Genomic DNA, 58998 nt, shown 5'->3' with positions numbered 1-58998 from the left:
GGGAACAGAGTGGAGGCCTGAGACTGGGTCTGGTGGGATGTTCGTCAGATGGCTAGTGCAGACCAAATGGGCCAAATTGCCTCTTGATGCACTGTAGTGATTCTATAATTCTTAGTTACATTTCTCGTTGATCATGAACCTGTTTGATACACTGCCCCAATATATCTTAAGGCTTTATCAGTAAATGAAGAAATGACATCTCAGCTCAGACAATGTATTACAGGGATGAAGTTAGAGCATGTGTCCCAACCTGGAGTCAGACTGGTTTTATTGTGCGGGTAGGAATTTAGGAAATGTCACATTGACTGACTACCTATAGATTGTGTGCTTTTTGAACAAAATAGAAAGTATCTGCAAATACAAATTTGCAAATACAGTTCACCCCATAGACTTCTATGTGTGTGTGTTTGTGTGTCGTAAGGGAGTTTGGGGGAGAGGAGGACAGAGAAGATGTGTGTACCTGTGTGTGAGGGAGAGAGAGAGAGTGTGTGAAAATTCAGGGGAAATGTTGTCCATGTCATAAGCCCATTCGGATGTCCGAAGTGTGCCATCTTCATCCAAATGTCATCGGCACAACCAAGCACCCTGCACATTGCAGTGTATCCCCTCACAGACTGACAATTCAGTGTATGACCATTGTAACTGAGAATTGCTGTCTTCCACTGTTTGCCATGCACTGCATTACAGAAATACCAAACCCAAGTGCAACTTCAAAATTATCTTGTCTGATTAAATTCGCCTCATTAACAAGACCCTGAGGGTGAACAATGTTGTTGGCAATAATTGCTTGCGGCCATCACCTGAACTGTTTATTTTTGGACAATGAGTGACCTGTTGTTGAAGTGTAGTTTGATGCCAGTGATAGGACTGAATCAGTGGATGCATGTTGGATGCAATTGCCCCGAATAGGTTTCAAACTCATAGAATTTTACTGCAGCTCCCCTTCCCCTCCCAATATATAAATTACTGACCCCACACGCTAACTGTAATTGTTTGTCTGTCATTTTACACAGTTATTGTGCAGTGACTGGGACAGGATTGGTGAAGTGTCAACTGAGTGTCTTTGTGACAAAAACAGAAATTGCTGGAGAAACACAGCAGGTCTGGCAATGTCTGTGGAGAGAAAGCAGAGTTACTGTTTTGGGTCCATTGATTATTCTTCAGAACTATTAGTAGTTTTGATAAGGTGCTCCATATCCAGAAGACACTGGGAGTGGGGTGTTTCTGTGAATTAACAACAGACTCTACCTGTGGTGCAGAATGATCCTTCTTCCTCTCTTTATTGTTGCTGTCCCCGTGGATCCAATGACCTTTTGTAATCTCACCGTTTCAGTTCACTCTCTCTCTTGAGCCATTATGTCCCTAATTTCCCATCAGAGCCATGTCTTTGAGAATTACAAAGCCCTTTTTGGCCCTAACCCTCCCCATGTGAAGGACAAAGTGACAGTGACTTGGGATAACCCCACCTCCTGTTGTTCTCTGACGCCTCCTATGTTCTATGAGAGCCCCAGAAAGGGGGATTCAATGCTGTGTTTCCTCTTTAGATCAGACAAGACACAGGTTTCTGTGTTTAAATGTTTATTAATGTCTGCATGGGAGCTGGACATACCAATAAATGCTGAACAAATCAATTCATTCGAGCAGAAATAAACGTATCTTAATATTTGAACAGATAACAAGGTTTAGTCCAAACAAACATTTCCACACTAACTCACTTGACTCTCTACCCAACAACATTTACATTGTCTTTGTTCCAGATTAGAACACATGACTATATTATCCAATGAGATTTAAACGATGGCATGTACAGGGTGAACAGCCAAGGTCTTTTTCATCTCTAGGAGTGTCCAGACCTAGAGGGCAGAGGTAGAAGGTGAGAGGGAAATTATTTCAACATGACCTGAGGAGTAACGTTTTCATGCAGAGGGAGGTGCGTGTATGAAATGATCTGCCAGAGGAAGTGGTGGATGCTGGTACAACATTTAACAGCATGAGGTCAACATGGAGAGATGAGGCAGAACCAGTGTAGGCCATTCAGCCCCTCAAGTCTCCCTCAGTATTCACCTGGATCAGAGCAGATCTTCTGCCTGAATACCATTTTTCTTGCACTAACCCCACGTCCCTCCCTACCTTTATTACCCAGAACATTATTGATCTCTGTTTTGAATATACTCAAGGCTGGACCCTCCAGAGCTCTCTGGGGCAGAGAATTCCAACAAACCGTCACCCTCTGAGTGAAAAAGTCTTGCTAATTTCGGTCCCAAATGGTCAACCCATTCTTCTCAAACTGTGTCTCCTGCTTCGAAACCCCTCCACCCAGGGCCACCTCATTGATGGGGAACTTAGAGTGCTCAAAATCATTCGTGTAAAGGCCATGATGCTCACCTAATGTTTTCGTGTAAACATTGTGACTGAAACAGAACAAATCACCAGGAGAGTGAAGAGTACCCAGCGTATCACATCCCAGACAACGTAACTGTGTAAAACACAAGAAATATAAAATCATTTGAAGGAAACAAGACTGGTTGATGTTTTGAACATTTATCCCATGTTTACACTGCAGTGAATTGTTGCAAAGTAATGCAGCGCAGCTCAGGGAGTTACATAGGAAAACTAAATAACAGTTTAATTTATGATTGACTTGAACAATATATAAAGGCCAAATGAAACATATTTCAGTAGCACGTCCTGCAATGCACAGCATCTTGTTATAAACGAGGATTATTCAATGTGGATGGATATTTGCAGGAGCACTGCAGTCTGGTGTAATATTCCAGTGGATGAGATGTCTCTTCAGTGAGTGAGGAACTCAGAATATCATCATCCCACACTGCTCCTTGCACCTTCTAACAGGCAAGGCTTAACCAGCTGGAACCAGACAGCCTCCCACCCTCTCAGTTTGGGAATAATGGTTTAAAATGAGAAAACAGAGACAATAGACAATAGATAACAGACAATAGGTGCAGGAGAAGGCCATTCTGCCCTTCGAGCCTGCACCACCATTCATTATGATCACGGCTGATCCGCCTCAATCAGTATCCTCTTCCTGTCTTATCTCCATAACCCTTGATTCCACAATCCTCGAGAGCTCTATCCAACTCTTTCTTAAACAAATCGAGAGACTGGGCCTCCACTGCTTACTGGGGCAGAGCATTCCACACAGCCACCACTCTCTGGGAGAAGAATTTTCTCCTCATCTCTGTCCTAAATGGCCTACCTCTTATTTTTAAGTTGTGTCCTCTGGTTCAGGACTTATCCATCAGTGGAAACATGTTTCCTGCCTCCAGAGTGTCCAATCCTTTAATAATCTTATATGTCTCAATCAGATCCCCTCTCAGTCTTCTTAACTCAAAGGTATACAAGCCCAATCGCTCCAATCTTTCAACAAAAGATAGTCCCGCTATTTCAGGAATTGACCTCGTGAACCTACGCTGCACTCCTTCAATAGCCAGAATGTCTTTCCTCAAATTTGGAGACCAGAACTGCATACAATATTCCAGGTGCGGTCTCACCAGGGCCCTGTAAAGGTGCAGAAGAACCTCTTTGCTTCTATACTCAATCCCTCTTGTTACGAAGGCCAGCATGCTATTAGCTTTCTTCACTACCTGCTGTACCTGCATGCTTACCTTCATTGACTGATGTACAAGAACACTCTGATCTCCTTGTATTGCCCCTTTACCTAACTTGACTCCAATTTAGCTAATAATCTGCCTTCTTATTCTTGCCATCAAAGTAGATAACCATACAGTTATCCACATTAAACTGCATCTGCCATGCATCTGTCCACTCACCGAACCTGTCCAGGTCACCCCATAATCTCCTAACATCCTCCTCACATTTCACCCTGCCACCCAGCTTTGTATCATCAGCAAGTTTGCTCATGTTACTATTAATACCATCTTCTATATCATTAACATATATTGTAAAAAGCTGCGGTCCCAGCACTGATCCCTACGGTAGCCCACTGGTCACTGCCTGCCATTCTGATAGGGAGCCGTTTATCACGACTCTTTGTTTCCTATCAGCCAACCAATTTTCAATCCAAGTCAGTATTTTGCCCCCAATACCATGCGCCCGAATTTTGCTCGCTAACCTCCTATGTGGGACTTTATCAAAGGCTTTCTGAGTCCAGTTACACTACATCCACTGGATCTCCCTTGTCCACCTTCAGAGTTACGTTCTCAAAAACTTCCAGAAGATTAGTCAAGCATGATTTCCCCTTCATAAATCCATGCTGACTCTGACCTATCCTGTTACTGCTCTCCAGACGTGTCGTAATTTCATCCTTTATAATAGACTCCAGCATCTTTCCCACCACTGAGGTCAGACTAACTGGTCTATAATTTCCTGCTTCCTCTCTCGCTCCTTTCTTAAAAAGTGGTACAACATTAGCCACCCTCCAATTCGCAGGAACTGATCCTGAATCTATCGAACTCTGGAAAATAATCACCAACGCATCCATCATTTCTCGAGCCACCTCCTTCAGTACCCTGGGATGTAGACTATCAGGCCCCGGGGACTTATCAACCTTCAGACCTGACAGTCTCTCCAATCACAATTTCTGGCAAATATAAATTCCCTTCAGTTCAGGTCCTTCAACCACTGTTACCTCAGGAAGATTGCTTGTGTCTTCCCCAGTGAACACAGATCTGAAGTACCAATTCAACTCTTCTGCCATTTCTTTATTCCCTGTAACATATTCCCCTATTTCTGTCATCAAGGGCCCAATTTTAGTCTTAACCATTTTTTTCCCTTTCACATACCTAAAAAAGCTTTTACTATCCTCCTTAATATTTTTGGCCAGTTTACCTTCGTACCTCATTTTTTCTCTGCATATTTCCTTCTTCGCAATCCTCTGTTGTTCTTTAAAGGCTTCCCAGTCCTCCATTTTCCCACTTATCTTTACTATGTTATATTTTTCTCTTTTAACTTTATATATTTCTTAACTTCCCCCATCAGGCATGGCCACCCCTGCCTCCTCATAGGATCTTTCTTCCTTTTTGGAATGAACTCATCCTGCATCTTCTGCATTATACCCAGAAATATCTGCCATTGTTCCTCCACTGTCATCCCTGCTAAGGTATTGCACCATTGAACATTGGCCAGCTCCTCCCTCATATTTCCACAGTTCCCTTTATTCAACTGAAATATTGTCACTACCGATTGTACCCTCTCCATTTCAAATTGCAGATCAAAGCTTATTGTATTATGGTCACTACCTCCTAATGGCTTCTTCACTTCTAGGTCCCTGATCAATTCTGGTTCGTCGCACAATGCCAGATCCAGAATTGCCTTCTCCCTGGTCGGCTCCAGCACCAGCTGTTCTAAGAATCCATCTCAGAGGCACTCCACAAAGTCTCTTTCTTGAGGTCCAATACCATCCTGATTCTCCCAGTCTACCTGCATATTGAAATCCCCCATAACAACTGGAGTAACATCTTTGCGACAGGCCAATTTCAGCTCCTGATTCAACTTACACCCTACATCCGTATTACTGTTTGGGTGCCTGTAGATAACTCCCAAGAGGGTCCTTCTACCCTTAGAATTTCTCAGCTCTATCCACACTGACTCTACATCCCCTGATTCTAGGTCCCCCCGCGCAAGGGTCTGAATATCATCCCTTACCAACATGGCCACCCCACCCCCCTCTGCCCATCAGTCTGTCCTTATGATAGTACGTATAGCCTTGAATATTCATTTCCCAGGCCCTGTCTACTTGAAGCCACGTCTCAGTTATCACCACAATATCGTAGCCAATTTCCAAAAGAGCCTCAAGCCTCGTGCATTCATGTATAGTATTTTTAATTTGTTACTGCCCTCACCCTTCCTATTAACCCCCAGTTCACTCAACCTTATGATTCGTTTTAAGTTTTCTGCTTCATTGATACAGTTCTCTTTCTTGACTTCCCTTGTCCTAACTTTCCCTTCAATTTCCTTCTTAAACTTTCAGTTTGTCCCCTCCCCCTCCCCCGCGATTTAGTTTAAACGCAGCTGTGTTGCAGTCGCAAACCTGCCTGCCAGAATGCTGGTCCCATTTACATTCTGATAAATTATCGTCAAAAATTGAAACTTATTGTAAGCCGTTAAGTGAAATCACTTATTCTCACTTGGAATCAATGCTGATGGAAATATCGACAATGAAATTGTTCTACCTTTTCCCGACAGACTTGGGTCCTGACGATGTTCCTGTTGCTGTTGGTAATATTGTTGAGGATTTGTCACAAGTATATTCCCTTCCTATTGAGACATAAGGTGATATTCAGCTTCATCTGAGTCTCAGTTACAGACAACCAAGAGAGCACTCTTCATCAATGGGACCTCAGGACATGTTGTGAATAATGGATTTTGTGGAATTCATTTTGCTATAACTCTCCCTGTCTGGAGAGACATGGTAATGATCTAGTTTGCATACAATTTGTTTTTGTTCCTTGCCTGGACATTCTTGATCCTGCAATCGTATTAAAGCATTTGAAAGCCTGAGGTAGGATGGGACTATATTACTAAGATCTCCTTTCTCCTCATTGTCAAACATAAAAGAAAGTTCCAGCCACTGAGCTGGTCACTGCCCCCACTGGACAATGTATTCCTGGGGGATCCAGCAGCCCCTGCTCTGTCCTGTAATATCCTGTGATTGCTGGGTGAGCTTCCACTGGGAGTTTTGCCTCCACTATGGTAATTAGACCCAATGATGTAGTCTTTACATCAGCTCCTGTCACATGAGAACAAAGTGTGGATGTTGTAATACTGACAAATCAAAAGACATTGATAACAGCATCTGGCCTAAACATATCTCACAGCCACAGACACGTCAGGGTCGGGGCTGAAACTGAGGTAATCAGTTACAAACCCTGACACATTTCCATCACCATGTCATGCCTGATGTGACCCTGACTAAGATGGTGTCTGATACCATTATCCCCTCAGGTCACATGCCATGATACACACAAGCTGTGAGCTGAGAAGGTATGGCAACAGATGAATGGGCATCGCACAACAATCCCAGTTGGAGAACACTTCAGTGGTCCAGGACATTCGGCCTCGGACCTTCGCGTGACCATCTTCCAAGACGAACTTTAGGACAGGCAGCAGTGAAAATTGGCCAAGCAGAAGCTGATAGCGACGTTCCATACCCAAAGTGAGGGCCTCAACCGGGACCTTGGATTCATGTCACATTACAGGTGACCACCATTGCGCTATACACACACACAGATACTCCGATGCACACAGACACACACACACACACACACACACACACACACACACACACACACATACACAGGCACTCCAAACACACAGACATACACATACACAGGCACTCCAAACACACGGACACACATATACACAGACACTCACACGTACCCCGACAGACACACACACTTCCACATGCATCCTCTCACAGACAGACCACTTTACACTCACATACACACATATACACTCTCTCCGATAGACACTCAGAACCCCTCACCCCAGACACACACACACCCCTACAGACAAACACACTCCCACACTTACACATGCACCCCCTCACAGACTTAGACACGCTACACTCACATACACAGACACATATACTCTCTCTCACATTCACAACTCGCCCCCCCCCTCCACCCCAGACACACACACACACACATACATTACCTTTGTGGGGTGAATTTGTACTTACAAGAGTAACATTGTACTTTGCTCAAAAACTGCATGAATTCATGTAAGACTCTGTAAACTCACATTTTAGATGAGAATCAGTCTAAACATTATGGCATAGACAGGGATCACAGCAGTCTAACACCTTCAACATATTATCTGACTAACACCAATTGTTACAGTTAACCTGAGAATATAACTTTTAAAAAAATGTTTTGTGATTTACACATGAAAGAAGTGAAACTATCATGGTATTCAACAGATGAAAGACTCAACAGACAATCAAGGTATTTTTCAATGTATAATTTCAGTTACATTACACTGTAAACTTTTGCCATAAATTCTGTGCTTTCCAATTGTGTCCTCCTTAACCACCTGATGAAGGAGCGGTGCTCCGAAAGCTAGTGCTTCCAATTAAACCTGTTGGACGAGAACCTGGTGTTGTGTGGTTTTTAACTGTACACCCCAGTCCAATACCGGCATCTCCAAAAGCTGTGAGATGTAACACAAAGTTGGAGCACAGCATTTCTGCATTTTCTGGAGCTTTATTACACTTTTGCCCATTATCAAAAATAAATTAACACCTTGCCCAAAATTGTTCAAATATCAAAGAGTCGTAATGTGATGAAGTGCAATTATTTGTAAATATGGAAGAACATTAACCAATGAGCAGTTTGAATAAACATTGAATCGGTGTGTCAGCCTCAATGTTTGTATAAAACTTACTGATGCTGCTGATTTATATCATGTAACTCCAGCCCCTCTCTGCTACACTGGGAACTGAGACATGAACAATTTCACTGGGTTTTGTTCCCTGAGTATTTGAGGCTGTGCAGTAATATCGATGATGTTGTTGTGTGAAGGATTGACAATGTAGATCCAGTTTGTTGGTGTCAGAGATCATTGAATCTTCAAATGGGGTCTTCTCAAACCATGTGTAGTGAATGGGACGGGATCCCCAGGCAGACTCACAGCAAACTCTCACTGAAGCCCCAGAATGTGAGACATTTGGCTGTGACTAAAATTGAAGTCCAGGAACACAGACGGCGTCTTTGGGAAACAAACATTTATTGGAAAATGGACTGTAATTGAAAAGCCAAAAACCCCAAGACTTTGCCCTTCCCTATCCCAATTCAGTGTCATAGGCTCATATGCCACAGAAATAGACCCTTCGGTTTAATATGTCTGTGCTGAACAAGTTTCTCAAAATAAAGCAATCCCACTTGCCTGCATTTGGCTCATATCCCTCCAAATCTTTCTTATTCATGTACTGATCCAAATCTTTTTAATGTTGCAACTGACCACTCTCTGTGTGAACACATTGCCCCTCAGGTTCCTTTCACAGTTTTCTCCTCTCACCTTGAAAACATGACCCCTCACTTTGAGCTCTCCCAGCCTAGAGAAAGAAACCTTTGCTAAACACCTTATCCATACCCCTCATGATATTATAAACCTCGATAAAGTCACCTTCCAACCTCCTCTGCTCCAGGGGAAAAAGTCCCAGCCTATCCTTTTCACTCAACCCCTCAAGTCACAGCAACATCTCAGTAGAGCTTTTCTGAAACCTCTTCAATTTAATAAAACCTTCCTGAAGCAGGGTGACTCGAACTGTACACACAAAACCAAAAGTGGCCTCATCATCATTCTATACAAGCTCAACGTGATGTTCCAACTCCTACACTCAATGGTCTGAGCAATGATGGTCAGCATTCTAAATACCTTCTTAACCACCCTCTCTACTTGTGATGCAAATTTCAAAGATCCCAGTGTCTGTCTGTTCAACAGCACTACTCAATTAAAAGGGTCCTACTTTTAATTGTATAAGTCCCATCCTGTTGTGTTGAACTAAAAGGATATACCTCACATTGAACAAAATGAACTCCATCTGGCACTCCTCAGCCCATTGACCCAATTGATCAGTCGTTAAACTGGTTCAATGGGGATGGAGACATCAACCATCACTATCAATCCCGAGCCGTATGTCTAGCTGTCTCCTTGGAGAGGGGAACAACTATCATTCAGACTCAGGCTCAGCACTCACTGTCTGCTGGATATGAGACACTGGCAAGAAGATTCAGGATGTGGAGGGACTGCTGTTGGGCTGGGGTGGACAAAATTGGAAACCACACAACACCAGGTTATAGTCCAAGAGGTTTATTTGAAAATACAAGCTTACAGAGCACTGCTCCTTTGTCAGGAAGCCAGTGGGGCAGGATACGTAGGGCACAGGATTTAAAAGTAAAAGATCAAAGTGTCACATGACGGATGCAATGTATTAGAGAAACTGAGATTGCTGATAAGTCTGTAATCACCTAGAATGGGAAGGCAGGTTTCCATTGATTAATATGTAAATCCCAGAATTTCTCTTAAGTCACAGTCCCGATATATCTTAAGGTTTTATCAGTAAATAAAAAAAAGTGACATCTCAGCTCAGACAATACATTACAGGGATGAGGTTAGAGTCTGTGTCCCAAACTGGAGTCAGACTGTCTTTTTTGAAAGTAGGAATTTATAAACTGTCACCTTAATTGACTGCCTTCAGATTTATGCTGTTTGAACAAAATAGAATGTAAATTCACTCCACAGACTTGAATGTGTATTTGAATGTGTGCACATGTGTGTGTGTGTGTGTGTAGTGTGGGAGGGAGAGGGAGAGAGGGAGAGGGAGGCTGTGAGTGTCTGTATTTGAGGGAAAGAGAGACAGAGTGCATAGGTGTGACAGTGTGTGTGTGGGTGAGAGAGAGAGAGAGAGAGAGAGAGAGAGCAAGAGAGAGTGTGTGAAAACTCAGGGGAAATGTTGGCCCTGTCATAACTCCATTATAACGTCTGAAATAAAGGCAGTGAGCCTGAAGCGTGGAGAGATAAGCTAAAGGAGGGTGGGGGTGGGGAGAAAGTAGCATAGAGTACAATGGGTGAGTGGGGGAGGGGATGAAGGTGATAGGTCAGGGAGGAGAGGGTAGAGTGGATAGGTGGAAAAGAAGATAGGCAGGTAGGACAAGTCCGGACAAGTCATGGGGACAGTGCTGAGCTGGAAGTTTGGAACTAAGGTGAGGTGGGGGAGGGGAAATGAGGAAACTGTTGAAGTCCACATTGATGCCCTGGGGTTGAAGTGTTCCGAGGTGGAAGATGAGGCGATCTTCCTCCAGGCGTCCGGTGGTGAGGGATCGGCAGTGAAGGAGGCCCAGGACCTCCATGTCCTCATCAGAGTGGGAGGGGGAGTTGAAATATTGGGCCAAGGGGCGGTGTCGTTGATTGGTGCGGGTCTCCCGGAGATGTTCCCTAAAGCGCTCTGCTAGGAGGCGCCCAGTCTCCCCAATGTAGAGGAGACCGCATCGGGAGAAACGGATACAATAAATGATATTTGTGGATGTGCAAGTAAAACATGTATATCAGATCAGTGACTTATACAGGAACAAAATTGACCAAGTGTTGAAGGATATTTGATCTTTAATCTGTCAATAATTGTTTCTTTCCCACAGAAGCTGTCTCTGTTCTTGGAATGCAACAATATCTAGAAATTAATTTGCATGCAAGCAAAAACATTGAAATAATTCTCTCAAAAATCTGGTTGTGTTTAATAACATTGATTGAGGAATGAATGCTTGCTCAGACACCAGGAGAACCTCTATTCTGTAAATAGTTTACAAATGATGCCATTCCTAAAGGGGGAACAGGTTCTCAGTTTGTCACCTCATCGACACTGTCTCACCTGCCACAGCACAGCATTACTTCTCTCTGCTGGGCAGTGGGATCCAGCTGAATTTTAACCCCAAAGGGGAACTGGAACCCCCAACATGCTGGCATCAACATGCTGTGGATAGTATTTTATGCACCTGTTTATTTTCCAACTGCAGGACAGAGTATTGGTTTATATCAGAACAGACAATGAAACAAGTGGAGTGCATTTTATAACTTACAGTTTGGCAGAGTGAGATATTAAACATGTGCATCACACTTACCGATGCCATTGGTTTTTATTTTATAACTGCAGTTCTTCTCTGTTACATTGTTGATTGACACATGGTTTTGTTCCCTGAGTATTTGAGGCTGTGCAGTAATATTGATGATGTTGCTGTGAGAAGGATTGACAATGTAGCTCCAGTTTATTGGTGTCAGAGATCTTTGAATCTTGAGATGGGGTCTTCTCAGACCATGTGTAGTGAATGGGGAGAGATCCCCGGGCAGAATCACAGGAGACTGTCACTGAGCCCCCAGAACATGAGACAGTAAATGGGGATAAATATCGAAGTCCAGGAACAGAGACAGCTTCTGTGGGGAAGAAACAATTATTGAGAGATCAAAGATCAAATATCCTTCAATACTTGTCTAGTTTTCTTCCTGGAGAAAACACTGATCAGACATATCAGCTGAGAGTAATTTTAAAAAATCACGGAAACATTTACCGTCAGAGATGTGCAGCTCTACATTGAACATTGGGTCAAGGCCAGGAGCCTCAATCCCACAGCTGTACCATCCTGCATCTCCCCATTGAAGATTCTTGATTGTGACAAGAAATATTCCTTGTGTTTTATTTCAGTGATTGATATTCTCCCATTTGGCCAATTTGTCGTTGCTATAAACTTACACTGACGAGTCCATCCTTGACACCAATATTTTGTGTTTGATTGGTACCACTGTGCCTCGTAGTGACAAGATATTGTGATCGCTCTTCCCAAAATTCCCGTTACGTGTTTCTCTGCCCATAAAGCATCTGAAACGGAGCAGACAATATTTCAGAAATTTGACTGGAAAAAAACTCCTTAATACATTTTAATCAGCTCCATTGCATCTAGCTCATGGTGAAGTTAATCCCTTATCAAAGCGTCAGGCTGTTCCAAATTCCCAGGGAATGATTGAAACAGTCAGAATATTTTCTTTCCCCACTGGTCGAGCTTTGGGACAATCTTGAAATTGGGTTTGTGCTGCCCGCTGTGGGCTCTAACTCCACCGTGTGTGACATCATCGAAATGTTGTCCCCCTGGAGAGCAGCCTGAGTGACAGGCCTGGATTGGAGTCGGCTGAGGATCGGTGAAAGGAGGGCACAGGTGCTGAATGGTCCTTACTGTGACTGGAGGAGAAGGGGCTGTGTGTAAACTTATGGTGGGCTCAGGGGCTACATTTCCAAAGCTCATGGGGCAGATACAACAGGTGACCCAGGATGAAGATGGGAGATCTCAAATGGGAGAAGAAGAGAATTGAAGTTCAGCAAGAGATGGTTCACAATGGGAGAGAGACATCAATGTGCAGGATCTTGAGGGCAGTAAAGGCAGGATGGTTTGTAATCACACATTGTTGTCAGTGTGAGGAGAGAAAAATAACAGAATTATTTACTGACTTTTCCTGAGTGATGCTTAATGAGAAAATGCTTAAAATGCTGACACATTGTGTCCCGGTGTGGAAGAGGAGCAGCCTGTTGATGACGTGGTAAATTTACTTCAATAAATTGTACACTAACGGGCTTGTTGGGAGAACCGTCCTTTGTGTGGGAAGAATTCTCAAACAAAATGACAAAAGGGGTTTTCAACCTCAGTGAAGAGATGGAGAAGAGAGAAGAAAGGGAGGAAGATACATGAATGATGAAAGGTGATGAAAGCCAGGAAACAGAGACCTTATTGGATAAAGGAAGCTTTGAAAGAAAGAGAATTGTGAAACCAGAGGGATGCACACTTCAGGTTTCTATCTGTGAAGTATTCTGCATGAAGTTGGTGGGTCAGAGCCATGTTTCAGGAAGGTTTCATGGAACAGAATTCATTGTGTTGTAGCCGAGAGTCATGCAACATGGGAATTTTAATCTTGAGTGTTTCAAAATCATTAGTGGAGAGATTGCAGTGAAGAACAATACTTTGATTGCAGTGTTACATTGTAACATGGAAACCAATGGGATTGAAAGATAGTAAACAGCCTGATTCAACTTAGACAGAAAGGAAAAAAAGCTTTGTTATGCAAAGAGAAGTGTAAAACGTCCATCTGCTTTTGTGACTGAGCCTCACAGATGAAAACTTAATGAACTGTATTTCTAAACTAAAATAACAGAAATAAAAGCCAACTCAAGATGTTTTGTTTGAGGGCTTATTTCCACCCCAGTTTTAGTGGTTACTGAACATTGAAAATTTTGGGCAAATTAAGATAATTATGATGCTTTATTTTTGATTTGATATCAACATTATTTGTCCTTTTTATTTAATTGATAATTAATGCTGCTCTGAAGTATTTGGGGACTCTGCCACTTGGGATGATGGTACGTTCAGGAGAGGCAGTACATTTTGTAATGTTGTACAGGTATGCATGGGGCAGACAAAGCACATGCTGTGTCTGTTTTCTGCAGCTTATCACTTGCCTGAGTTGTTGCAATGTGAAGGGTGGCAACCTGCATTGAAGAACCATGACTTGGAATCTCAGCCAGTCCTGCTCCCTGCCCTGGGCATGTTGGAAAGATTTGCAGGTTGATAATAAACCTGTTTGGCTTTGTGAGAATACACATTCCTTTGCAAAACGTGCTGAATGAGAATCAAACTCTCAGCATTTGACATGGCAATAACAATGTTACCCATTGTGTCACAACCTCTGCCTTTATCCCTTTATACATCTTCAGCAATTTAAACATTTCCACTGCAATATCCACACACCGGACTTCAAGAAACATTGGATTAGTGGTGCTGGAAGAGCACAGCAGTTCAGGCAGCATCCAACGAGCAGCGAAATTGACGTTTTGGACAAAAGCCCTTCACGTCGATTTCGCTGCTCGTTGGATGCTGCCTGAACTGCTGTGCTCTTCCAGCACCACTAATCCAGTATTTGGTTTTCAGCATCTGCAGTCATTGTTTTTACCTTCAAGAAACATTGGTTATCTGATTATACAACTCAGATGATCACTCACCGGGAATGGAACAGATGAGGAGAATCAATGTCCACATTGATTTATTCACAAAGTTCATGATGTCAGTCTCTCAGCTCTGTTTCTCACTTTGAAATAAGTGTGGACTGCAATGTCTACATGAAGTTAAATGAGTAAAAGGATATCGGAAACCAGCTTCTGAGACCACAGTGAGCCAGAGGGTGCAATTTAACCCGAAAGACATTTTTCTTTGATCAGTTATATTCAATAGAAGAACTAACTTCATATTCATTGAAACAATAGAAAATTCTGACATCAAGACAGTTAATGCATTAGGTGCAAGGTAATGTTGACCCAAGCTTAGTATTTATCGTGAAATCTCAGGTGAATGATAACTAGCTTATTCTCTCATGTTCTCAAATTTCAACAATAATTTTTGGCAAATATAGATTTCTTTTCCAAAAATTAATCATGCAGCTAAAAAAGAACTGTTTTGAACATTTTGTCTGTTTGCAGAATCTGCCTCCTGTTAGTGTTGAATAATTATTGTGTCAGGATCTGAACTCCTAGATATGCCGGAGAAAGACACCCTCTGTTCGATTTCCACTAGATCCAAGTAAACAAGACATGCGGCCGACTTCAGGCAGAGAAAGGAACTCAACAAGAGAGAAACAATTCAGGGGGAAGTGAGCTGTGATTGAATAACTGGGAGTGAGCTTCAATTCCAAGGTGAGGATCCCTCTGGTGAACCGATTAACATGGGGCTTTGTATTCACCAGGACATGGTTGATGATGAGTGAGTCTGGTGAACCATGTGGGTTTCACCTTTGAGAAGATCAAAGGGACTGACACCCTTCACCAACCGTGCTCATCCCCAGCCACAATGCTGAAGGCAGTTCCCCCACCTTAACCCTTAATATGAATGGCGAATCACTGGAGTCATTACCCAGAGACTGAACCAACGAGGACCATCGCAATGCTCTGTCTGGGAAACAGAAACAACATGTTGGGTAAACTCCTGGAGAACACTTGGAAACATTTGGAGGTTAATACCCCAATGGGATGAAACCCCTCTGCTATCTGGTCACCAGTGTCTGAGTGTCAGAAACAGAGAGCAGGGATCCCCCAGCCCCAGAATGACATGTGCACTGTAGAATCAGTTGGAAAAATAGACCAGATTGAAAAATTAGATTCTGTGATGAAACAATGAAGACAGCAGTTATTAACAAAGTGAAGAATATCTGATCTAATTGTCTGGGATCCTGTAAAGTGACTTGCTCAGTGTCAAAGCCATATCCTGGTAGACAGACACTCAGCAGTTTTTAAAAGACCGTTCTTCTGAGACAAACAATTGCAGGACCTGGAGCTGCCACAAATCCCCTCCCCCATTCGGATGGATGTCCCATTTGCTCTGGAATGGTGCAGTGACCCACCCACAACATGGACATGAGCCTGTCCCAGGAGGTTTCCTTCCCAGAGATTGTGATCAAAGGGCTGGGTCTGAAAACTCTCAGTACAGCCTTGAATGACCCAGAGTGAGCCACCCACAATATCCTGTTTATTAACACTTATTCTCATTATACATCCATGGGGATCTATCACACATTCCCCTTGATAATATTCGCATTTTTCTTATAATGCCAAACGACAATGAACATCAAACTATGCAACAAGTGTGGAAACTTATTTTTTACACCTCAACTTCTCAGAAATGGACAGCACAGTGTCTCAGTGGTTAACACTGCTGTCTCACAGCCCCAGTTCCCTGGGTTCGTTTCAAACCTTGGGTGACTGTCTGTGTATATTTTGCACATTTTTCATCTGTCTGTGTGGGTTTCCTCAAGTTGCTAAAGTTCTTTTCCCACTGTCTACCCATATGCAGGTTAGGTGGAATGGTCATGCTGAATTGTCCATTGTGTCTAAGGATGTGCAGTGTCAGTGGGTTAGCCATGGGAAATGTGTGGCTATGGGAACAGAGTGGGGTTCTGGGTCTAGTGGGAAGTTCTTCAGATGGCTGGTGCAGACCAGATGGGCCAAATGGCCTCTTTCTGCACTGTAGGGATTCTAGAATTTTCAGTTACATTCCTCATTAACCAAGAACCTGTTTGAGGGTTTAATGGAATGAGCCCAAACTGAATGTGTGTTCATTTACAATGAGCCATTCACGTGCACCATGCTGCTGATAGAACCATTTTGAGAAATAAAGTAATTTTGGGGAAAAATTATTTTACCAGATTTAAATTTTAATTTGATACCATTTTAAAATTACTCAATTCCTTTGAAGTTAACTTGAATTGTAAGGTGTGGGATAGAAGTTCAAATTATTCCAGAATGACGGGTGGATTGGCAGCTTTCTAAATACAGTGAGCTGAGAAGCACATTCATTTCTTTCCAAACCTTGTCATTAGTGTGTTATTGAATATGGCAAGTTGGATTCATACAGCATCTTCAAAAATGTAAAACTGGAGGAGAGATGTAGATGAGTGTAAGTTGGGAAGATTCAAGGCCAGCTGGAATGATGTTGGAATGATTGAGCGTGAAGCTAACAACATCACGGATGAGTTGATGTGCTTATGGGTGTGAGGGAGAGAGTGTGTACATATATAGAACACAGAATATAGAACGTTACAGCACACTAAGTGCTCTTCAGCCCTCGATTTTGTGCTGACCTGCGAAACTAATCTGATTCACATCTAATCTCCACCGTTCCATTATTATCAGTGTGTATGTCCAATGCCCGTTTAACTGCCCTCATATGGACGAATCTACTACTGTTATAGGCAGGCCGTTCCACATCCCTACTACTCTCTGACTGAAGAAACTACCCCTATATTTGTCGCGAATCTATCACCCCTCAATTTAAAGCTATGTCCCCTCGTGTTAGCCATCACCATCCAGGAAAAAGGCTCTCACTTTCCACCTTATTTAAAGCTCTGATTATCGTATATGAGCACTAGTCGGGGTGTAGAAATCTGGCGGTGAGTCACTGTGATAGACATCTCCCTCCCAATGACAAAGTTCATGAACTTTTTGAAGGCTTTTGGAAGAGTATGTTAATGTCCCCCGTTCTAACACTTGATGATATATTCATTGACTCTTGAGTTATTTGTCACACAGTTCCAGGACTATCTGGAATGTTCCGTGCTGTAGGAACGTTAGCTCCAGTTTACAGCAGTTTAAATGATAACTGTTTTTTCTGGTCCTTTGCGATGTGCCCTGCAGATTAATTGACAAAGCTTCTCTCAGTGTTTCGGTAAAAACAATGACTGCAAATGCTGGAAACCAGATTCTGGATTAGTGGTGCTGGAAGAGCACAGCAGTTCAGGCAGCTTCCAAGTAGCTTTGAAATCGACGTTTCGGGCACAAAAGGGCTTGTGCCTGAAACGTCGATTTTGAAGCTACTTGGATGCTGCCTGAACTGCTGTGCTCTTCCAGCACCACTAATCCATTGTCTCAGTTTTTGTCTGTACTAGGAAGAGGTATATATCACAGGGTAAGAAATATAGCAGGGAGCAAGTCAATTAAAATATGATTAGACAAGATTGAAGATACATAGGATGGGGAAGGAAACTTCAAGGAATGGGCACAATTGAAATGTGGAGCTTATTCAAGGAACAACTACTGTGGATCCTTGATAAGTATGTACCTATCAGGCAGGGAGGAAGTTGTTGAGCGCAGGAGCTGAGGTTTACTAAGAAAGTTGAATATCCTGTCAAGACGAAGATGAAGGCATATGTTAGGATGAGATGTGATGGCTCAGTTAGGGCGCTTGAGAGTGTCAGGGTAGTCAGGAAAGACCTAAAGTCAGAGATAAGAAGAGCCAGGTGGAGACATGAGAAGTTGTTGGAGTATAGGATCAAGGAAAACCCTTAGGCTATCTACAGCTCTATCAGGAATAAAAGAACAACTGGAGCGAGATGAGGGTGAATCAAGGCTAGTGGGGGAATTGGTGCATGGAGTCAGTTGAAATAGGTAAAGCACGAAATGATTACTTTTCATCAGCATTCACAGTAGATAAAGACAATGTTGTTGAGGAGAATACTGAGATACAGACTGCTAGACTGAATGGGATTGAGGTTGACAAGGGTGGGGTGTTAGCAATTCTGGAAAGTGTAAGAATAGATGCGTCCTGGGCCAGATGGAATTTCTCTGTGGATTCTCTGGGAAGCTGGGGAGGAGATTGCTGACCCTTTGGCTTTGATCTTTATGTCATCATTATCTCCAGGAATAGTACCTGAAGACTGGAGGATAGTAAATGCTGTTCCATTGTACAAAAAGGGAGTAGAGACCACCCTGGTAATTATAGACCAGTGAGCCTTACTTTGGTTATCGGTACAGTGTTGGAAAGGGTTATAAGAGATAGGATCCATAATCATCCAGAAGTGAATAAGGTGATTAGGGACACTCAACACCAACACAGTTTGTGAAGGGTAGGTCATGCCTCACAAACCTGATTGAGTTCTTTCAAGAGGTAACAAAACAGGTGGATGAGGGTAAAGCCGTTGATGTGGTGTCTATGGATTTCAGGAAGGCATTTGAGAAGACTCCTCACGGTCAGCCTTTGCACAAAATATGGAGACGTGGGATTGATGGGGACTTAATGGTTTTGGTAAGAAATTGGCAAGCTGAAAGAAGACTGAGGATGGTGCTTGTTGGGAAATATCCATCCTGGAGTTCAGTTACCAGTGGTGTACCACAAGGATCTGTTTTATGTCCACTGGTGTTTGTCATCTTTATAAATGACTAGGATGAGGGCATAGAAGGATGGGTTAGTAAATTTGCGGATGACACTGAGTTTGCTGGCGTTGTGGATAGTGACGAAGGATATTGTATGCTACAGAGGGACATAGATAAGCTACAGAGCTGGGCTGAGAGGTGGCAAATGAAGTTTAATGTGGATAAGTGTGAGGTGATTCACTTTGGAAGGCGTAATAGGAATGCAGAGTACTGGGCTAATGGATAGATTCTCATTAGTGTCGATGAGCAGAGAGATCTCAGTGTCCATGTACATAGCTCCTTGAAAGTTGCCACATTGGTCGATAGGATTGTTAAGAAGTCATACGGCGTGTTAACTTTTATTGGTAGAGGGATTGAGTTTCAGAACCATGAGGTCATGCTGCAGCTATACAAAACTCTGGTGCGGCAGCACTTTGACTATTGCGCATAATTCTGGTCACCACATTATAGGAAGTATGTGGAAGATTTCAGAGGAGATTTACTAGGATGTTGACTGGTATAGAGGGAAGATGTTATGAGGAAATGCTGAGGGACTTGACTTTGTTTTTGTTTGAGAGAAGAAGGTTGAGAGGTGAGTTGATTGAGACATATGATATATTCCGAGGGTGAGATAGAGTGGACAGTGAGTGCCTTTTTCCTCAGTTAGTGGTTGCCAGCATGAGGGGACATAGCTTTAAATTGAGGGGTGATAGATATAGGACAGAGGTCAGTGGTAGTTTCTATACTCAGAGTAGTAGGGACGTGGAATGCATTGACTGCAACAGTAGATTCACCAACTTGAAGTGCATTCAAATAGTCATTGGATAGGCATATGGAAGAGAGTGAAATAGTGTAGGTTAGATGGGTATCAGATTGGTTTCACTGGTCAGCACAACATCGAGTACTGAAGGGCCTGTACTGCGCTGTAATGTTCTATGTTCTATGTTCCTCTTTAAAATTTGTAAACTACATCACATTCAGACAGGACCCCTATAAATCTGTCCACTCTTTGTTCCATCCACATCAAACAATGTCCTTCAAATGGACCAGGACACACAACATTAGCCTTCAGTAACTCCTGTCCCAGGGCAGCTCTCTCTCTAATTTAACAACAAAAGTAACTAACACTGAATCTCATTGGACATCCGTGGGTATCTATCACACATCCTCGATAATATTAACACTTTTTTCTTTTAGTGTCAAAAGACAATGAACATCAAACCACGTAACAAGTATGAAAACGTGTTTTTTACACCTGACCTTCTCAAAAATGGAGAGCACAATGTCTCAGTGGTTAGCACTGCTGCCTCACAGTCCCTGTGACCTGGGTTGAGTTCAAACCCCGGGTGACGGTCTGTGTGCAGTTTGTTCGTTCTCTCTGAGTCAGTGTGGGTTTACTCCAGGTGCTACAGTTTTCTCCCAATGTCTAACAATGTTTAGGTTAGGCCATGCTACATTGCCCATAATGCCCAGTGATGTACAGGCTAGGTGGATAAACCATGGGAAATGTGTTGCTATGGGAACAGAGTGGAGGCCTGAGACTGGGTCTGGTGGGATGTTCATCAGATGGCTAGTGCAGACCAAATGGGCCAAATTGCCTCTTGATGCACTGTAGGGATTCTATAATTCTTAGTTACATTTCTCGTTGATCATGAACCTGTTTGATACACTGCCCCAATATATCTTAAGGCTTTATCAGTAAATGAAGAAATGACATCTCAGCTCAGACAATGTATTACAGGGATGAAGTTAGAGCATGTGTCCCAACCTGGAGTCGGACTGCTTTTATTGTTTGGGTTGGAATTTAGGAAATGTCACATTGACTGACTACCTATAGATTGTGTGTTTTTTGAACACAATAGAAAGTATCTGCAAATACAAATTTGCAAATGGAGTTCACCCCATAGACTTCTATGTGTGTGTGTTTGTGTGTCTTAAGGGAGGTTGGGGGAGAGGGGAACAGAGAAGACGTGTGTATCTGTGTGTGAGGGAGAGAGAGAGTGTGTGAAAATTCAGGGGAAATGTTGTCCATGTCATAAGCCCATTCGGATGTCCAAAGTGTGCCATCTTCATCCAAATGTCATCGGCACAACCAAGCACCCTGCACATTGCAGTGTATCCCCTCACAGACTGACAATTCAGTGTATGACCATTGTAACTGAGAATTGCTGTCTTCCACTGTTTGCCATGCACTGCATTACAGAAATACCAAACCCAAGTGCCACTTCAAAATTATCTTGTCTGATTAAATTCGCCTTGTTAACAAGACCCTGAGGGTGAACAATGTTGTTGGCAATAATTGCTTGAGGCCATCACCTGTAATGTTTATTTTTGGACAATGAGTGACCTGTTGTTGAAGTGTAATTTGATGCCAGTGATAGGACTGAATCAGTGGATGCATGGTGGATGCAATTGCCCCGAATAGGTTTCAAATTGATAGAATTTTACTGCAGCTTCCCTCCCCCTCCCAATATATAAATTACTGACTCCACACGCACACTGTAATTGATTGTCTGTCATTTTACACAGTTATTGTGCAGTGACTGGGTCAGGATAGGTGAAGTGTCAACTGAGTTTCTTTGTGACAAAAACAGAAATTGCTGGAGAAACACAGCAGGTCTGGCAATGTCTGTGTAGAGAGAGCAGAGTTACTGTTTTTGGTCCATTGATTATTCTTCAGAACTATTAGTAGTTTCGATAAGGTGCTCCATATCCAGAAGACACCGGGAGTGGGGTGTTTCTGTGAATTAACAACAGACTCTACCTGTGGTGCAGAATGATCCTTCTTCCTCTCTTTATTGTTGCTGTCCCCGTGGATCCAATGACCTTTTGTCATCTCACCGTTTCTGTTCACTCTCTCTCTTGAGCCATTATGTCCCTAATTTCCCATCAGAGCCATGTCTTTGAGAATTACAAAGCCCTTTTTGGCCCTAACCCTCCCCATGTGAAGGACAAAGTGACAGTGACTTGGGATAACCCCACCTCCTGTTGTTCTCTGACGCCTCCTATGTTCTATGAGAGCCCCAGAAAGGGGGATTCAATGCTGTGTTTCCTCTTTAGATCAGACAAGACTCAGGTTTCTGTGTTTAAATGTTTATTAATATCTGCATGGGAGCTGTACATACCAATAAATGCTGAACAGATCAATTCATTCGAGCAGCAACAAACGTATCTTAATATTTGAACAGATAACAAGGTTTTGTCCAAACAAACATTTACACACTAACTCACTTGTCTCTCTACCCAACAACATTTACATTGTCTTTGTTCCAGATTAGAACACATGACTATATTATCCAATGATATTTAAACGAGGGCATGGACAGGGTGAACAGCCAAGGTCTTTTTCATCTCTAGGAGTGTCCAGACCTAGAGGGCAGAGGTTGAAGGTGAGAGGGAAATTATTTCAACATGACCTGAGGAGTAATGTTTTCATGCAGAGGGTGGTGGGTGTATGAAATGATCTGCCAGAGGAAGTGGTGGATGCTGGTACAGCATCTAACAGCATGAGGTCATCATGGAGAGATGAGGCAGAACCAGTGTAGGCCATCCAGCCCCTCAATCCTCCCTCATTAGTCACCTGGATCAGAGCAGATCTTCTGCCTGAATACCATTTTTCTTGCACTAACCCCACGTCCCTGCCTACCTTTATTACCCAGAACATTATTCATCTCTGTTTTGAATATACTCAAGGCTTGTGCCTCCAGAGCTCTCTGGGGCAGAGAATTCCAACAAACCATCACCCTCTGAGTGAAGAAATTCCTGCTCATCTCAGTCCCAAATGATCAAGCCATTCTTCTCAAACTGTGTCTCCTGATTCAAAACCCCTCCACCCAGGGCCACCTCATTGATGGGGAACTTAGAGTGCTCAAAATCATTCGTGTAAAGGCCATGATGCTCACCTAATGTTTTCGTGTAAACATTGTGACTGAAACAGAACAAATCACCAGGAGAGTGAAGAGTACCCAGCGTATCACATCCCAGACAACGTAACTGTGTAAAACAGAAGAAATACAAAATCATTTGAAGGAAACAAGACTGCTTGATGTTTTGAACATTTATCCCATGTTTACACTGCAGTGTATTGTTGCAAAGTAATGCAGTACAGCTCAGGGAGTTACGTAGGAAAACTAAATAACAGTTTAATTTAAGATTGACTTGAACAATATATAAAGGCCAAATGAAACATATTTCAGTAGCACGTCCTGCAATGCACAGCATCTTGTTATAAATGAGGATTATTCGATGTGGATGGATATTTGCAGGAGCACTGCAGTCTGGTGTAATATTCCAGTGGATGAGATGTCTCTTCAGTGAGTGAGGAACTCAGAATATCATCATCCCACACTGCTCCTTGCACCTTCTAACAGGCAAGGCTTAACCAGCTGGAACCAGACAGCCTCCCACCCTCTCAGTTTGGGAATAATGGTTTAAAATGAGGAAACAGAGACAATAGATAATAGATAACAGACAATAGGTGCAGGAGTAGGCCATTCTGCCCTTCGAGACTGCACCACCATTCATTATGATCACGGCTGATCAGCCTCAATCAGTATCCTGTTCCTGTCTTATCTCCATAACCCTTGATTCCACAATCCTTGAGAGCTCTATCCAACTCTTTCTTAAACGAATCAAGAGACTGGGCCTCCACTGCTTACTGGGGCAGAGCATTCCACACAGCCATCACTCTCTGGGAGAAGAAGTTTCTCCTCATCTCTGTCCTAAATGGCCTACCCCTTATTTTTAAGCTGTGTCCTCTGGTTCGGGACTCATCCATCAGTGGAAACATGTTTCCTGCCTCTAAAGTGTCCAATCCTTTAGTAATCTTCTACGTCTCAATCGGATCCCCTCTCAGTCTTCTAAACTCAAGAGTATACAAGCCCAATCGCTCCAATCTTTCAAAATAAGGTAGTCCCGCTATTCCAGGAATTGACCTCGTGAACCTACGCTGCACTCCTTCAATAGCCAGAATGTCTTTCCTCAAATTTGGAGACCAGAACTGCATACAATATTCCAGGTGCGGTCTCACCAGGGCCCTGTAAAGCTGCAGAAGAACCTCTTTGCTTCTATACTCAATCCCTCTTGTTATGAAGGCTAGCATGCTATTAGCTTTCTTCACTACCTGCTGTACCTGCATGCTTACCTTCATTGACTGGTGTATAAGAACACCCAGATCTCTTTGTATTGCCCCTTTACCTAACTTGACTCCAATTTAGGTAATAATCTGCCTTCTTATTCTTGCCACCAAAGTAGATAACCATACATTTATCCACATTAAACTGCATCTGCCATGCATCTGTCCACTCACAGAACCTGTCCAGGTCACCCCGTAATCTCCTAACATCCTCCTCACATTTCACCCTGCCACCCAGCTTTGTATCATCAGCAAGTTTGTTCATGTTACTATTAATACCATCTTCTATATCATTAACATATATTGTAAAAAGCTGCGGTCCCAGCACTGATCCCAACTGTACCCCACTGGTCACCGCCTGCCATTCCGATAGGGAGCCGTTTATCACTACTCTTTGTTTCCTGTCAGCCAACTAATTTTCAATCCAAGTTAAGACTTTGCCCCCAATACCATGCGCCCTAATTTTGTTCCCTAACCTCCTATGTGGGACTTTATCAAAGGCTTTCTGAAAGTCCAGGTGCACTACATCCACTGGATCTCCCTTGTCCATCTTCAGAGTTACATTCTCAAAAAATTCCAGAAGATTAGTCAAGCACGATTTCCATTTCATGAATCCATGCTGACTCTGACCTATCCTGTTACTGCTCTCCACATGTGTCGTAATTTCATCCTTTATAATAGACTCCAGCATCTTTCTCACCACTGAGGTCAGACTAACTGATCTATAATTTCCTGCTTTCTCTCTCGCTCCTTTCTTAAAAAGTGGTGCAGCATTAGCTACCCTCCAATCCGCAGGAACTGATCCTGAATCTATCGAACTCTGGAAAATAATCACCAACGTATCCACGACTTCCCGAGCCACCTCCTTCAGTACCCTGGGATGTAGACCATCAGGCCCCGGGGACTTATCAACCTTCAGACCTAACAGTCTCTCCAATACCAATTCCTGGCAAATATAAGTTCCCTTCAGTTCAGGTCCTTCAGCCACTGTTACCTCAGGAAGTTTGCTTGTGTCTTCCCCAGTGAACACAGATCTGAAGTACCAATTCAACTCTTCTGCCATTTCTTTATTCCCTGTAACATATTCCCCTATTTCTGTCTTCAAGGGCCCAATTTTAGTCTTAACCATTTTTTTCCCTTTCACATACCTAAAAAAGCTTTTACTATCCTCCTTAATATTTTTGGCCAGTTTACCTTCGTACCTCATTTTTTCTCTGCATATTTCCTTCTTCGCAATCCTCTGTTGTTCTTTAAAAGCTTCCCAGTCCTCCATTTTCCCACTTATCTTTGCTATGTTATACTTTTTCTCTTTTAACTTTATATATTTCTTGACTTCCCTCATCAGCCATTGCCACCCCTGCCTCCTCATAGGATCTTTCGTCCTTTTTGGAATGAACTGATCCTGCATCTTCTGCATTATACCCAGAAATATCTGCCATCGTTCCTCCACTGTCATCCCTGCTAAGGTATTGCACCATTGAACGTTGGCCAGCTCCTCCCTCATATTTCCACAGTTCCCTTTATTCAACTGAAGTATTGTAACTATCGATTGTACCCTTTCCCTTTCAAATTGCAGATTGAAGCTTATTGTATTATGGTCACTGCCTCCTAATGGCTTCTTCACTTCTAGGTCCCTGATCAATTCTGGTTCGTGGCAGAATACTAGATCCAGAATTGCCTTCTTCCAGGTAGGCTCCAGCACCAGCTGTTCTAGAATCCATCTCAGAGGCACTCCACAAAGTCTCTTTCTTTAGGTCCAATACCATCCTGGTTCTCCCAGTCTACCTGCATGTTGTGATCCCCCGTAACAATTGTAGGAACTTCATTGCGACAGGCCAATTTCAGCTCCTTATTAAACTTACACCCTACATTTTTAATAATGTTTGGGTGCCTGTAGATAACTCCCAAGAGGGTCCTTATACCCTTAGAATTTCTCAGCTCTATCCACACTGACTCTACATCCCCTGATTCTAGGTCCCCCCGCGCAAGGGACTGAATATCATCCCTTACCAACATTGCCACCCCACCCCCCTCTGCCCATCAGTCTGTCCTTATGATAGGATGTATAGCCTTGAATATTCATTTCCCAGGCCCTATCTACTTGAAGCCACGTCTCAGTTATCCCCACAATATCGTAGCCAATTTCCAAAAGAGCCTCAAGCTCATCCATCTTATTTCTAATACTTCGTGCATTCATGTATAGTATTTTTAATTTGTTACTGCCCTCACCCTTCCTATTAACCCCCATTTCACTCAACCTTATGATTCCTTTTTGAGTTTTCTGCTTCATTGAGACCGTTGTCTTTCTTGACTTCCCTTGTCTTAACTTTCCCTTCAATTTCCTTCTTAAACTTTCAGTTTGTCCCCTCCCCCTCCCCCGCAATGTAGTTTAAACGCAGCTGTGTTGCAGTAGCAAACCTTCCTGACAGAATGCTGGTCCCATTTACATTCTGATAAATTATCGTCAAAAATTGAAACTTATTGTAAGCCGTTAAGTGAAATCACTTATTCTCACTTGGAATCAATGCTGATGGAAATATCGACAATGAAATTGTTTACCTTTTCCCGACAGACTTGGGTCCTGACGATGTTCCTGTTGCTGTTGGTGATTTTGTTGAGGATTTGTCACAAGTATATTCCCTTCCTGTTGAGACATAAGGTAATATTCAGCTTCATCTGAGTCTCAGTTACAGACAACCAAGAGAGCACTCTTCATCAATGGAACCTCAGGACATGTTGTGAATAATGGATTTTGTTGAATTCATTTTGCTATAACTCTCCCTGTCTGGAGAGACATGGTAATGATCTAGTTTGCATACAATTTGTTTTTGTTCCTTGCCTGGACACTTCAGGGTCTGGGCTGAAACTGAGGTAATCAGTTCCAAACCCTGACACATTTCCATCACCATGTCATGCCTGATGTGACCCTGACTAAGATGGAGTCTGATACCATTATCCCCTCAGGTCACATGCCATGATACACACAAGCTGTGAGCTGAGAAGGTATGGCAACAGATGAATGGGCACCACACAACAATCCCAGTTGGAGAACACTTCAGTGGTCCAGGACATTCGGCTTCGGACCTTCGGGTGACCATCTTCCAAGACGAACTTTAGGACAGGCAGCAGTGAAAATTGGCCAAGCAGAAGCTGATAGCGACGTTCCATACCCAAAGGGAGGGCCTCAGCCGGGACCTTGGATTCATGTCACGTTACAGGTGACCACCATTGCGCTATACACACACACAGATACTCCAATGCACACACACACACAGACACACACACACATACACACACACACAGGCACTCCAAACACACGGACACACATATACACAGACACTCACACGTACCCCTACAGACACACACACTTCCACATGCATCCTCTCACAGACAGACCACTTTACACTCACATACACACATATACACTCTCTCCGATAGACACTCAGAACCCCTCACCCCAGACACACACACACCCCTACAGACACATACACTCCCACACTTACACATGCACCCCCTCACAGACTTAGACACTCTACACTCACATACACAGACACATATACTCTCTCTCACATTCACAACTCGCCCCCCCTCCACCCCAGACATAAACACACACACATACATATACCTTTGTGGGGTGAATTTGTACTTACAAGAGTAACATTGTACTTTGCTCAAAAACTGCATGAATTCATGTAAGACTGTAAACTCACTTTTTAGATGAGAATCAGTCTAAACATTATGGCATGACAGGGATCACAGCAGTCTAACACCTTCAACATATTATCTGGCTAACACCAATTGTTACAGTAAACCTGAGAAGATAACTTTTAAAAAAATGTTTTGTGATTTACACATGAAAGAAGTGAAACTATCATGGTATTCAACAGATAAAAGACTCAACAGACAATCAAGGTATTTTTCAATGTATAATTTCAGTTACATTACACTGTAAACTTTTGCCATAAATTCTGTGCCTTACAATTGTGTCCTCCTTAACCACCTGATGAAGGAGTGGTGCTCCGAAAGCTAGTGCTTCCAATTAAACCTGTTGGACGAGAACCTGGTGTTGTGTGGTTTTTAACTGTACACCCCAGTCCAATACCGGCATCTCCAAAAGCTGTGAGATGTAACACAAAGTTGGAGCACAGCATTTCTGCATTTTCTGGAGCTTTATTACACTTTTGCCCATTATCAAAAATAAATTAACATCTTGCCCAAAATTGTTCAAATATCAAAGAGTCGTAATGTGATGAAGTGCAATTATTTGTAAATATGGAAGAACATTAACCAATGAGCAGTTTGAATAAACATTGAATCGGTGTGTCAGCCTCAATGTTTGTATAAAACTTACTGATGCTGCTGATTTATATCATGTAACTCCACCCTTCTCTGCTACACTGGGAACTGAGACATGAACAATTTCACTGGGTTTTGTTCCCTGAGTATTTGAGGCTGTGCAGTAATATAGATGATGTTGTTGTGTGAAGGATTGACAATGAAGATCCAGTTTGTTGGTGTCAGAGATCATTGAATCTTCAAATGGGGTCTTCTCAAACCATGTGTGGTGAATGGGACGGGATCCCCAGGCAGACTCACAGCAAACTCTCACTGAAGCCCCAGAATGTGAGACATTTGGCTGTGACTAAAATTGAAGTCCAGGAACACAGACGGCGTCTTTGGGAAACAAACATTTATTGGAAAATGGACTGTAATTGAAAAGCCAAAAACCCCAAGACTTTGCCCTTCCCTATCCCAATTCAGTGTCATACCTTCATATGCCACAGAAATAGACCCTTCGGTTTAATATGTCTGTGCTGAACAAGTTTCTCAAAATAAAGCAATCCCACTTGCCTGCATTTGGCTCATATCCCTCCAAATCTTTCTTATTCATGTACTGATCCAAATCTTTTTAATGTTGCAACTGACCACCCTCTGTGTGAACACATTGCCCCTCAGATTCCTTTCAGTTTCCTCCTCTCACCTTGAAAACATGACCCCTCACTTTGAACTCTCCCAGCCTAGAGAAAGAAACCTTTGCTAAACACCTTATCCAGACCCCTCATGTTATTATAAACCTTGATAAAGTCACCTCCCAACCTCCTCTGCTCCAGGGGAAAAAGTCCCAGCCTATCCTTATCACTCAACCCCTCAAGTCACAGCAACATCTCAGTAGAGCTTTTCTGAAACCTCTTCAATTTAATAAAACCTTCCTGAAGCAGGGTGACTCGAACTGTACACACAAAACCAAAAGTGGCCTCATCATCATTCTGTACAAGCTCAACGTGATGTTCCAACTCCTACACTCAATCGTCTGAGCAATGATGGTAAGCATACTAAATACCTTCTTAACCACCCTCTCTACTTGTGATGCAAATTTCAAAGATCCCAGTGTCTGTCTGTTCAACAGCACTACTCAATTAAAAGGGTCCTACTTTTAATTGTATAAGTCCTATCCTGTTGTGTTGTACTAAAAGGATATATCTCACATTGAACAAAATGAACTCCATCTGGCACTCCTCAGCCCATTGACCCAATTGATCAGTCGTTAAACTGGATCAATGGGGATGGAGACATCAACCATCACTATCAATCCCGAGCCGTGTGTCTAGCTGTCTCCTTGGAGAGATGAGCAACTGTCATTCAGACTCAGGCTCAGCACTCACTGTCTGCTGGATATGAGCCACTGGCAAGAAGGTTCAGGATGTGGAGGTGCTGCTGTTGGGCTGGGGTGGACAAAGTTGGAAACTACATAACACCAGGTTATAGTCCAAGAGGTTTATTTGAAAATACAAGCTTTCAGAGCACTGCTCCTTTGTCAGGAAGCCAGTGGGGCAGGATACGTAGGGCACAGGATTTAAAAGTAAAAGATCAAAGTGTCACATGACGGATGCAATGTATTAGAGAAACTGAGATTGCTGATAAGTCTGTAATCACCTAGAATGGGAAGGCAGGTTTCCATTGATTAATATGTAAATCCCAGAATTTCTCTTAAGTCACAGTCCCAATATATCTTAAGGTTTTATCAGTTAATAAAAAAAAGTGACATCTCAGCTCAGACAATACATTACAGGGATGAGTCCCAAACTGGAGTCAGACTGTCTTTTTTGAAAGTAGGAATTTATAAACTGTCACCTTAATTGACTGCCTTCAGATTTATGCCGTTTGAACAAAATAGAATGTAAATTCACTCCACAGACTTGAATGTGTATTTGAATGTGTGCACATGTGTGTGTGTAGTGTGGGAGGATGAGGGAGAGAGGGAGAGGGAGGCTGTGAGTGTCTGTATTTGAGGGAAAGAGAGACAGAGTGCATAAGTGTGACAGTGTGTGTGTGGGTGAGAGAGAGAGGCGCAAGACAGAGTGTGTGAAAACTCAGGGGAAATGTTGGCCCTGTCATAACTCCATTATAACGTCTGAAATAAAGGCAGTGAGCCTGAAGCGTGGAGAGAACAGCTGGAGGAGTGTGGGGGTGGGGAGAAAGTAGCATAGAGTACAATGGGTGAGTGGGGGAGGGGATGAAGGTGATAGGTCAGGGAGGAGAGGGTAGAGTGGATCGGTGGAAAAGAAGATAGGCAGGTAGGACAAGTCTGGACAAGTCATGGGGACAGTGCTGAGCTGGAAGTTTGGAACTAAGGTGAGGTGGGGGAGGAGAAATGAGGAAACTGTTGAAGTCCACATTGATGCCCTGGGGTTGAAGTGTTCCGAGGCGGAAGATGAGGCGTTCTTCCTCCAGGCGTCCAGTGGTGAGGGATCGGCAGTGAAGGAGGCCCAGGACCTCCATGTCCTCAGCAGAGTGGGAGGGGGAGTTGAAATATTGGGCCAAGGGGCAGTGTGGTTGATTGGTGCGGGTCTCCCGGAGATGTTCCCTAAAGCGCTCTGCTAGGAGGCGCCCAGTCTCCCCAATGTAGAGGAGACCGCATCGGGAGAAACGGATACAATAAATGATATTTGTGGATGTGCAAGTAAAACAAGTATATCTGATCAGTGACTTATACAGGAAGAAAATTGACCAAGTGTTGAAGGATATTTGATCTTTAATCTGTCAATAATTGTTTCTTTCCCACACAAGCTGTCTCTGTTCTTGGAATGCAGCAATATCTAGAAATTAATTTGCATGCAAGCAAAAACATTGAAATAATTCTCTCAAAAATCTGGTTGTGTTTAATAACATTGATTGAGGAATGAATGCTTGCTCAGACACCAGGAGAACCTCTATTCTGTAAATAGTTTACAAATGATGCCATTCCTAAAGGGGGAACAGGTTCTCAGTTTGTCACCTCATCGACACTGTCTCACCTGCTACAGCACAGCATTACTTCTCCCTACTAGGCAGTGGGATCCAGCTGAATTTTAACCCCGAAGGGGAACTGGAACCCCCAACATGCTGGCATCAACATGCTGTGGATAGTATTTTATGCACCTGTTTATTTTCCAACTTCAGGACAGAGTATTGGTTTAAATCAGAACAGACAATGAAACAAGTGGAGTGCATTTTATAACTTACAGTTTGGCAGAGTGAGATATTAAACATGTGCATCACACTTACCGATGCCATTGGTTTTTATTTTATAACTGCAGTTCTTCTCTGTTACATTGTTGATTGACACATGAACAATTTCACTTGGTTTTGTTCCCTGAGTATTTGAGGCTGTGCAGTAATATTGATGATGTTGCTGTGAGAAGGATTGACAATGTAGCTCCAGTTTATTGGTGTCAGAGATCTTTGAATCTTGAGATGGGGTCTTCTCAGACCATGTGTAGTGAATGGGGAGAGATCCCCGGGCAGAATCACAGGAGACTGTCACTGAGCCCCCAGAACATGAGACAGTAAATGGGGATAAATATCGAAGTCCAGGAACAGAGACAGCTTCTGTGGGGAAGAAACAATTATTGAGAGATCAAAGATCAAATATCCTTCAATACTTGGCTAGTTTTCTTCCTGGAGAAAACACTGATCAGACATATCAGCTGAGAGTAATTTTAAAAAATCACTGAAACATTTACCGTCAGAGATGTGCAGCTCTACATTAAACATTAGGTCAAGGCCAGGAGCCTCAATCCCACAGCTGTACCATCCTGCATCTCCCCATTGAAGATTCTTGATTGTGACAAGAAATATTCCTTGTGTTTTGTTATCAGTGATTGATATTCTCCCATTTGGCCAATTTGTCGTTGCTATAAACTTACACTGACGAGTCCATCCTTGACACCAATATTTTGTGTTTGATTGGTACCACCGTGCTTCGTAGTGACAAGATATTGTGATCGCTCTTCCCAAAATTCCCGTTACGTGTTTCTCTGCCCATAAAGCATCTGAAACGGAGCAGACAATATTTCAGAAATTTGACTGGAAAAAAACTCCTTAATACATTTTAATCAGCTCCATTGCATCTAGCTCATGGTGAAGTTAATCCCTTATCAAAGCATCAGGCTGTTCCAAATTCCCACGGTATGATTGAAACAGTCAGAATATTTTCTTTCCCCACTGGTCGAGCTTTGGGACAATCTTGAAACTGGGTTTGTGCTGCCTGCTGTGGGCTCTATCTCAACCGTGTGTGACATCATCGAAATGTTGTCCCCCGGAGAGCAGCCTGAGTGACAGGCCTGGATTGGAGTCGGCTGGGGATCGGTTAAAGGAGGGCACAGGTGCTGAATGGTCCTTTCTGTGAATGGAGGAGAAGGGGCTGTGTGTAGACTTATGGTGGGCTCAGGGGCTACATTTCCAAAGCTCATGGGGTAGATACAACAGGTGACCCAGGATGATGATGGGAGACCTCAAATGGGAGAAGAAGAGAATTGAAGTTCAGCAAGGGATGGTTCACAATGGGAGAGAGACATTAATGTGCAGGATCTTGAGGGCAGTAAAGGCAGGATGGTTTGTAATCACACATTGTTGTCAGTGTGAGGAGAGAAAAATAACAGAATTATTTACTGACTTTTCCTGAGTGATGCTTAATGAGAAAATGTTTAAATTGCTGACACATTGTGTCCCGGTGTGGAAGAGGAGCAGCCTGTTGATGACGTGGTAAATTTACTTCAATAAATAGCAGACTAACGGGCTTGTTGGGAGAACCGTCCTTTGTGTGGGAAGAATTCTCAAACAAAATGACAAAAATGGTTTTCAACCTCAGTGAAGAGATGGAGAAGAGAGAAGAAAGGGAGGAAGATACATGAATGATGAAAGGTGATGAAAGCCAGGAAACAGAGACCTTATTGGATAAAGGAAGCTTTGAAAGAAAGAGAATTGTGAAACCAGAGGGATGCACACTTCAGGTTTCTATCTGTGAAGTATTCTGCATGAAGTTGGTGGGTCAGAGCCACAACATGTTTCAGGAAGGTTTCATGGAACAGAATTCATTGTGTTGTAGCCGAGAGTCATACAACATGGGAATTTTAATCTTGAGTGTTTCAAAATCATTAGTGGAGAGATTGCAGTGAAGAACAATACTTTGATTGCAGTGTTACATTGTAACATGGAAACCAATGGGATTGAAAGATAGTAAACAGCCTGATTCAACTTAGACAGAAAGGAAAAAAAGCTTTGTTATGCAAAGAGAAGTGTAAAACGTCCATCTGCTTTTGTGACTGAGCCTCACAGATGAAAACTTAATGAACTGCATTTCTAAACTAAAATAACAGAAATAAAAGCCAACTCAAGATGTTTTGTTTGAGGGCTTATTTCCACCCCAGTTTTAGTGGTTATTGAACATTGAAAATTTTGGGCAAATTAAGATAATTATGATGCTTTATTTTTGATTTGATATCAACATTATTTGTCCTTTTTATTTAATTGATAATTAATGCTGCTCTGAAGTATTTGGGGACTCTGCCACTTGGGATGATGATATGTTCAGGAGAGGCAGTACATTTTGTAATGTTGTACAGGTATGCATGGGGCAGACAAAGCACATGCTGTGTCTGTTTTCTGCAGCTTATCACTTGCCTGAGTTGTTGCAATGTGAAGGGTGGCAACCTGCATTGAAGAACCATGACTTGGAATCTCAGCCAGTCCTGCTCCCTGCCCTGGGCATGTTGGAAAGATTTGCAGGTTGATAATAAACCTGTTTGGCTTTGTGAGAATACACATGCCTTTGCAAAACGTGCTGAATGAGAATCAAACTCTCAGCATTTGACATGGCAATAACAATGTTACCCATTGTGTCACAACCTCTGCCTTTATCCCTTTATACATCTTCAGCAATTTAAACATTTCCACTGCAATATCCACACACCGGACTTCAAGAAACATTGGATTAGTGGTGTTGGAAGAGCACAGCAGTTCAGGCAGCATCCAACGAGCAGCGAAATCGACGTTTTGGACAAAAGCCCTTCACGTCGATTTCGCTGCTCGTTGGATGCTGCCTGAACTGCTGTGCTCTTCCAGCACCACTAATCCAGTATTTGGTTTTCTGCATCTGCAGTCATTGTTTTTACCTTCAAGAAACATTGGTTATCTGATTATACAACTCAGATGATCACTCACCGGGAATGGAACAGATGAGGAGAATCAAAGTCCACATTGATTTATTCACAAAGTTCATGATGTCAGTCTCTCAGCTCTGTTTCTCACTTTGAAGTAAGTGTGGACTGCAATGTCTACATGAAGTTAAATGAGTAAGAGGATATCGGAAACCAGCTTCTGAGACCACAGTGAGCCAGAGGGTGTTATTTAACCCTAAAGACATTTTTCTTCGATCAGTTATATTCAATAGAAGAACTAACTTCATATTCATTGAAACAATAGAAAATTCTGAAATCAAGACAGTTAATGCATTAGGTGCAAGGTAATGTTGACCCAAGCTTAGTATTTATCGTGAAATCTCAGGTGAATGATAACTAGCTTATTCTCTCATGTTCTCAAATTTCAACAATAATTTTTGGCAAATATAGATTTCTTTTCCAAAAATTAATCATGCAGCTAAAAAAGAACTGTTTTGAACATTTTGTCTGTTTGCAGAATCTGCCTCCTGTTAGTGTTGAATAATTATTGTGTCAGGATCTGAACTCCTAGATATGCCGGAGAAGGATACCCTCTGTTTGATTTCCACTAGATCCAAGTAAACAAGACATGCGGCCGACTTCAGGCAGAGAAAGGAACTCAACAAGAGAGAAACAATTCAGGGGGAAGTGAGCTGTGATTGAATAACTGGGAGTGAGCTTCAATTCCAAGGTGAGGATCCCTCTGGTGAACCGATTAACATGGGGCTTTGTATTCACCAGGACATGGTTGATGATGAGTGAGTCTGGTGAACCATGCTGGGTTTCACCTTTGAGAAGATCAAAGGGACTGACACCCTTCACCAACCGTGCTCATCCCCAGCCACAATGCTGAAGGCAGTTCCCCCACCTTAACCCTTAATATGGAAGGCGAATCACTGGAGTCATTACCCAGAGACTGAACCAACGAGGACCATCGCAATGCTCTGTCTGGGAAACAGAAACAATACGTTGGGTAAACTCCTGGAGAACACTTGGAAACATTTGGAGGTTAATACCCCAATGGGATGAAACCCCTCTGCTGTCTGGTCACCAGTGTCTGAGTGTCAGAAACAGAGAGCAGGGATTCCCCAGCCCCAGAATGACATGTGCACTGTAGAATCAGTTGGAAAAATAGACCAGATTGAAAAATTAGATTCTGTGATGAAACAGTGAAGGCAGCAGTTATTAACAAAGTGAAGAATATCTGATCTAATTGTCTGGGATCCTGTAAAGTGACTTGCTCAGTGTCAAAGCCATATCCTGGTAGACAGGCACTCAGCAGTTTTTAAAAGACCGTTCTTCTGAGACAAACAATTGCAGGACCTGGAGCTGCCACAAATCCCCTCCCCCATTCGGATGGATGTCCCATTTGCTCTGGAATGGTGCAGTGATCCACCCACAACATGAACATGAGCCTGTCCCAGGAGGTTTCCTTCTCAGAGATTGTGATCAAAGGGCTGGGTCTGAAAACTCTCAGTACAGCCTTGAATGACCCAGAGTGAGCCACCCACAATATCCTGTTTATTAACACTTATTCTCATTATACATCCATGGGTATCTATCACACATTCCCCTTGATAATATTCGCATTTTTCTTATAATGCCAAACGACAATGAACATCAAACTATGCAACAAGTGTGGAAACTTATTTTTTACACCTCAACTTCTCAGAAATGGACAGCACAGTGTCTCATTGGTTAACACTGCTGTCTCAGCCCCAGTTCCCTGGGTTCGTTTCAAACCTTGGGTGACTGTCTGTGTATATTTTGCACATTTTTCATCTGTCTGTGTGGGTTTCCTCAAGTTGCTAAAGTTCTTTTCCCACTGTCTACCCATATGCAGGTTAGGTGGAATGGTCATGCTGAATTGTCCATTGTGTCTAAGGATGTGCAGTGTCAGTGGGTTAGCCATGGGAAATGTGTGGCTATGGGAACAGAGTGGGGTTCTGGGTCTAGTGGGAAGTTCTTCAGATGGCTGGTGCAGACCAGATGGGCCAAATGGCCTCTTTCTGCACTGTAGGGATTCTAGAATTTTCAGTTACATTCCTCATTGACCAGGAACCTGTTTGAGGGTTTAATGGAATGGGCCCAAACTGAATGTGTGTTCATTTACAATGAGCCATTCACGTGCACCATGCTGCTGATAGAACCATTTTCAGAAATAAAGTAATTTTGGGGAAAAATTATTTTACCAGATTTAAATTTTAATTTGATACCATTTTAAAATTATTCAATTCCTTTGAAGTTAACTTGAATTGTAAGGTGTGGGATAGAAGTTCAAATTATTCCAGAATGACGGGTGAATTGGCAGCTTTCTAAATACAGTGAGCTGAGAAGCACATTCATTTCTTTCCAAACCTTGTCATTAGTGTGTTATTGAATATGGCAAGTTGGATTCATACAGCATCTTCAAAAATGTAAAACTGGAGGAGAGATATAGATGAGTGTAAGTTGGAAGATTCAAGGCCAGCTGGAATGATGTTGGAATGATTGAGCGTGAAGCTAACAACATCACGGATGAGTTGATGTGCTTATGGGTGTGAGGGAGACAGTGTGTACATATATAGAACACAGAATATAGAACGTTACAGCACACTAAGTGCTCTTCAGCCCTCGATTTTGTGCTGACCTGCGAAACTAATCTGATTCCCATCTAATCTCCACTGTTCCATTATTATCAGTGTTTATGTCCAATGCCCGTTTAACTGCCCTCATATGGACGAGTCCACTACTGTTATAGGCAGGCCGTTCCACATCCCTACTACTCTCTGACTGAAGAAACTACCCCTATATTTGTCGCGAATCTATCACCCCTCAATTTAAAGCTATGTCCCCTCGTGTTAGCCATCACCATCCAGGAAAAAGGCTCTCACTGTCCACCTTATTTAAAGCTCTGATTATCGTATATGAGCACTAGTCGGGGTGTAGAAATCTGGCGGTGAGTCACTGTGATAGACATCTCCCTCCCAATGACAAAGTTCATGAACTTTTTGAAGGCTTTTGGAAGAGTTTGTTAATGTCCCCCGTTATAACACTTGATGATATATTCCTTGACTCTTGAGTTATTTGTCACACAGTTCCAGGACTATCTGGAATGTTCCGTGCTGTAGGAACGTTAGCGCCAGTTTACAGCAGTTTAAATGATAACTGTTATTTCTGGTCCTTTGCGATGTGCCCTGTAGATTAATTGACAAAGCTTCTCTCAGTGTTTCGGTAAAAACAATGACTGCAAATGCTGGAACCCAGATTCTGGATTAGTGGTGCTGGAAGAGCACAGCAGTTCAGGCAGCATCCAAGTAGCTTTGAAATCGACGTTTCGGGAACAAAAGGGCTTGTGCCTGAAACGTCGATTTTGAAGCTACTTGGATGCTGCCTGAACTGCTGTGCTCTTCCAGCACCACTAATCCATTGTCTCAGTTTTTGTCTGTACTAGGAAGAGGTATATATCACAGGGTAAGAATTATAGCAGGGAGCAATTCAATTAAAATATGATTAGACAAGATTGAAGATACATAGGATGGGGAAGGAAACTTCAAGGAATGGGCACAATTGAAATGCGGAGCTTATTCAAGGAACAACTACTGTGGATCCCTGATAAGTCTGTACCTGTCAGGCAGGGAGGAAGTTGTTGAGCGCAGGAGCTGTGGTTAGGTGGATTAGCCATGGGAAATGTGTTGCTATGGGAACAGAGTGGAGGCCTGAGACTGGGTCTGGTGGGATGTTTGTCAGATGGCTAGTGCAGACCAGATGGGCCAAATTGCCTCTTGATGCACTGTAGGGATTCTATAATTCTTAGTTACATTTCTCGTTGATCATGAACCTGTTTGATACACTGCCCCAATATATCTTGAGGATTTATCAGTAAATGAAGAAATGACATCTCAGCTCAGACAATGTATTACAGGGATGAAGTTAGAGCATGTGTCCCAACCTGGAGTCAGACTGGTTTTACTGTGTGGGTAGGAATTTAAGAAATGTCACATTGACTGACTACCTCTCGATTGTGTGCTTTTTGAACAAAATAGAAAGTATCTGCGATTACAAATTTGCAAATGGAGTTCACCCCATAGACTTCTATGTGTGTGTGTTTGTGTGTCGTAAGGGAGGTTGGGGGAGAGGGGGACAGAGAAGATGTGTGTATCTGTGTGTGAGGGAGAGAGAGAGAGTGTGTGAAAATTCAGGGGAAATGTTGTCCATGTCATAAGCCCATTCGGATGTCCGAAGTGTGCCATCTTCATCCAAATGTCATCGGCACAACCAAGCACCCTGCACATTGCAGTGTATCCCCTCACAGACTGACAATTCAGTGTATGACCATTGTAACTGAGAATTGCTGTCTTCCACTGTTTGACATGCACTGCATTACAGAAATACCAAACCCAAGTGCCACTTCAAAATTATCTTGTCTGATTAAATTCGCCTTGTTAACAAGACCCTGAGGGTGAACAATGTTGTTGGCAATAATTGCTTGAGGTCATCACCTGTAATGTTTATTTTTGGACAATGAGTGACCTGCTGTTGAAGTGTAATTTGATGCCAGTGATAGGACTGAATCAGTGGATGCATGGTGGATGAAATTGCCCTGAATAGGTTTCAAATTGAGAGAATTTTACTGCAGCTTCCCTTCCCCTCCCAATATATAAATTACTGACTCCACACGCACACTGTAATTGATTGTCTGTCATTTTACACAGTTATTGTGCAGTGACTGGGTCAGGATAGGTGAAGTGTCAACTGAGTGTCTTTGTGACAAAAACAGAAATTGCTGGAGAAACACAGCAGGTCTGGCAATGCCTGTGTAGAGAGAGCAGAGTTACTGTTTTGGGTCCATTGATTATTCTTCAGAACTATTAGTAGTTTCGATAAGGTGCTCCATATCCAGAAGACACCGGGAGTGGGGTGTTTCTGTGAATTAACAACAGACTCTACCTGTGGTGCAGAATGATCCTTCTTCCTCTCTTTATTGTTGCTGTCCCCGTGGATCCAATGACTTTTTGTCATCTCATCGTTTCTGTTCACTCTCTCTCTTGAGCCATTATGTCCCTAATTTCCCATCAGAGCCATGTCTTTGAGAATTACAAAGCCCTTTTTGGCCCTAACCCTCCCCATGTGAAGGACAAAGTGACAGTGACTTGGGATAACCCCACCTCCTGTTGTTCTCTGATGCCTCCAATGTTCTATGAGAGTCCCAGAAAGGGGGATTCAATGCTGTGTTTCCTCTTTAGATCAGACAAGACTCAGGTTTCTGTGTTTAAATGTTTATTAATATCTGCATGGGAGCTGTACATACCAATAAATGCTGAACAGATCAATTCATTCGAGCAGCAACAAACGTATCTTAATATTTGAACAGATAACAAGGTTTTGTCCAAACACACATTTACACACTAACTCACTTGTCTCTCTACCCAACAACATTTACATTGTCTTTGTTCCAGATTAGAACACATGACTATATTATCCAATGATATTTAAACGAGGGCATGGACAGGGTGAACAGCCAAGGTCTTTTTCATCTCTAGGAGTGTCCAGACCTAGAGGGCAGAGGTTGAAGGTGAGAGGGAAATTATTTCAACATGACCTGAGGAGTAATGTTTTCATGCAGAGGGTGGTGGGTGTATGAAATGATCTGCCAGAGGAAGTGGTGGATGCTGGTACAGCATCTAACAGCATGAGGTCATCATGGAGAGATGAGGCAGAACCAGTGTAGGCCATCCGGCCCCTCAATGCTCCCTCATTAGTCACCTGGATCAGAGCAGATCTTCTGCCTGAATACCATTTTTCTTGCACTAACCCCACGTCCCTGCCTACCTTTATTACCCAGAACATTATTCATCTCTGTTTTGAATATACTCAAGGCTTGTGCCTCCAGAGCTCTCTGGGGCAGAGAATTCCAACAAACCATCACCCTCTGAGTGAAGAAATTCCTGCTCATCTCAGTCCCAAATGATCAACCCATTCTTCTCAAACTTTGTCTCCTGATTCGAAACCCCTCCACCCAGGGCCACCTCATTGATGGGGAACTTAGAGTGCTCAAAATCATTCGTGTAAAGGCCATGATGCTCACCTAATGTTTTCGTGTAAACATTGTGACTGAAAGAGAACAAATCACCAGGAGAGTGAAGAGTACCCAGCGTATCACATCCCAGACAATGTAACTGTGTAAAACAGAAGAAATACAAAATCATTTGAAGGAAACAAGACTGCTTGATGTTTTGAACATTTATCCCATGTTTACACTGCAGTGTATTGTTGCAAAGTAATGCAGTACAGCTCAGGGAGTTACGTAGGAAAACTAAATAACAGTTTAATTTAAGATTGACTTGAACAATATATAAAGGCCAAATGAAACATATTTCAGTCGCACGTCCTGCAATGCACAGCATCTTGTTATAAATGAGGATTATTCGATGTGGATGGATATTTGCAGGAGCACTGCAGTCTGGTGTAATATTCCAGTGGATGAGATGTCTCTTCAGTGAGTGAGGAACTCAGAATATCATCATCCCACACAGCTCCTTGCACCTTCTAACAGGCAAGGTTTAACCAGCTGGAACCAGACAGCCTCCCACCCTCTCAGTTTGGGAATAATGTTTTAAAATGAGAAAACAGAGACAATAGACAATAGATAACAGACAATAGGTGCAGGAGTAGGCCATTCTGCCCTTCAAGACTGCACCACCATTCATTATGATCACGGCTGATCAGCCTCAATCAGTATCCTGTTCCTGTCTTATCTCCATAACCCTTGATTCCACAATCCTTGAGAGCTCTATCCAGCTCTTTCTTAAATGAATCGAGAGACTGGGCCTCCACTGCTTACTGGGGCAGTGCATTCCACACAGCCACCACTCTCTGGGAGAAGAAGTTTCTCCTCATCTCTGTCCTAAATGGCCTACCCCTTATTTTTAAGCTGTGTCCTCTGGTTCGGGACTCATCCATCAGTGGAAACATGTTTCCTGCCTCTAAAGTGTCCAATCCTTTAATAATCTTCTACGTCTCAATCGGATCCCCTCTCAGTCTTCTAAACTCAAGAGTATACAAGCCCAATCGCTCCAATCTTTCAACACAAGATAGTCCCGCTATTCCAGGAATTGACCTCGTGAACCTACGCTGCACTCCTTCAATAGCCAGAATGTCTTTCCTCAAATTTGGAGACCAGAACTGCATACAATATTCCAGGTGTGGTCTCACCAGGGCCCTGTAAAGCTGCAGAAGAACCTCTTTGCTTCTATACTCAATCCCTCTTGTTATGAAGGCTAGCATGCTATTAGCTTTCTTCACTACCTGCTGTACCTGCATGCTTACCTTCATTGACTGGTGTATAAGAACACCCAGATCTCTTTGTATTGCCCCTTTACCTGATTTGACTCCATTTAGGTAATAATCTGCCTTCTTATTCTTGCCACCAAAGTAGATAACCATACATTTATCCACATTAAACTGCATCTGCCATGCATCTGTCCACTCACAGAACCTGTCCAGGTCACCCCGTAATCTCCTAACATCCTCCTCACATTTCATCCTGCCACCCAGCATTGTATCATCAGCAAGTTTATTCATGTTACTATTAATACCATCTTCTATATCATTAACATATATTGTAAAAAGCTGCGGTCCCAGCACTGATCCCTACGGTACCCCACTGGTCACTGCCTGCCATTCCGATAGGGTGCCGTTTATCACGACTCTTTGTTTCCTGTCAGCCAACTAATTTTCAATCCAAGTTAAGACTTTGCCCCCAATACCATGCGCCCTAATTTTGTTCCCTAACCTCCTATGTGGGACTTTATCAAAGGCTTTCTGAAAGTCCAGGTACACTACATCCACTGGATCTCCCTTGTCCATCTTCAGAGTTACATTCACAAAAAATTCCAGATTAGTCAAGCACGATTTCCACTTCATGAATCCATGCTGACTCTGACCTATCCTGTTACTGCTCTCCAGATGTGTCGTAATTTCATCCTTTATCATAGACTCCAGCATCTTTCTCACCACTGAGGTCAGACTAACTGATCTATAATTTCCTGCTTTCTCTCTCGCTCCTTTCTTAAAAAGTGGTCCAACATTAGCTACCCTCCAATCCGCAGGAACTGATCCTGAATCTATCGAACTCTGGAAAATAATCACCAACGTATCCACGATTTCCCGAGCCACCTCCTTCAGTACCCTGGGATGTAGACCATCAGGCCCCGGGGACTTATCAACCTTCAGACCTGACAGTCTCTCCAATACCAATTCCTGGCAAATATAAGTTCCCTTCAGTTCAGGTCCTTCAGCCACTGTTACCTCAGGAGGTTTGCTTGTGTCTTCCCCAGTGAACACAGATCTGAAGTACCAATTCAACTCTTCTGCCATTTCTTTATTCCCTGTAACATATTCCCCTATTTCTGTCTTCAAGGGCCCAATTTTAGTCTTAACCATTTTTTTCCCTTTCACATATCTAAAAAAGCTTTTACTATCCTCCTTAATATTTTTGGCCAGTTTACCTTCGTACCTCATTTTTTCTCTGCATATTTCCTTCTTCGCAATCCTCTGTTGTTCTTTCAAAGCTTCCCAGTCCTCCATTTTCCCACTTATCTTTGCTATGTTATACTTTTTCTCTTTTAACTTAATATATTTCTTAACTTCCCTCATCAGCCATGGCCACCCCTGCCTCCTCAGAGGATCTTTCTTCCTTTTTGGAATGAACTGATCCTGCATCTTCTGCATTATACCCAGAAATATCTGCCATTGTTCCTCCACTGTCATCCCTGCTAAGGTATTGCACCATTGAACGTTGGCCAGCTCCTCCCTCATATTTCCACAGTTCCCTTTATTCAACTGAAGTATTGTAACTATCGATTGTACCCTTTCCCTTTCAAATTGCAGATCAAAGCTTATTGTATTATGGTCACTGCCTCCTAATGGCTTCTTCACTTCTAGGTCCCTGATCAATTCTGGTTCGTTGCACAATACCAGATCCAGAATTGCCTTCTTCCAGGTAGGCTCCAGCACCAGCTGTTCTAGAATCCATCTCAGAGGCACTCCACAAAGTCTCTTTCTTTAGGTCCAATACCATCCTGGTTCTCCCAGTCTACCTGCATGTTGTAATCCCCCGTAACAATTGTAGGAACTTCAGTGCGACAGGCCAATTTCAGCTCCTTATTCAACTTACACCCTACATCCATAATAATGTTTGGGTGCCTGGAGAGAACTCCCAAGAGGGTCCTTCTACCCTTAGAATTTCTCAGCTCTATCCACACTGACTCTACATCCCCCGATTCTAGGTCCCCCCGCGCAAGGGACTGAATATCATCACTTACCAACATTGCCACCCCACCCCCCCTCTGCCCATCAGTCTGTCCTTATGATAGCACGTATAGCCTTGAATATTCATTTCCCAGGCCCTGTCTACTTGAAGCCACGTCTCAGTTATCCCCACAATATCGCAGCCAATTTCCAAAAGAGCCTCAAGCTCATCCATCTTATTTCTAATACTTCGTGCATTCATGTATAGTATTTTTAATTTGTTACTGCCCTCACCCTTCCTATTAACCCCCATTTCACTCAACCTTATGATTCCTTTTTGAGTTTTCTGCTTCATTGATACCGTTGTCTTTCTTGACCTCCCTTGTCTTAACTTTCCATTCAATTTCCTTCTTAAACTTCCAGTTTGTCCCCTCCCCCTCCCCCGCGATTTAGTTTAAATGCAGCTGTGTTGCAGTCGCAAATCTGCCTGCCAGAATACTGGTCCCATTTACATTCTGATAAATTATCGTCAAAAATTGAAACTTATTGTAAGCCGTTAAGTGAAATCACTTATTCTCACTTGGAATCAATGCTGATGGAAATATCGACAATGAAATTGTTCTACCTTTTCCCGACAGACTTGGGTCCTGACGATGTTCCTGTTGCTGTTGGTGATTTTGTTGAGGATTTGTCACAAGTATATTCCCTTCCTATTGAGACATAAGGTAATATTCAGCTTCATCTGAGTCTCAGTTACAGACAACCAAGAGAGCACTCTTCATCAATGGAACCTCAGGACGTGTTGTGAATAATGGATTTTGTTGAATTCGTTTTGCTATAACTCTCCCTGTCTGGAGAGACATGGCAATGATCTAGTTTGAATACAATTTGTTTTTGTTCCTTGCCTGGACATTCTTGCTCCTGCAATCGTATTAAAGCATTTGAAAGCCTGAGGTTGGATGGGACTATATTACTAAGATCTCCTTTCTCCTCATTGTCAAACATAAAAGAAAGTTCCAGCCACTGAGCTGGTCACTGCCCCCACTGGACAATGTATTCTTGGGGGATCCAGCAGCCCCTGCTCTGTCCTGTAATATCCTGTGATTGCTGGGTGAGCTTCCACTGGGAGTTTTGCCTCCACTATGGTATTTAGACCCAATGATGTAGTCTTTACGTCAGCTCCTGTCACATGAGAACAAAGTGTGGATGTTGTAATACTGACAAATCAAAAGACATTGATAACAGCATCTGGCCTAAACATATCTCACAGCCACAGACACTTCAGGGTCTGGGCTGAAACTGAGGTAATCAGTTACAAACCCTGACACATTTCCATCACCATGTCATGCCTGATGTGACCCTGACTAAGATGGAGACTGATACCATTATCCCCTCAGGTCACATGCCATGATACACACAAGCTGTGAGCTGAGAAGGTATGGCAACAGATAAATGGGCACCACACAACAATCCCAGTTGGAGAACACTTCAGTGGTCCAGGACATTCGGCCTCGGACCTTCGGGTGACCATCTTCCAAGACGAACTTTAGGACAGGCAGCAGTGAAAATTGGCCAAGCAGAAGCTGATAGCGAAGTTCCATACCCAAAGGGAGGGCCTCAGCCGGGACCTTAGATTCATGTCACATTACAGGTGACCACCATTGCACTATACACACACACAGATACTCCAATGCACACACACACACAGACACACACACACACATACACAGGCACTCCAAACACACGGACTCACATATACACAGACACTCACACGTACCCCGACAGACACACACACTTCCACATGCATCCTCTCACAGACAGACCACTTTACACTCACATACACACATATACACTCTCTCCGATAGACACTCAGAACCCCTCACCCCAGACACACACACACCCCTACAGACACACACACTCCCACACTTACACATGCACCCCCTCACAGACTTAGACACTCTCCACTCACATACACAGACACATATACTCTCTCTCACATTCACAACTCGCCCCCCCTCCACCCCAGACACACACACACACACATACATATACCTTTGTGGGGTGAATTTGTACTTACAAGAGTAACATTGTACTTTGCTCAAAAACTGCATGAATTCATGTAAGACTCTGTAAACTCACTTTTTAGATGAGAATCAGTCTAAACATTATGGCATAGAAAGGGATCACAGCAGTCTAACACCTTCAACATATTATCTGGCTAACACCAATTGTTACAGTAAACCTGAGAAGATAACTTTAAAAAAAATGTTTTGTGATTTACACATGAAAGAAGTGAAACTATCATGGTATTCAACAGATAAAAGACTCAACAGACAATTAAGGTATTTTTCAATGTATAATTTCAGTTACATTACACTGTAAACTTTTGCCATAAATTCTGTGCCTTCCAATTGTGTCCTCCTTAACCACCTGATGAAGGAGTGGTGCTCCGAAAGCTAGTGCTTCCAATTAAACCTGTTGGACGAGAACCTGGTGTTGTGTGGTTTTTAACTGTACACCCCAGTCCAATACCGGCATCTCCAAAAGCTGTGAGATGTAACACAAAGTTGGAGCACAGCATTTCTGCATTTTCTGGAGCTTTATTACACTTTTGCCCATTATCAAAAATAAATTAACACCTTGCCCAAAATTGTTCAAATATCAAAGAGTCGTAATGTGATGAAGTGCAATTATTTGTAAATATGGAAGAACATTAACCAATGAGCAGTTTGAATAAACATTGAATAGGTGTGTCAGCCTCAATGTTTGTATAAAACTTACTGATGCTGCTGATTTATATCATGTAACTCCAGCCACTCTCTGCTACACTGGGAACTGAGACATGAACAATTTCACTGGGTTTTGTTCCCTGAGTATTTGAGGCTGTGCAGTAATATAGATGATGTTGTTGCGTGAAGGATTGACAATGTAGATCCAGTTTGTTGGTGTCAGAGATCATTGAATCTTCAAATGGGGTCTTCTCAAACCATGTGTAGTGAATGGGACGGGATCCCCAGGCAGACTCACAGCAAACTCTCACTGAAGCCCCAGAATATGAGACATTTGGCTGTGACTAAAATTGAAGTCCAGGAACAGAGACGGCGTCTTTGGGAAACAAACATTTATTGGAAAATGGACTGTAATTGAAAAGCCAAAAACCCCAAGACTTTGCCCTTCCCTATCCCAATTCAGTGTCATAGGCTCATATGCCACAGAAATAGACCCTTCGGTTTAATATGTCTGTGCTGAACAAGTTTCTCAAAATAAAGCAATCCCACTTGCCTGCATTTGGCTCATATCCCTCCAAATCTTTCTTATTCATGTACTGATCCAAATCTTTTTAATGTTGCAACTGACCACCCTCTGTGTGAACACGTTGCCCCTCAGGTTCCTTTCACAGTTTCCTCCTCTCACCTTGAAAACATGACCCCTCACTTTGAGCTCTCCCAGCCTAGAGAAAGAAACCTTTGCTAAACACCTTATCCAGACCCCTCATGATATTATAAACCTTGATAAAGTCACCTCCCAACCTCCTCTGCTCCAGGGGAAAAAGTCCCAGCCTATCCTTTTCACTCAACCCCTCCAGTCACAGCAACATCTTAGTAGATCTTTTCTGAAACCTCTTCAATTTAATAAAACCTTCCTGAAGCAGGGTGACTCGAACTGTACACACAAAACCAAAAGTGGCCTCACCATCATTCTGTACAAGCTCAACGTGATGTTCCAACTCCTACACTCAATGGTCTGAGCAATGATGGTAAGCATTCTAAATACCTTCTTAACCACCCTCTCTACTTGTGATGCAAATTTCAAAGATCCCAGTGTCTGTCTGTTCAACAGCACTACTCAATTAAAAGGGTCCTACTTTTAATTGTATAAGTCCCATCCTGTTTTGTTGAACTAAAAGGATATACCTCACATTGAACAAAATGAACTCCATCTGGCACTCCTCAGCCCATTGACCCAATTGATCAGTCGTTAAACTGGTTCAATGGGGATGGAGACATCAACCATCACTATCAATCCCGAGCCGTATGTCTAGCTGTCTCCTTGGAGAGGGGAACAACTATCATTCAGACTCAGGCTCAGCACTCAGTGTCTGCTGGATATGAGCCACTGGCAAGAAGATTCAGGATGTGGAGGGACTGCTGTTGGGCTGGGGTGGACAAAATTGGAAACCACACAACACCAGGTTATAGTCCAAGAGGTTTATTTGAAAATACAAGCTTACAGAGCACTGCTCCTTTGTCAGGAAGCCAGTGGGGCAGGATACGTAGGGCACAGGATTTAAAAGTAAAAGATCAAAGTGTCACATGACGGATGCAATGTATTAGAGAAACTGAGATTGCTGATAAGTCTGTAATCACGTAGAATGGGAAGGCAGGTTTCCATTGATTAATATGTAAATCCCAGAATTTCTCTTAAATCACAGTCCCGATATATCTTAAGGTTTTATCAGTAAATAAAAAAAAGTGACATCTCAGCTCAGACAATACATTACAGGGATGAGGTTAGAGTCTGTGTCCCAAACTGGAGTCAGACTGTCTTTTTTGAAAGTAGGAATTTATAAACTGTCACCTTAATTGACTGCCTTCAGATTTATGCTGTTTGAACAAAATAGAATGTAAATTCACTCCACAGACTTGAATGTGTATTTGAATGTGTGCACATGTGTGTGTGTAGTGTGGGAGGATGAGGGAGAGAGGGAGAGGGAGGCTGTGAGTGTCTGTATTTGAGGGAAAGCGAGACAGAGTGCATATGTGTGACAGTGTGTGTGTGGGTGAGAGAGAGAGGCGCAAGACAGAGTGTGTGAAAACTCAGGGGAAATGTTGGCCCTGTCATAACTCCATTATAACGTCTGAAATAAAGGCAGTGAGCCTGAAGCGTGGAGAGAACAGCTGGAGGAGTGTGGGGGTGGGGAGAAAGTAGCATAGAGTACAATGGGTGAGTGGGGGAGGGGATGAAGGTGATAGGTCAGGGAGGAGAGGGTAGAGTGGATAGGTGGAAAAGAAGATAGGCAGGTAGGACAAGTCCGGACAAGTCAAGGGGACAGTGCTGAGCTGGAAGTTTGGAACGAAGGTGAGGTGGGGGAGGAGAAATGAGGAAACTGTTGAAGTCCACATTGATGCCCTGGGGTTGAAGTGTTCCGAGGCGGAAGATGAGGCGTTCTTCCTCCAGGCGTCCAGTGGTGAGGGATCGGCAGTGAAGGAGGCCCAGGACCTCCATGTCCTCAGCAGAGTGGGAGGGGGAGTTGAAATATTGGGCCAAGGGGCGGTGTGGTTGATTGGTGCGGGTCTCCCGGAGATGTTCCCTAAAGCGCTCTGCTAGGAGGCGCCCAGTCTCCCCAATGTAGAGGAGACCGCATCGGGAGAAACGGATACAATAAATGATATTTGTGGATGTGCAAGTAAAACAAGTATATCTGATCAGTGACTTATACAGGAAGAAAATTGACCAAGTGTTGAAGGATATTTGATCTTTAATCTGTCAATAATTGTTTCTTTCCCACACAAGCTGTCTCTGTTCTTGGAATGCAGCAATATCTAGAAATTAATTTGCATGCAAGCAAAAACATTGAAATAATTCTCTCAAAAATCTGGTTGTGTTTAATAACATTGATTGAGGAATGAATGCTTGCTCAGACACCAGGAGAACCTCTATTCTGTAAATAGTTTACAAATGATGCCATTCCTAAAGGGGGAACAGGTTCTCAGTTTGTCACCTCATCGACACTGTCTCACCTGCCACAGCACAGCATTACTTCTCCCTACTAGGCAGTGGGATCCAGCTGAATTTTAACCCCGAAGGGGAACTGGAACCCCCAACATGCTGGCATCAACATGCTGTGGATAGTATTTTATGCACCTGTTTATTTTCCAACTGCAGGACAGAGTATTGGTTTAAATCAGAACAGACAATGAAACAAGTGGAGTGCATTTTATAACTTACAGTTTGGCAGAGTGAGATATTAAATATGTGCATCACACTTACCGATGCCATTGGTTTTTATTTTATAACTGCAGTTCTTCTCTGTTACATTGTTGATTGACACATGAACAATTTCACTTGGTTTTGTTCCCTGAGTATTTGAGGCTGTGCAGTAATATTGATGATGTTGCTGTGAGAAGGATTGACAATGTAGCTCCAGTTTATTGGTGTCAGAGATCTTTGAATCTTGAGATGGGGTCTTCTCAGACCATGTGTAGTGAATGGGGAGAGATCCCCGGGCAGAATCACAGGAGACTGTCACTGAGCCCCCAGAACATGAGACAGTAAATGGGGATAAATATCGAAGTCCAGGAACAGAGACAGCTTATGTGGGGAAGAAACAATTATTGAGAGATCAAAGATCAAATATGCTTCAATACTTGGCTAGTTTTCTTCCTGGAGAAAACACTGATCAGACATATCAGCTGAGAGTAATTTTAAAAAATCACTGAAACATTTACCGTCAGAGATGTACAGCTCTACATTAAACATTAGGTCAAGGCCAGGAGCCTCAATCCCACAGCTGTACCATCCTGCATCTCCCCATTGAAGATTCTTGATTGTGACAAGAAATATTCCTTGTGTTTTGTTATCAGCGATTGATATTCTCCCATTTGGCCAATTTGTCGTTGCTATAAACTTACACTGACGAGTCCATCCTTGACACCAATATTTTGTGTTTGTTTGGTACCACCGTGCTTCGTAGTGACAAGATATTGTGATCGCTCTTCCCAAAATTCCCGTTACGTGTTTCTCTGCCCATAAAGCATCTGAAACTGAGGAGACAATATTTCAGAAATTTGACTGGAAAAAAACTCCTTAATACATTTTAATCAGCTACATTGCATCTAGCTCATGGTGAAGTTAATCCCTTATCAAAGCGTCAGGCTGTTCCAAATTCCCAGGGAATGATTGAAACAGTCAGAATATTTTCTTTCCCCACTGGTCGAGCTTTGGGAAAATCTTGAAACTGGGTTTGTGCTGCCCGCTGTGGGCTCTAACTCCACCGTGTGTGACATCATCAAAATGTTGTCCCCCTGGAGAGCAGCCTGAGTGACAGGCCTGGATTGGAGTCGGCTGAGGATCGGTGAAAGGAGGGCACAGGTGCTGAATGGTCCTTACTGTGACTGGAGGAGAAGGGGCTGTGTGTAGACTTATGGTGGGCTCAGGGGCTACATTTCCAAAGCTCATGGGACAGATACAACAGGTGACCCAGGATGATGATGGGAGACCTCAAATGGGAGAAGAAGAGAATTGAAGTTCAGCAAGAGATGGTTCACAATGGGAGAGAGACATCAATGTGCAGGATCTTGAGGGCAGTAAAGGCAGGATGGTTTGTAATCACACATTGTTGTCAGTGTGAGGAGAGAAAAATAACAGAATTATTTACTGACTTTTCCTGAGTGATGCTTAATGAGAAAATGTTTAAATTGCTGACACATTGTGTCCCGGTGTGGAAGAGGAGCAGCCTGTTGATGACGTGGTAAATTTACTTCAATAAATAGTAGACTAACAGGCTTGTTGGGAGAACCGTCCTTTGTGTGGGAAGAATTCTCAAACAAAATGACAAAAATGGTTTTCAACCTCAGTGAAGAGATGGAGAAGAAGAAGAAAGGGAGGAAGATACATGAATGATGAAAGGTGATGAAAGCCAGGAAACAGAGACCTTATTGGATAAAGGAAGCTTTGAAAGAAAGAGAATTGTGAAACCAGAGGGATGCACACTTCAGGTTTCTATCTATGAAGTTGGTGGGTCAGAGCCACAACATGTTTCAGGAAGGTTTCATGTATCAGAATTCATTGCATTGTAGCCTAGAGTCATGCAACATGGGAATTTTAATCTTGAGTGTTTCAAAATCATTAGTGGAGAGATTGCAATGAAGAACAATACTTTTATTGCAGTGTTACATTGTAACATGTAAACCAATGGGATTGAAAGATCGTAAACAGCCTGATTCAAGTTAGACAGAAAGGAAAAAAAGCTTTGTTCTGCAAAAAGAAGTGTAAAACGTCCATCTGCTTTTGTGACTGAGCCTCACAGATGAAAACTTAATGAACTGCATTTCTAAACTAAAATAACAGAAATAAAAGCCAACTCAAGATGTTTTGTTTGAGGGCTTATTTCCACCCCAGTTTTAGTGGCTACAGAACATTGAAAATTTTGGGCAAATTAAGATAATTATGATGCTTTATTTTTGATTTAAAATCAACATTATTTGTCCTTTTTATTTAATTGATATTTAATGCTGCTCTGAAGTATTTGGGAACTCTGCCACTTGGGATGATGATATGTTCAGGAGAGGCAGTACATTTTGTAATGTTGTACAGGTATGCATGGGGCAGACAAAGCACATGCTGTGTCTGTTTTCTGCAGCTTATCACTTGCCTGAGTTGTTGCAATGTGAAGGGTGGCAACCTGCATTGAAGAACCATGACTTGGAATCTCAGCCAGTCCTGCTCCCTGCCCTGGGCATGTTGGAAAGATTTGCAGGTTGATAATAAACCTGTTTGACTTTGTGAGAATACACATTCCTTTGCAAACTGTGCTGAATGAGAATCAAACTCTCAGCATTTGACATGGCAATAACAATGTTACCCATTGTGTCACAACCTCTGCCTTTATCCCTTTATACATCTTCAGCAATTTAAACATTTCCACTGCAATATCCTCACACCGGACTTCAAGAAACATTGGATTAGTGGTGCTGGAAGAGCACAGCAGTTCAGGCAGCATCCAACGAGCAGTGAAATCGACGTTTCAGACAAAAGCCCTTCACGTCGATTTCGCTGCTCGTTGGATGCTGCCTGAACTGCTGTGCTCTTCCAGCACCAATAATCCAGTATTTGGGTTTCAGCATCGGCAGTCATTGTTTTTACCTTCAAGAAACATTGGTTATCTGAATATACAACTCAGATGATCACTCACCGGGAATGGAACAGATGAGGAGAATCAAAGTCCACATTGATTTATTCACAAAGTTCATGATGTCAGTCTCTCAGCTCTGTTTCTCACTTTGAAATAAGTGTGGACTGCAATGTCTACATGAAGTTAAATGAGTAAGAGGATATCGGAAACCAGCTTCTGAGACCACAGTGAGCCAGAGGGTGGAATTTAACCCTAAAGACATTTTTCTTTGATCAGTTATATTCAATAGAAGAACTAACTTCATATTCATTGAAACAATAGAAAATTCTGAAATCAAGACAGTTAATGCATTAGGTGCAAGGTAATGTTGACCCAAGCTTAGTATTTATAGTGAAATCTCAGGTGAATGATAACTAGCTTATTCTCTCATGTTCTCAAATTTCAACAATAATTTTTGGCAAACATAGATTTCTTTTCCAAAAATTAATCATGCAGCTAAAAAAGAACTGTTTTGAACATTTTGTCTGTTTGCAGAATCTGCCTCCTGTTAGTGTTGAATAATTATTGTGTCAGGATCTGTACTCCTCGATATGCAGGAGAAGGACACCCTCTGTTTGATTTCCACGAGATCCAAGTAAACAAGACATGCGGCCGACTTCAGGCAGAGAAAGGAACTCAACAAGAGAGAAGAAATTCAGGGGGAAGTGAGCTGTGATTGAGTAACTGGGAGTGAGCTTCAATTCCAAGGTGAGGATCCCTCTGGTGAACCGATTAACATGGGGCTTTGTATTCACCAGGACATGGTTGATGATGAGTGAGTCTGGTGAACCATGCTGGGTTTCACCTTTGAGAAGATCAAAGAAACTGTCACCCTTCACCAACCGTGCTCATCCCCAGCCACAATGCTGAAGGCAGTGCCCCCATCTTAACGCTTAATATGGAAGGAGAATCACTGGAGTCATTACCCAGAGACTGAACCAACGAGGACCATCGCAATGCTCTGTCTGGGAAACAGAAACAATATATTGGGTAAACTCCTAGAGAACACTTGGAATCATTTGGGGGTTAATACCCCAATGGGGATGAAACCCCTCTGCTGTCAGGTCACCATTGTCTGAGTGTCAGAAACAGAGAGCAGAGATCCCCCAGCCCCTGAATGACATGTGCACTGTAGAATCAGTTGGGAAAATAGGACCAGATTGAAAAATTAGATTCTGTGATGAAACAGTGAAGGCAGCAGTTATTAACAAAGTGAAGAATATCTGATCAAATTGTCTGGGATCCTGTAAAGTGACTTGCTCAGTGTCAAAGCCATATCCTGGTAGACAGGCACTCAGCAGTTTTTAAAAGACCGTTCTTCTGAGACAAACAATTGCAGGACCTGGAGCTGCCACAAAGCCCCTCCCCCAATTCGGATGGATGTTCCATTTGCTCTGGAATGGTGCAGTGACCTACCCACAACAGGGACATGAGCCTGTCCCAGGATGTTTCCTTCCCAGAGATTGTGATCAAAGGGCTGGGTCTGAAAACTCTCAGGACAGCCTTGAATGACCCAGAGTGAGCCACCCACAATCTCCTGTTTATTAACACTTATTCTCATTGTACATCCATGGGTATCTATCACACATTCCCCTTCATAATATTCGCATTTTTCTTATACTGCCTAACGACCATAAGACCATAAGACCATTAGACATAGGAGTGGAAGTAAGGCCATTCGGCCCATCGAGTCCATTCCACCATTCAATCATGGCTGATGCGCATTTCAGCTCCACTTACCAGCGTTCTCCCCGTAGCCCTTAATTCCTCTCGACAACAAGAATCTATCAATCTCGGACGACAATGAACATCAAACTATGCAACAAGTGTGGAAACTTATTTTTTACACCTCAACTTCTCAAAATGGACAGCACAGTGTCTCAGTGGTTAACACTGCTGTCTCACAGCCCCAGTTCCCTGGGTTCGATTCAAACCTTGGGTGACTGTCTGTGTATATTTTGCACATTTTTCATCTGTCTGTGTGGGTTTCCTCAAGTTGCTAAAGTTCTTTTCCCACCGTCTACCCATATGCAGGTTAGGTGGAATGGTCATGCTGAATTGCCCATTGTGTCCAGGGATGTGCAGTGTCAGTGGGTTAGCCATGGGAAATGTGTGGCTATGGGAACAGAGTGGGGTTTTGGGTCTAGTGGGAAGTTCTTCAGATGGCTGGTGCAGACCAGATGGGCCAAATGGCCTCTTTCTGCACTGTAGGGATTCTAGAATTCTCAGTTACATTCCTCATTAACCAAGAACCTGTTTGAGTATAATGGAAAGAGCCCAAACTGAATGTGTGTTCATTTACAATGAGCCATTCACGTGCACCATGCTGCTGACAGAACCATTTTTAGAAATAAAGTAATTATGGGGAAAAATTATTTTACCAGATTTAAATTTTAATTTGATAACATTTTAAAATTATTCAATTCCTTTGAAGTTAACTTGAATTGTAAGGTGTGGGATAGAAGTTCAAATTATTCCAGAATGATAGGTGGATTTGCAGTTTTCTAAATACAGTGAGCTGAGAAGCACATTCATTTCTTTCAAAACCTTGTCATTAGTGTGTTATTGAATATGGCAAGTTGGATTCATACAGCATCTTCAAAAATGTGAAACTGGAGGAGAGATATAGATGAGTGTAAGTTGGAAGATTCAAGGCCAGCTGGAATGATGTTGGAATGATTGAGCGTGAAGCTAACAACATCACGGATGAGTTGATGTGCTTATGGGTGTGAGGGAGACAGTGTGTACATATATAGAACACAGAATATAGAACGTTACAGCACACTAAGTGCTCTTCAGCCCTCGATTTTGTGCTGACCTGCGAAACTAATCTGATTCCCATCTAATCTCCACCGTTCCATTATTATCAGTGTGTATGTCCAATGCCCGTTTAACTGCCCTCAATATGGACGAGTCTACTACTGTTATAGGCAGGCCGTTCCACATCCCTACTACTCTCTGACTGAAGAAACTACCCCTATATTTGTCGCGAATCTATTACCCCTCAATTTAAAGCTATGTCCCCTCGTGTTAGCCATCTGCATCCAGGAAAAAGGCTCTCACTGTCCACCCTATTTAAAGCTCTGATTATCATAGATGAGCACTAGTCGGGGTGTAGAATTCTGGCATTGAGTCACTGTGATAGACATCTCCCTCCCAATGACAAAGTTCATGAACTTTTTGAAGGCTTTTGGAAGAGATTGTTATTACCCCCGTTATAACACTTGATGATATATTCCTTGATTCTTGAGTTATTTGTCACACAGTTCCAGGACTATCTGGAATGTTCCATGCTATAGGAACGTTAGCTCCATTTTACAGCAGTTTAAATGATAACTCTTTCTTCTGGTCCTTTGCAATGTGCCCTGTAGATTAATTGACAAAGCTTCTCTTACTTTTTCGGTAAAAACAATGACTGCAAATGATGGAAACCAGATTCTGGATTAGTGGTGCTGGAAGAGCACAGCAGTTCAGGCAGCATCCAAGTAGCTTTGAAATCGACGTTTCGGGCACAAAATGGCTTGTGCCCGAAACGTCGATTTCGAAGCTACTTGGATGCTGCCTGAATTGCTGTGCTCTTCCAGCACCACTAATCCATTGTCTCAGTTTTTGCCTGTCCTCGGGAGAGGTATATACCACAGGGTAAGAGTTATAGCAGGGGGCAAGTCAATTACAATATGATTAGACAAGATTGAAGTTACATAGGATGGGGAAGGAAACTTCAAGGGATGGGCACAATTGAAATGTGGAGCTTATTCAAGGAACAACTACTGTGGATCCCTGATAAGTCTGTACTTGTCAGGCAGGGAGGAAGTTGTTGAGCGCAGGAGCTGAGGTTTACTAAGAAAGTTGAATATCCTGTCAAGACGAAGATGAAGGCATATGTTAGGATGAGATGTGATGGCTCAGTTAGGGCGCTTGAGAGTGTCAGGGTAGTCAGGAAAGACCTAAAGTCAGAGATAAGAAGAGCCAGGTGGAGACATGAGAAGTTGTTGGCGTATAGGATCAAGGAAAACCCTTAGGCTATCTACAGCTCTATCAGGAATAAAAGAACAACTGGAGCGAGATGAGGGTGAATCAAGGCTCGTGGGGGAATTGGTGCATGGAGTCAGTTGAGATAGGAAAAGCACTAAATGATTACTTTTCATCAGTATTCACAGTAGATAAAGACAATGTTGTTGAGGAGAATACTGAGATACAGACTGCTAGACTGAATGGGATTGAGGTTCACAAGGGTGGGGCATTAGCAATTCTGGAAAGTGTAAGAATAGATGCGTCCTGGGCCAGATGGAATTTCTCTGTGGATTCTCTGGGAAGCTGGGGAGGAGATTGCTGACCCTTTGGCTTTGATCTTTATGTCATCATTATCTCCAGGAATAGTACCTGAAGACTGGAGGATAGTAAATGCTGTTCCATTGTACACAAAGGGAGTAGAGTCCACCCTGGTAATTATAGACCAGTGAGTCTTACTTCAGTTGTCAGTACAGTGTTGGAAAAGGTTATAAGAGATAGGATCCATAATCATCTAGAAGTGAATGAGGTGATTAGGGACACTCAACACCAACACAGTTTGTGAAGGGTAGGTCATGCCTCACAAACCTGATTGAGTTCTTTCAAGAGGTAACAAAACAGGTGGATGAGGGTAAAACAGTTGATGTGGTGTATATGGATTTCAGTAAGGCATTTGAGAAGGCTCCTTACGGTAAGCCTTTGCACAAAATATAGAGGCATGGGATTGAGGGGGATTTAATGGTTTGGGTCAGAAATTGGCAAGCTGAAAGAAGACTGAGGATGGTGCTTGTTGGGAAATATCCATCCTGGAGTTCAGTTACCAGTGGTGTACCACAAGGATCTGTTTTGTGTCCACTGGTGTTTGTCATCTTTACAAATGACTTGGATGAGGGCATAGAAGGATGGGTTAGTAAATTTGCGGTTGACACTGAGTTTGCTGGCGTTGTGGATAGTGACGAAGGATATTGTATGCTACAGAGGGACATAGATAAGCTACAGAGCTGGGCTGAGAGGTGGCAAATGAAGTTTAATGTGGATAAGTGTGAGGTGATTCACTTTGGAAGGCGTAATAGGAATGCAGAGTACTGGGCTAATGGATAGATTCTCATTAGTGTCGATGAGCAGAGAGATCTCAGTGTCCATGTACATAGCTCCTTGAAAGTTGCCACATTGGTCGATAGGATTGTGAAGAAGTCATACGGTGTGTTAACTTTTATTGGTAGAGGGATTGAGTTTCAGAACCATGAGATCATGCTGCAGCTGTACAAAACTCTGGTGCGGCAGCACTTGGACTATTGCACATAATTCTGGTCACCACATTATAGGAAGGATGTGGAAGATTTCAGAGGAGATTTACCAGGAAGTTGACTGGTATAGAGGGAGGATGTTAGGAGGAAATGCTGAGGGACTTGACTTTGTTTTCGTTCGAGAGAAGAAGATTGAGAGGTGAGTTGATTGAGACATATAAGATATTCAGAGGGTGAGATAGAGTGGACAGTGAGTGCCTTTTTCCTCAGTTCGTGGTTGCCAGCATGAGGGGACATAGCTTTAAATTGAGGGGTGATAGATATAGGACAGAGGTCAGTGGTAGTTTCTTTACTCAGAGTGGTAGGGACGTGGAATGCATTGACTGTAACAGTAGATTCACCAACTTGAAGTGCATTCAAATAGTCATTGGATAGGCATATGGAAGAGAATGAAATAGTGTAGGTTAGATGGGTATCAGATTGGTTTCACAGGTCAGCACAACATTGAGGGCTGAAGGGCCTGTACTGTGCTGTAATGTTCTATGTTCTATGTTCCTCTTTGAAATTTGTAAACTACATCACATTCAGACAGGACCCCTATAAATCTGTCCACTCTTTGTTCCATCCACATCAAACAATGTCCTTCAAATGGACCAGGACCCACAACATTAGCCTTCAGTAAGTCCTGTCCCAGGGCAGCTCTCTCTCCAATTTACAGACAAAAGTAACTAACACTGAATCTCATTGGACATCCGTTGGTATCTATCACACATCCTCGATAATATTAACACTTTTTTCTTTTAGTGTCAAAAGAC

The 58998-nt window shown here is 42.8% G+C and overlaps 1 protein-coding gene across 1 annotated transcript; it reads right to left on the bottom strand.

The window, feature by feature from the left end:
- Positions 1-6524: 6524 nt before the first annotated feature.
- Positions 6525-52989, bottom strand: LOC140467124 (polymeric immunoglobulin receptor-like). Its single transcript, XM_072563191.1, is given in 12 exon segments — positions 6525-6709; positions 11598-11662; positions 11664-11907; positions 12042-12173; positions 12176-12358; positions 14519-14584; positions 31869-32192; positions 32327-32644; positions 34809-34874; positions 50024-50344; positions 50476-50796; positions 52947-52989. Coding segments are annotated over 12 exon segments (2262 nt in total). The 5' UTR covers positions 52984-52989.
- Between the last annotated feature and the right edge of the window lie 6009 nt (positions 52990-58998).

This window comes from Chiloscyllium punctatum, chromosome 45 (genome assembly GCF_047496795.1).
Source record: "Chiloscyllium punctatum isolate Juve2018m chromosome 45, sChiPun1.3, whole genome shotgun sequence".
Taxonomy (NCBI): domain Eukaryota; kingdom Metazoa; phylum Chordata; class Chondrichthyes; order Orectolobiformes; family Hemiscylliidae; genus Chiloscyllium; species Chiloscyllium punctatum.
This window is presented reverse-complemented; position numbering and strand designations above follow the sequence as displayed.